This window comes from Cynocephalus volans, chromosome 3, assembly GCF_027409185.1.
Source record: "Cynocephalus volans isolate mCynVol1 chromosome 3, mCynVol1.pri, whole genome shotgun sequence".
Lineage (NCBI taxonomy): Eukaryota > Metazoa > Chordata > Mammalia > Dermoptera > Cynocephalidae > Cynocephalus > Cynocephalus volans.
Window position 1 is genome coordinate 21,107,592 of NC_084462.1, and position 70,680 is coordinate 21,178,271.

The following is a 70,680-nucleotide window of genomic DNA, read 5'->3' on the forward strand; positions in this document are numbered from 1 at the left end:
TGACTTAGAATTTTTTTCACAGAGCCCTTAGGCCAAAAGAAATGTCTGACAATTTTTTCTATTAAATAATTAGCTCTAAACAATTTAATAAGAATTTATGTCCTAACAATTTAGTGCCCCTTGGACACGGCACAATCTATTAAGCCTTAAAACCAGATGGGAAAACACCATTCTCATGTCCTGCTCTACACAGATATTCCAGTGGTACTTTTAAAATCTATTTTCACAACACATCAGGAATTTAGCAACCTAATGTTGAAAATGTGAACTAGCTCAAGCTAGCAATTTCATGTAGAACATAGATGTTTCTTTGTTTCCTCAAAATTTTAAGCTATCCCACAGCACTTATGAGTATGCTGTGGCAGCCTGGAGTACTTCATGCGTGGTTTTTGGAGCCATGGCACTAGGGTATTGTCTTTAGCCATGGTCACCACCTTCCAGCCCCTGAGAAAGGGGTAAGAAGGCAATGGAAATCTGTTTCCATATAAAGATGGGACCTGAAGATTATACTCCTCCTTTCTTGCTCAGATCCCATTAGCCAGAACTTAGTCACATAGCCATATGGCTGCAAGGGGAGCTGGGAAATGTAGTCTCTAGCGGAGTGGCCATGTGTCCAGCTAGAACATGGAAGTGTGTATTACTAAAAGGAAGAAATAGAGGGAAATTATTCTCTATCACATTCTGGACAGTAATTCTTTTGTTACTGGATTCAATGAGTCTTGTGAGCATAATCAATGAATGCAAACAAGGCCAGAAGTCTGGGTAGGAAGGTGTATCACTTGTTATAAGTAAGGAGAACACTGGGGACTGCTCCCAAAGCAGTGTCTCCCCAAAGGGAGGGTTACAGCTTCTCTCGTTAAGGGTAAACATGAATATGCATAAGCTTTATTAAGTTATCACATGCAGAAGTGGGTACCTGCAGGCACAGGTGCAGTTAATCACCATGCTTGCTTGTGCATCCCATGTTTTACTAATTAGTAACTATGTCACCCCTGAGTGGAGAATTTAGTATTGTAATAAGCAAAATTCACTCTAAGTTCAGAATTTTAGCCCCCAAACCTGGTGGGTCTGCTCTTAACTGGTTTCTGCTGGTTCTGTGGTCAGGAGATTCTCAACTGTCTGGAATTGGCTGTTCTTATGATCAACCCTGATCAGTCTCCTCCTTCCCTGATCCTTTGTCTCCGATATAAATTACAAAGATTTTCTCCCTCATTTCTACATGTCTAACACTTTGTCTCTGACATAAATTACTAAGATTTTCTCCTACATGTCACATATCTGTTAACTTCATTTATGGTATCTTTGTCATGCAAAGGTTTTAAATTCTGAAGTATTCAAATTAATCAGCCTTTTCTTTTGTGGCTTTTGTGTATTGTATCTTGTTTAACAAGATATTCTTTACTCCAATATTACACACACCAAAAAAAAAAAAAATACACACACATAAATATATTCTCTAATATTTTCTTCTAGTTGGTTTATGCTTCTATCTCTAATGCATATGGAATTTCTTCCCATGATGGCTGAGATCATTTCAGAAGGGAAAGGAGACATTGAATTCTTGTTCAGTGGTGTTTCCTCTCCCTTAGAGGTGAAGATATTAAAGAGAAAGCCTGAAGCCTCACTTGCCTTATTGAGGGACCATGAGAGAGGCCAGACTGGGGGTAAAACCAACACACTGAGAGGGAAGACCTGAGAGAGGTACAGAGAAATGGAACCAGAATCCCGAGTAAGCTGTGCCTGAAGCTTACTCCATCTGTGGACTTTATAGTTAGATGAGACATTTTTCAAACCACGTTGAGTTACATTATCTGTAACTTGCAACTGAAAACAACCATCCTAATCCTAACAGAAACATGTAGTCACTCAGCCATTTTTCCCCTACCTCATGTTTTTCCTTTTAAACTCATTTTAAATTTTATAGACATATATAAATAACAGCAAAAAAAAAAAGACTGTACCTTACTATCTTAACTGCTACTTTATTACTGTGTATATTTCTGCATGCATACAAAAATGAATTTTTATATTCATTTGAAAGGTTTAGATAGCTGTAATCACAGTAAGTAGACAATTTTTAATTTTGCTTGTTTTATTTAGTTTATCATAAGCATTTTTCACCTATCTAGATAGTTTTAATTATCACACAGGGATACAATATGATGAACTTAACATTCTCTTGTTGGACACCTGTATTATTTCCTACTTTTCAGGATCATAGATAGTTTTGCAACCAACATATTCATAGCTTTTTTTTTTTTTTTAGTTGAACTATTTTCTCAGGATAAACCTCTAAGTGGTTGGTCTGCTCCCAAAACTCAGGTGCTTCTGGCATTTTACTTTTTCCCTCTGTTCTTCAAAACCTCCAAGCATGAACCTTGACACCTGCATTTTATAAATAGCATAGGAGAAATCACACTGTTTAAGCCTAAAACCAAAAATGTAATTCAAGTGTGACAGAAAGGAGTGTATCACCTGTGACACATGTAGCAAAGAATTCCTCTCTGGAGCATTCCTAAACCCTCCTGTCAGCCCCTGAAACTGGACCTGTAGGTATCAGTTTTTTACCTGCTGCAAGATCAGTTGACAGGATCAACCATCTTTTACACCATGATCTCTTGTCCCCGAGGGAATGACTGTGGCAATTCTTTGGAAATGGGATACAGAACTTCATAGCTACTCTTGTAATAGGCACATAGCACATGATGCTTATTTCCAATCAGTGATTTATTGGTCATGAGGAATTCTGCAACAAAGAAATAAAGAAAAAAGACAAAAAGGAACACAACAAAAGTATCTTTGTTAGAGGGCAAGGACTGGGTCTATCCTGGCTTACTATTATCAGTAACAACAATTTTAGGGCCTAGCTCATAGTAGATGCTCAATAAAAATGTGCTGCATGAATGAATGAAAGAAAAAGATGAATTATACCTGAAGGAATTCTGTATCCCGGATATGAGCAAAACAAAAATTCCTCTGGCCAGTAGGTGGGTCCACAGTGTGTCATGATTAGCCGGCTTAGAGAACAACGGGAATGCCCAACTTCCAAATTTCCATGTTGCCTTTACTACTGTGATGGCTTCCCCTTAAAGCAATTGTGCTCAGGCACCACATAACAGGGGATGGTCAGGGGAGAATCTCCATTTCCCGATTCACTTCTGAACTGGTCTTAACCCAGTGCACTGCTCAGCTCTCTTTGTCCAGAATGTTCTGTTACTCTGGTCTCCAGTACTGCGGTTCACTACCAGCAGTAGTATCTCTTTCTAGAATGAAACTGAAGAAGCGCACGACGTGACATTGTAAATGCTGTGCTCAGAGTTGTGGGGAAGAAATGAATGGCAATTTCTGCTTGGTGTCCCAGAGTCATGTGACTTTCTTATTAACATGCTTGACACCAAGTGAATCGGGACTGCCACTGAGCTCTGTTAAGGACTGACATGAATGTAATTCCTGGAAGAAATGCAGAATGAAAATATTGGATGGGCGGCCACATAGGGGTTAAGAGTGTGAGCTCAGGAATCAGGCTTCCTGGGTTCCAATCCAGGATCCATCTCTTCTAGCTGTATGGCTTTAGGCCAGTTACTTAACCTCTCTGGGCCTCGGTTTCTTCATCTGTAAAGTAAGGATAAGAGAATCTACCTCAAAGGATTGTTGTGCGGATTAAATGAGATAATACGTGTAAAGCACATTTGATAAATATTGGCCACTAAAAATATATAAATAAATAAATATTGGCCATTAATATCATAGACATAATCCTCAAAGTTAACAAATTAGTACTCGTCCAGAAGAACAAAGCAGGAAGTATTTCTGATACAAGAGGTCTGGGATATCAGGACTCTTTATGTTGCAAGTGATAGTAAGCCCAACTTAAAATAGTTTAAACAGCAAAGGAGACTTCTTGGCCTCTGCCACTGGAATATCCAGAGATGATACTGGTTTCAGGAATGGTTTGAATCAGCAGCTCAATGGCATCATCAAGGACAGAGGCTCTTGTCATCCCTCACTCTGCCCCTGGAGAATCAGCTTCATCCCAAGAATTCCAAGACCAACATTTCTCCTGGTGGTGGGATGGCTGCCACCCACAGTTGGGGCTTCATGTGTCCATATACACATCCAATGAGGGGAGCGTGATCACATCTACCCTAGCCTTTCAAGTAGGAGTGTTGAGATTCACCATGATTGGGCTGACTTGGGTCATAGGCTCACCCCTGAATGAATGACAGGGCCAGCAAAATGGAATGTGCCATTTAACTTGTGTAAAACAAGGCCCCCTGCTGAAGCTGCAGAGGGCTCAGTTTCTCCCAAAGCACATGAGCTGCTCAGGAGAGGGGTTGGATTCCAGAAGGGAAGTCTGGGTACTTCCAGGAAGGGGTATGGATGCTGGTCGAGTATGCCATCAATAAGTAGACATCTAATAAAATGTCTGGAATGACAGAAGGAATATGTCAAAAATGTTCCCCCAAATTAAGATTAAGCCCAGGATGAAAAAAAGTACAACAGTGAAAACATGGGTGCTTGGGACATGGCAGTAACTTGTGGTAGATGTCCTTCATTTCTCAGACTCAAAGGCAAATCTATTAATAAAATTCCCTCCTGGCAACCGTCTCCTGCTGCAGGTTCAAGGAAATGTGCATTCAAAGGAAGGGGAAGGAAATTTTAGCCACAAAGCTGCAGTCACACAATCATGCAAGGTCACCCAGAACGGACGTGATTCCTTAGGAAAGGCAAGAGAGTGTAAGGAGAGAAGAGGCTGAGGCTTTGCAACATCATAGGGCCAGCAGAAAAAAGAGGAGTTGGCAAAGAAAGCCAAGTTAGGATAGTCAAAGATGTAGGAGGAGAACCGGGGAAGAGGGGCACCATGGCAGTACGCTCTAATCTCCCCAGGGAGGCTCAAACAGGGGAGGCCAGTGGAAGGGGCCTGGAGTAAGTCTCCCACAGACTCCATGCAATGTTCCCAGAGAGTGTGAGGCATCCCCTATCCTGGCTCCAGTGATGACCGTAGATTAACCCACCAGGTTCAGACAACTCCTCTGGGCCAGCAAGCCCCCAAGGCAGCTCCTCTTCAGAGCCTGCTCTAACTGCTGCATCATTGGCTAGAGGCCCCTAGAATTAGCTAGGAAGGCCTAAGGAAGCCCTGCTCCTCGAGAAGGGGGACCTCAAGAATGCAGTATCAGAAGGGGTTCTGAAAATCAGTTTGAAGCAAAAAGACCAGAGGGAGAGGCACATGGAACACACGGGGTTTGTTTGTTACACACAAACACAGTGAGGTTGTTTGTTACAGCAGCTAGCGAGAATCACCCTGACTGTCCCACTCTGATCATGCTCCCAAGAGGGGAGTGGAACACCAGGAGGGAAGCTCACACAGCCCCAAAGTCAGCAGGCAGGCTGAAAGCAACCTCCTTTCTTTCCTTGTAGCTGGACTTAGCTTAGTTCCTGTGACTCGAGTTCCAATGGTGCAGCAAGTCTGTCCCTCAGCCACACTTTTGAGTCTCCCCTCCTTGCCCACCACTCAAACTCTTACTTCTTTGGGGTGTAAAAAAAAAAACTCTTACTCCCAGTGCAAACAGTCCCACTCTACAGTTTATGGTGTAAACCATAAGTTTCTGCAACACATTTTTTCTCTTCCCAAATCCCCAACTTCAACACTGAAAAAATAGTTTGGCTTTCAGACACTAAAATCCACTTAGGAGGTGGAAGAACAAAAAGGTGGCTTTTTTTAAGCTAAATCTTCTCTCACCCACCTCCACACACTCAAGTACTCATCTAAACCTAGCTTGGCTGCTGGGGGTACAAGGAATGGGAAGGGTGAACGCCATAGCAGGGCCCAGTGCCAACCATCAAGCCTGCCCTCAAAATGCCATTATGTCAGCGGTCAACTTCAGCTCTCAGTCATGGGGATGGACAATCACCTGGACTGATCCCCATCCCCACCCCTGCAGGCTGTCACCCACCCCCCTTCCTTTGTCATCTGAGGTCTTAAGGATACAGAGCAGCATACACAGAGGCTTTGGGTAGGAGTGAATGACTGCAAGACACAAATCCCCAGTTTGGACTCTGTTCAGAGTGGCTGGATGTGGCAGGAGAGACTTGGCAGGGAGAGAGTAAGATGCCAGCCAATTTTAAACCGATGTCTGGGTTTTCCCAGTCAATCCCCGTCTGCCCTCGTTTGCTCTCCTTGGCAGGCCTCTTACCCAGGCCCTCAACACATCCTGAATGAAGAGCTTTTTAGCCATATTCCGATCAACTTCCACTGTGGCAGTGTATTTGTTTGCTACGGATGCCATAACAAAGTACCACGGACTGGGGAGCTTAAACAGGAATATATGTTCTCACCGTTCTGGAGGCCAGAAGTCTGAGATCAAGGCGTCGGCAGGGTTGGTTTCTCCCGAGGCCTCTCTGCTTAGCCTGTGGACACGCTCTTCCTGCTGTTTCTTCACATGGTCGTCCTTCTGTGCACGTCTGTATCAACATTTCCTTTTCTTCTAAGGACACCAGTCAGATTGAATTAGGTCCCACCCTAATAACTTAACTTGATTACCTGTTTAAAGGTCCTATATCTAAACACAGTCACATTCTGAGGTACCAGGGGTTACGACTTTAACATATTAATTGGGGGGTGGGAGGGAGACACAATTCAGCCTGTAACAAAAAGGGTCCATTTTGTGGTGTTCATGATCATATTTCTGTGGACTATTTAAGGGAAAAAAAAAATCTTCTCATGGAGAAGTCAGATCAACTACAAGATACTCTTAACAGGACCCCATGGTTGGGCTGGATGTGTTCCAGAGTTTGTAAAAGAAAAAATATTAGGAGGAAATCTACATGACCTTGGGTTTAGTGTTGAGTTTCAAGATTCAATACCAAAAGCACAATCCCTGTCCCAAGATTGATAAATTGGACCTTATTAAAATTTAAAACATTCATTCTGTGAATAATATTGTTAGCAGAATGAAAAGACAAGTCACATACTGGGATAAAATATTTGTAAATCATATATCAGATACAAGACTTGTATCCAAACTACACACACACACACACACACTTAAAACTCAACAATTAAAAAAATTTTAAAATGGATAAAATATCTGGGGTTGGCTGGTTAGCTCAGCTGGTTAAAGTGCAGGCTTACAACACTTGATTGGGTAGGATCCTGCAGCCTTATATCCCCATACCAGCCAGCTGCCAAAAAAAGAAAAAAAAAAAACCCAGGACAAAATATCTGAACGAGCACCCCACCAAAGAAGATACACAGAAGCATATGAAAAGATATTCAACATCACTTGACATTAGGAAAAGGCAAATTAAAACATCAGTGAGCTACCACTACATACCTATTAAAATGGCTAAAATCTACCCCCCCACCAGCTGCCAACGAACAAACGAAACCAATACCAATTACCTACCAAGAAAAGATGTGGAGCAGCTGGTGAGAATGCAAAACTGTACAACCACCTTGGAGACAGTTTGGCAGTTTGTTACAAAGCTAAACATAGACTTACCATATAATCCATAAATCGTGCTCCTAGGTATTTACCCAATCTGAAAATTTATGTCTAACCAAAAGTCTGTATGTGAGTGATTAGAGAAGACTTATTCCTTTTTTTAAAGTTTATTTGTTAATGTTTTTTTACATTTTATGATTTTGTTGTGGAGCAGCTTGAGGGGAGGGGGAGAGGGGAAAGGGGAAGGAAATAGGTGGGAGAAGGAGGAAGGAAGAGGGGCGGAGTTGAGTCCTGTGTCACCCCTCATCATTCCTGCATGGAAGATCAGGGGGCTTCCAGCCGTGGCCTGGTCATTGCTGAGCTGGGTACAGATGTCAGAGGGGTGGGGTTGAAGCCCTTGCCCCTCCTCACCACCCCAGCTTGGGAGCCCAGGGTGCTTCCTGCAGCAACTTGGTGGTCGTGGCTGGGCTGATTGTGGTGTCGTGTTGGGGGGTATGGCTGAGGCCCTCAGCCCCCCATCGCCCCAGTTGCAGAGAGCCCGGGGTGCTTCCTGCAACAGCTCAGTGGTTATCACTGGGCTGGTTGCAGGTGTCGGAGGTGTTGTGTCTGAGGCCCTCAGCACCTCACCCTCGGCACTGGTTGCATTGTCAGGGGCCATGGCTGAGGACCCATCCCTCACCCTTCCCTGGCTTAGTAGCCCAAGGGACTTCTGGTCCTTCTAGGTTTTATAGGTGTTCTTGGGTGATGTGAGACCTTTACTAGTTAATATCAAAGTTTGTCTCTGGTTGTGAGCATTTTGTTTTTTCTTTCAGGTCTGTGTTGGATTATTTGCTGTTCCTACCACTTAAACTACACTAGAATGAATTTGTTGTCCTTTGCTTACTTCTAAAATGGGGGAACTCCCTGTGGGGACCAGCACTTGAGCCCTGTGGTTGAGCTAAATTGCTGCTTTGCTGCTGATTCCCTGGGGAAGGCTTTTTGTGCAGCTCAGGTTTTAATTGTTGACCTGTAAGTACTTCCAGGTCTTGTAAGATCTGGTATACCTGGGTTGTGTGGAAACTCTGGCCTGGGCCTGAGTCTTTTTAGCAAATTGCACCCTCTGCAGTTCTATATTCCCGACCAGTCTCCACTGAGTGGTCCTATGCTGATTGGGGTCAGATCAGCTATCCATGCTGTGCCCCAGTATTCCCCCATGTAGGGCTGAGGCAATAGCATTGTTAAAGCATTTCGTAACTAAAGCCAAAACATTTCATTATTTTAGTTATACTAAGTTTCCATTTCTATTGTCAGGGCTAGGGCTCAGACCCTTCAAACCCATTGTACAGACTGGGTCACCAGACCGCTCACACGCAGGTCCACACTAGGTAATCAGGATAGATCCCAGGAGCCATTGGCAGATGACATGAGCTCAGTCAGCAGCAGCAAAAGTTTACAGCAGCAGCAGTGGTGGCCCCCCGGAGGGTGCCAGGGGTCCTGGCAGCAACAGCCTCCAGCAACAGCAGCGGCCTTCCCGTGGCTCCCCTAGGGGCATCCCAGGGTGGAGAGCCATGGATCAGAGCCACTCATCTTTTATACTTAAGTCCATAACCCAGGACACCTGGGTGCACTTATGCAATTACATTAGACAATAGCCAAGGCCCTGGGCACACGTGCATATTTACATCAAATGCTCGGCAAAATTCTGAACATCTGAGGGGCACTGACCATTTCCTTCACTTTCCCTACACCCCAGTGGGCCCATCTCTCCCACTGCCCATGCTCCAAACACTTCCCAAGGGACAGGCTATGCACTGGTCCCTTGTGATGACTCACCAGACTCTGAGTGGCTCCTTTTTTTCAGTTGTTGTGGCTCCTTGCTCCTATGTGGGTCCACGGGAACCCTGTTAGTTATCTTGTTGGCCTGGGGGCCACCAAGGCCCTCTTCTCCCCTGTTGCCTCCATGCAGCTTCATCCGAACGGCACAGCTGCGGCTTTTGCCAACTCCTGCTCTGTGCGCTCAGCAGCTCCAACCTGGGAGTGGCTGGGGCTCGAAACGTTTGTGGTTTTCTCTCATCACGGCTTCTCCTGCCTTCATGCACTCTGTAGGTCTCTCCTCTGCCCCTGATCTCTAGCAGCCCCAGCTTGGCTATTGTTGCTTTTTAATAGTGGTAAATTGGTTGATTTGTGGGAGACAGTGATGCTGGGGACAGTCTGTTCCACCACCTTGATGGAAACCAGACTTATTTCTAATTGCCAAAAACTGGAAGCGATCAAGATGTCTGTCAATAGATGAATGTAAACCTAAAACTACTCTAAAACAAAAAGTTTATTTTGAAAAACTGTTTGCAACTTTGGGGAATATAATTGGATTGTCAAAAAAGTATAATACTCATGATGACAGTGATAATCACAAAATAACACTTTCCATGTGCCACATTGGAGGCCTGTCTTTGAGATTCCCTTACAATTACTCAGGACAGCCCAGGGAGGAGGGATGCACTTCCTTTTGTTATGGGGATGGGGCTTCGATTTAGGGCTTATTAAAGTATTCATCCATTTAACAGATATTTATGGAGCACCCACAAGGCACCAAGGCCTGTTCCAGTTACTACAGACACAGCAATGGACAAACAGACAGAAATACCTGCCCTCCTGGAGCTTGCATTCTAGTGGGTAGACACAGGCAATAAACAGGATAAATCAGTATAATATGTGGCATGCCAGACAGTGAGAAGTGCTGTGAAGAAACAGAAATCAGGGGAAGAGAGAAGATGAAGGCTGGGGACAGGGAACAGGAGACATCTGAAGAGACACTGCAAGAGGGCGGGGTAGAGGCATGCAGACATGTAGGGGGAAGCGCTGGAGGTGGAGGGACAAGCAAGTGCAAAGGCCCTGAGGTGGGAGTGAGCCTGACCTGTGCAAGGTGTGAGCAAGCAAGGGGTAGTGTTGCAGGTGGAAAGTCAGAGAGGTGAAAGGGGCCTGATTGGGTAGGTGGACTTGAGCGATGGGGATGATTCTGAGCAGAGGAGCCACAGAACCTTCCTTTTAACAGCTCACTCTGGCTGCTGTTTTGAAAATAGACTGCAGGGAGCAAGGGAAGACCAGTGAGGAAGATGTGGAGCTTGTCCAGGAGAGGGATGATGACAGCTGGGCCCGGGGGGGGTGGGCAGCAGAAGTGGGGAGAGGTGGATGGGTTCTGGTTACAATTTGAAAGGAGAAGGCAGAGTCCATAGGATTTTCTGATGTTTGAATTTGTGATGTGAACTAAAGAAGGGTGTCAAGGATGCCTGCTCTTCTTGGCAGCACCCACCCAAGGGTCTCCAGGGGCTCCTTTTTCCATATCTGCAGACACCTCTGGGAAACCCTGCTGGCCGGGGCCTGACCTCCCTCCCTCCACCTGCTGGCAAGAAAGTGGAACATGGGGCATGGAGAAGGATGTCAGGTTGGGAGTGCAGCAACGGGCTTTCTTCCGTGGCCAATAGAAAGCACACTGGACTCAGAGTCCCCATGAGAGCTGAAAGGTGGCTGTAAGAGATAGGACAAACCACTACACTCAGTACAACACTCAACACAGAACACTTCTGACACCAGATGTGGGGGGGGTTCCCACACACCACCTAATTCTCCAGCGGACACCAGCTGGGTGTCCTATGATTCAATTCATTTTCAATACTATCTACCTGGAGTTAGAGTCAGATCCACAGGTTAAGGGCTCTGTCCCTCAAGACTGCCCCCACTTCAGATGCCAATTGCAAATTCGAAGTTATGACCTGTACTTTTTTTCTTTCTGAGTCTGGCCTGTATAGGGATCCGAGCCCATGACCTTGGTGTTATAAGGCTGCACTCTAACCAACTAAGCCAACTGGCCAGCCCAAGAGCTGTACTTCTGATCAACTGGCTATAAACTGTGGGTTTGCACAACCCCCTCAATTAATTTGGTAGAGTGGCTCACAGAACTGAGGGGAACACTTTACTTACATTGCTGATTTATTACAAAGGATATTTTAAAGGATACAAATGAACAGCCAGATGAAGAGACACACAGGGTGAAGTCTGGAAGGGTCCTGAGCTCAGGAACTTCTGTCCCCCTACAGTTGGGGTGCACCACCCTCCCAGCACGTGGATGTACTCTTGTTCACCACACCGGAAGCTCTCCAAGCCCTGTCCTTTTATGGAAGCTCCATTCTGTAGGCATGATTGATTCCATCATTGGCCATTAATGATCAACTGAACTGTCAGCACTTTTCCCCTTCCTGGAGGTTGGAGGGGAAGGGGTGGAGATCAAAGTTCCAACTCTCTAATGACACGATTGGTTCGCCTGACAACGAGCTCCCACATCCTGAGGCTATCCAGGAGCCCACCAAGAGTTGCCTCATTAGAAGAAAAGATTCTCCTATCACCCAGGAAATCCCAAGGGATTTAGGAGCTCTGTGTCAGATGCTGCTGTCACTCAGGAAATCCCAAAGGTCTTAGGAGCTCTGTGTCAAGAACCAGGTGAAAAGACCAATATATACAGTTGTCCCTCGGTATCCATGGCGGATTGGTTCCAGGAACCCTCTCTGATACCAAAATCTTGGGATGCTCAAGTTCTTTATATCAAATGGTATATTTGTCATACAACCTACACGTATTCTCCCATATACTTTAAATCATCTCTAGATTACTTATAATACCTAATAAAATGCCTACACATCACTTCATTTATGTGGATTCAATGTAGTATTCAACACACGGCAAATTCAAGTTTTGCTTTTTGGAATTTTGTGGATTTTTTTTTTTTATCCAAGTTTGGTTGAACCCACAGATGTGGAACCCACAGATACGAAGGGCTGAGAATATTTCTTATTATTTCACAGTGGCAGAGAGTGGTGGGAAAACCATGAGCTCTGGATCCACAGACACTCAAATACCACCTCGGCCACTCCTGAGCTCGTCACCCTGGACAGGTCCCTTAATCTTTCTGAGCCCTGTGTTTTTGGCTCTAAACTGGGATTAACCATTCTGGCCTTTTTGGGAGAGTTATGACAATTGAATGAGGTCAAAAATTATGATAACTGCCTGGCACAAGACTGGGTCTGGCTCAACATACACTACTTCCTCTGTGCCCTTTAGGTTACAGAATTTAGGAATGTACCCCTCAAGCAATTCAAGTTTTTTAAAAATCAACTTTATTGAGATATAATTTATATACCTGCATTGTATATAAATTGTACAATTAAATGAGTTTTGACATGTATATCCCGGTAAAATTACCACCACAATAAAAAATACAGTAGTCCCCTTTATCCAAGGTTTTGCTTTCTGCAGTTTCAGTTACCATGGTACAGTACAATATGATTTTGAGAAAGATCACATTCACATAACTTTTATTACAATACATTGTTATAATTGTTCCATTTTATTATTAGTTATTGTTGTTCATCTCTTATGGTACCTAAATTAAAAATTAAACTTAAACACAGGTATGTATGTATAGAAAAAGCATAATATATGCTATAGGGTTCAGTACTACCTGTGGTTTCAAGCATCCTCTGGAGGTCTTGGAATGTATCCTCCGTGGATAAGGGGGACTACTGTAAAGGACATTTCATCCACCCTCCAAAGTTTCCTCATACCTCTTTGTGATGGATTCCTCCCTCTACCCTAGCCCCAGCAATCACTGATCTGCTTTCTGACACTGTAGATAAGTTTGCATCTTATAGAATTTGATATAAATGGAGTCACAGAGCCTTTTGTTATCAGCTTCTTTCACTTAGCATGCTGTTTTTCAGGTTCATCCAAAAAAACATTAGGCTGTTTCATGTATCAATAGTTCTTTTTATGACTGAGTAGCAGTCCATTGTGTCAATGTATCAGTTTGTGTACTGATTCACAAATAGACGAATACTTAGATTGCTGCCATTTTTGGCTACTGTGAATAATGCTGCTATAAGCATTCATGTCCAAGTCTCTGTGTGGACATACACTTTCATTTCTCTTGGGTAAATACCTAGGAGTGGTGTTAGGAACTGAAAATATGTGTACCCCAAAATTCATATGTTGAAGCCTTAACCCCCAGTGCATCCATACTTGGAGACAGGGCCTATAAGGAAGTAATTAAGGTTAACTGAGGTCATAAGGGTGGGGCCCTGATCTCATAGGGTTAGCGTCCTTATAAAAGACACCAAAGAGCTCACTTTCTCTCTCTCTCCAAGGGCTCTCAAGGAAGAGGTCATCAAGGACACAGTAAAAGAGTGGCAGTCTACAAACCAGGAAGGGAATCCTCACCAGGAACCCAATTGGCTGGCACCTTGATCATGGCCTTCCAGCCTCTGGAACTGTAAGCAAATAAATTTCTGCCATTTATGCCCCCCAGTCTACAGTATTTTGAAATGGCAGCCTAAGGTAAGACAACTGTAATAGGTCTGAATGTTTGTGTCCCCTCAAAATTCATATGTTGAAACTTAATTACAAGTGTGATAGTATCAAGAGGAGGTGAGACATTTTAGAGGTGATTAGGTCATGAGGGCCCCACCCTCCATCAATGGAATTAGTACCTGTATTAGTCCGTTTGTGTTGCTGTAACAGAAATACCTGAGACTGGGTAATTTATAAAGAACAGAGGTTTATTTGGCTTATGATTCTGGGACAGCTGCATCTGGCACGGGCCTCAGGCTGCTTCTACTCATGGCAGAAAGCAGCAGGCAGCTGGTGGGTACAAGTAGATCACATGGTGAGAGAGGAAGCAAGAGAGAGAGAGAGTAGGGAGGTGCCAGGGTCTTTTAAACAACCAGTTCTTGCAGGAACTAATAGAGCGAGAACTCACTCATTACTCCCCCCACCCAGGGAGAGCACTAACCCATTCATGAGGGATCCGCCCCCATGACTCAGTTTCCAGCACTGCCACATTGGGGATCAGATTTCCACATGAGTTTTTTGGGGGGACAACACATCCAAACTCTATCAGTACATTTATAAAAGAGGCTTGGGGGAGCCTGTTCATCCCTTCTGTCATGTGAGGACACATAGGAGCTGTCATCTATGAGAATGGGTCCTCACCAGACACTGAATCTGCTGGCACCTTGATCTTGCACTTCCCAGCCTCCAGAACTGTGAGCAATAAATTTGTATTATTTATAAATTGTCCAGTCTATGATATTTTTGTTATAGCAGCCTGAATGGATTAAGACAGATGGGTCACATGTTTAATTTTTTAAGAAACTGCCACAATTTTCCATGAGGGTTGCACAGTTTTACATTCCCATCAACAGTGTCAGGTAACTCCATTTTCTATCATCCTGGAGAAAAATTGGTTTGTTTATGCAAGAAGACAAAAGAGCAGGCTAAGTCACCCATGTGACTTCTGCTGTTTATGTCTAATTATCATGCAGCACAATTAAGCCGCCTATTAAGTATTTGGAGCTGTGCCCTAAGATATATTCTATTACAACATCAGACACTTTTCTATCGTGCTGTGGGAACACTCTTGTTTACTCACAAGTTTGTTTTTTTTTCAGTGAGGATATGCTCTTACTATACGCTTTCTGGCAGAGTTTATAAGTGTGTATGACATCAGAAAATACATATAGATGAATATCTCTCTCTCTCACATACACACAGATGCACAGAGTAACTTGGAGAGCACCTTTGGGTAAAGCCAATTCTGGAAAACATCCAGCTCAATCATGGTGACCTATTAAGAGTAACTTCTGGGCTGGCAGGTTAGCTTACTTGGTTAGAGTATGGTGCTAATAACACCAAGGTCCAGGGTTCAATCCTGTACCGGCCAGCCACAAATTAAAAAAAAAAAAAAAGAAGTAGCTTCTAGTCTACCTGGTCCACATCCTCAGAAGAGGATTTAAAGATAAACATCTTGGTTAGAGCACAGACTTATAACACCAAGGTCACAGGTTCAGATCGCCATACTGTCCAGTCACCAAAAATAAATAAACTTCTAATTTTAGAACAGTTTTAGATTTACAGAAAAGTTGTGAAGTTCAAGTTACCATATACACCACACCAGTTTCCCCTGTTGTTATCATCTTACCTTGCTATGGTACATTTGTCACAACTAAGGAACCAAAACTGATCCATTATTCTTAACTCAGAGTTCCTTAGTTTTTCTCTAATGCCCTTTCTCTGTTCCAGGATCCCATCCAGGATACTGTATTGCATTTAGTCATTGTGTGTCCTTAGATTCCTCTAATCTGTGACAGTTTCTCAGACTTGCCTTGCTTTTGATGATCTTGATGGCTTAAAGAGTCAGGTATTTTGCAGAATATCCCTCAGTTGGGGTTTCCTGCCACTTTACTCATAGTTAGACTGGCTGTGGGTTTGGGGGAGAACAGACAAAGTGCCATTGTCTTCATATCAAGAGTATGTACTACCTGCACCATTTGTCACTGTTGATATAAACCTTGACCAGCTGACTGAAGTGGTGTTTGTCAGGTTTCTTCACTGTGAAATTACTCTTCCCCTACTCCCAACCCTTCATGCTGTGCTCTTCAGGAGGAAGTCGCTATGCACAGTCCACACTCAAGCATGGGGAGTTAGGCTCTACCTCGTTGAGGGGGAAGTAGCTACATAAATTATTTGGAATTCTTCAACATAAGAGATTTGTCTCCACGGTCAAGCATTTGTATCCACATACTGAGCCAGCTGCCAAAAACAAAAAAAAGTTAAAATAAGAGAGAGATTTGTCTCTTTCACCATTTATTTTTTAATCAATCATTTATACTAGTATGGATTTATGGGTATTTGTTTTACACTTGGGTTATGATCCAATACTATATTATTTTTTTCTTGCCCAAATTGTTCCTGTTTTGGCTGTTGGGAGCACTCTCAGTTGGCTCCTGTGGGTCCCACTGATATATCCCCACTACTCTCTGTGTGTGTGTGCGTGCGCACACGTGCACACGTGTGTATTTAGCACTGTCTTACTTTCTGGCACTAGAAGATGCTCCAGGCTCGTTTTGATATTTCCTGCCCCAGCCCTAGAGTCAGCCACTTCTCCAAGGAACGTGGGCTCCTTTTATTGGGGGATGATACTAGAAATCAAGATCTGGGAACTGGATGTGCTCATTGCTACTGGAGTATCTTTGCTTCTAGGCCTTTGCTATGGGTTGAATGTGTCCCCCAAAAGTTCATGTGTTGGAAACTTCACCCCCCATTGTAACAGTATTAAGAGGGTGGAAAATCCAATTATGGTATGTGAAGGTGGGACTTTTGAGAGTTGATTGGATCATGAGGACTGTGCCCTTATGAATGCGAATTCATGGACTATGGGCTGATGTTTTAATAAGTTATCATGGGCTTTATAAGGAGAGCACATGAAGGAGCTCTTGCCATCCTTGCCATGTGATACCCTGGTTGCCACAGGACTCCATACAAAGCCAACATCAAGATGAAAGCCCTCACCAGATGTGCCCCTGGACCTTGGACTTCCCAGTCTCCAAAACTATAAGAAATGAATTTTGGTTTCTTTATAAATTACCCAATTTCAGATATTCTGTTATAAGCAACAGAAAATGGACTAAAACAGCCCTCTCAGCTGACAGAGTAAGAAAATATATGTGCATATACTAGCCTATGTAAATACACACAGCTACAAAGATTTCCATATGTACCCACCAGTCTCTACATTAAGATAACATAAGTTTGTACTGGTGCCCCAACTCTCACCCAGTACCACATGGATCATTCTAGCTTTCCCCCTTTTGCTTGTGTGTAGCCTCCCACTCCAAAGAGAGAAGCCTGACTCCCACCACCTACTTAGTTAATTGTTCAATTCCAATATGCATGTATAGTGTGATTTCAGAATTGTTAACCTCTGCCCCAGTGGGAAACAACTTCACCAACTAGAGTGAAATGGTATGTACAGTTCCTTTTGCCTTCGGTTTTACAGACGCCACTCATTTCCGAAATTACTTAGGTCAGCACATTTCCCCCACCCATTTTTTTTTTTCTGGCCTGGGTCTCCCCTTTTCCTGCCAATGAACCCAACCTGTGGGGCTCCCCTGTGGGACTGGATCCCAGGGCCTTTTGGGCCTCACTAGTTCCCTCTAACATAGCTGGTTCCACTAAACCAACTGACACCCTCCCTTACCCCAAAACCACCCAGTTGAATCCTCTCGACCTGCCTGCCAAGCTCTGTGACCTCATGGGTGGACCCAGTTCCAGGCCCAATACCAGAAAGTCTTCACTTCTGCCTGGGGACCATTGCTTGCCCCCCAGGACTGTGCAGCAGGGGCCGGACAGCCTGGGTCCTGGCCAAGCTGTCCAACCATCCTGCTGGTCTGCCTGGTAACTGGGGCCTTCTCAGGTTACTCAGAGGATCACTTTGCCTTAGAAACTCCAGCTGTCACCTCAGGCGCATCAGTAACCGATGCCAAGGTCCTGAGCAGCAGAGGTCCGGCAACAAGTGAGTGTCCCTGGGCGTCCCATGAGCGATGTATTCTGTCCTCCGTGGCCACTGCAGTCATCCACGAGGAAGGTGAGCAAACCTGGAGAGGAGGTGTGGCACCCAATATCCAGGGATGGGAGGGTCCCAGGGTCCCAGGATGCCTCTCTCTCATGCCCTGAAGAGCCTGTATTCCTGCTTCCAGGGGAAGGTGAGGGAGGAGAGAATGGCCCAGGCTGGGGGCTCTGGGTGGGTGGGAAAGAGGTCTTGGGTCAGTCTGTAGGCACACGTTGGAGGGCTTGACATCGTTCAAAATGCCTGAGAGTCTGAATGCTGGCAGCCTCTTTGGCCCTGGGACTCCCCAGGTTGGGTGTAGGCATGCATCCCTGCACCCAGCACAGGTGCGCTAGTCACAATAGGTGAGCATGTGGAAGGGGACCAGATGCCCCAGCCCCAAATTCAGTTTCCAGCCAGCCCCTCTTTGATCGTGGAGGAGCTGACTGCTTCTCTCACTGTATAAGAACTGACCTCTGGCCCCTCCAAGATGTGATGTCCCACCCTCCTGGGCCCAGTGCACCACAATAGCCCAGTGTTTGGCCACAAAAAGACAGAGGAAATGTCCGTGAGGCTCCATGCCCAGTGGCCAGCACCACAGCCTGGCAGACAAGGATGAGGACCGCTGGGGTGAGTTTGGGACTGATCCTGTCAGGCTTGGGGTGTGACGGCCTCTACCCCACCCAGTGTGAGTAGTTATCACACTGTGCCCTCTGGTGGCTAGGTGGCATAGGCTCTCACTGGATGTCACTCAAGGACATTTTCTCCTAGTCCATAGTGCTACTGAGACCCTCTGCAACTCCCCAGCTTCCAAGAAGTGTTTTCCAGACCTCCTGGGAGAGGCTGGTTCCTGGGACAGGGAGCCAAAGAGAGGACGACTCCCATGGGTGGATCTCCAAGCATCTGCGGAGGGCTGAGGGGCACCCAAGACCAGGGTCTTCAAAAACCAGACCTAACAGATTCCTTTAAGCCAGGGTCAGAAAGCCCTCAGACACTCTGACGAGAACAACAAGGCTTTACAACACACACTGCCTACAATTTCAGAGGTCCTCCATGAACTCCTGTAAGGAATCCTTGCTCTAAACAGAAACACACACGACCTGTTTCATCCAGAACAGTCCATCCTCACCTCCTCACAGGGAAGTGGTTCCCAGTTCACCTCACCAGCCCACACAACTGGCCTCTTTTGGAGTACAGAGACACCTCCTTCCCCAAGCCAGTCCTAAAGCCAGGAGCTCAGAGACCCAAAATCAGCCACACCATCCTTCCCCAAGGAAGTCAGGAAGGGTATACAACTCAAAGGGTATATATCCCTTTTCATCAAGTCAGTAGAGACGGCACTTCCACGTAAGACTCCCTGTCATTTCCTCTTTGCTTAGAAGTCTCTAGTACTCAGTATCTTATCAGTTGCAAGTGAAGAAAACCCAACTCTAAATAGCCTTAAAAGGAAAAAAAAAAAAAAAAAAAAGGAATTCATGAACCCATGTCACTGGAAAGTCCTTTTGTCAAGTGGAAATAGGATGAATTTCAAGCATAGCTGGATCCAGTTCAGTCAATATCATCACTGATCCTCCACATGGTGGCAAGATGGTTTCTGGCAGCCCCAAACCTGCAATGTCCTTACAGCTAATGGGTCCAGAGAAATACATTCTCTCTCCCAAGGCCAACATATCGTATGTGAAAAGGCTCTAAAGAGCCCTCTTTGGGACACATGGCTGGGATACAGGGATTGGCCAGGCTTGGTCAATGCCCACACCTGTTACCTGGGGCAGTACATAATTGCTTGTTTCTCCAGAATTCCAGAGCATGGGAGAGAGGAAGGGCATGCCCAGTAGTCAATCTACCCCATCTCCGACAACATAAGTGAGGGTAGCCCTGTGAGCTCATTCTCAGGACAGGCAGGAACCTTCTGGACAGAGGTTTGAGGGCTTTCCCTGAGATGGGGAGGGAGGTACTGTGGAGACAGCCTTAGGTACAGGCGGAGAAGGAGGCTGGCTCTACCATTCCCCATCATGGTGACCCTAGTTTAGGACCCGCCTGTCTCAAGATGCAGACACTCCACTTTCTGTGTCTGGGGAGGTTTTAGAAAGCCTCAGGGATATGAGAGGTCTCTGGGACTTCTTCCTGCTCCAGCATTCTGTGCTTCTAGAAGTTTGTGATTCATGCAGGAGCCTGAAAGGGGATTTTGGCAGATGCAACGGGGGTAAGGAGAGGGACTAAGGTGGAGAAAACAGTGAAGAAGGAGGGAGCTATGGGGGCTAGCCAGTTAGCTCACAGGGTAGAGCATGATGCTGATAACACCAGGATTAAGGGTTCAGATCCCCACACCACCAGCTGCCAAAAAAAAAAAAATAATAATAATAAAAGGGGAGGGGAGGTGGTGGCCACTGAAGCCAGAGCAGAATCATTAAAAGAGGTGTAGCCTCCTTTGTTAAAAAACCGAAGAACTCAAATTAAGACTTTAAGGAAGGGTCATTTGTTATTTACATTCAAAAAAATACATTAAAAAAAATAATAATAAAGTCCAAAGCTAACAACAATGTAGAGAAATGAGTGGATGTCTTTAGAGACCCCCACCTTAGCCCTTGGTGTCCTCTGGGGAACTGAGACAGCAGCCCAGCTCTTCCCTGCCCCTCTTTCTAAAGATCACATGCCCTAATCACGGTCCCGCCAACCCCCATGCTCTCAGGCTGCCTCTGTGGGGTCTGAGACCTGGTCTGTACCCAGCAGATGCTCCCACGGACCTTCCAAACCTGTGCCTCTTGGGCTCCATCTTCTCAGCCATATGTCCTCCGGTTGTTGGACACAGAAAGGTGGAAAGACTCAGGCCCAGAGAGGCCGCTGAATGGAGAAGGGGGAAAAGGGCAGAGGGAGGGGAAATAAGACAGAGAGACAGTCAGAGGGAGGAGGCAGCGAGAAGCCGAGGCTCAGACTGGCACATCCCTTGGCCTTTGAGAGACTGAGGAGCCACTACATGGCTGCAAGCAATCCCTGTGCTGTCCCCCTCTCTAGCCACACCGCAACCGCTGCCATGCCGGCCACCAACCAAGGCTGGCCTGAGGACTTCGGCTTCCGTCTGGGCGGCTCTGGCCCCTGCTTCGTCCTGGAGGTGGCCGAGGGAAGCAGCGCGCATGCCGGGGGGCTGCGGCCTGGGGACCAGATCCTGGAGGTGGAGGGGCTGGCCGTGGGAGGCCTAAGCCGAGAGCGCCTCGTGCGCCTGGCGCGGCGGTGCCCGCGCGTGCCACCCAGCCTCGGCGTGCTCCCGGGCCCCGACGGCGGAGGCGGCGGCGGCGGCTGCCCGGGCCGGGGATCAGGGGCCGCTGCCCCGACAGCCTTGCGGACGCCACGCTCTAGCCGCGGCCTCGCCCTGGGCCGCGAGTTGCTGCGCCTGGCTGGCCGCAAGCGCCCCGACGCCGTGCACCGAGAGCGCAGGCGCAAGGCCCAGGAGTTCAACCGCAAGGTACGGACCACGGGGAGGGGCGGGGCTTGGTGTGGGCGGGGCTCGCGGGGAGGGGGCGGGGCGCTGCGCTTCCGCGGGCTGGAGCTGAGGAAACTTCTAGGGAAAGATTCACCGGAAATATAATGATTCTCAAGTGTTAAAGGCCTGTACTTAATTTTGTAATTTTTGTTCATTTGTTTTGCAGGAGTTGTTTTTCTTTTTTATTGAGATATGATAGGTATACAGTAAAGTGTATTAAGTGTACATCTCAATGAATTTTACTTTTGCATACACTCTTGTGACCACCACTCTGATGTAGAATAATAGAACGTAGACGATTCCTTCCCCCCAGAACGTTCCCACGTGCCCCTTTCCCTGTGTGTCCTCCTCATGAAGAGGTAACCTCTGGGGCCGGCCAGTTAGCTCAGTTGCTTAGAGCGCAATCTTGTAACGCCAAGGTCAAGGGTGAGAATCCCCCACCAGCCAGCTGCCAAAATAATTAATAAATAATAAAATAAAATAAAAACAAATTGTATTTTTTAAAAAACGGGAAATGCTATTCTGGCTTCCATCTCTATAGGTGATGTTTGCCAGTTTGTGAACATATAGTGGAATTATTCAGTATGTACTCTTTAATGCCAGGTTTCTTTTGCTCAACGTTATATGTATGACTTTCATCCATGTTGTGTGTAGTAGTGGTTCCTTCTTTCTATTGTCTGTATTACTAAGATAAGTGTTCTCCCTTAAAAGAGTGTATTTAAGAGAGCCACAACTGTTCCAAGCCCCCACAAAACCAGGGTCTGGCCCAGCCTTGCACAGCAGTCTGGCTGGCTAGTTGGCTGCAGGGGGCCCTAGGTTGGGTCCTTCAATCTTCCAAAGGCATTTCCCAACAGACTTTGGTACAAACAGTCTCTGAGTGGTCACAGGTGGAAAGTTAGGGTGATCCAGAAGACTAAAAGTCAGGAGCCTGGAATGGCTGAGGACATCAGCTACAAAAGGAGCCCAAGGCCTGAGTCACCCACAGGAAGCAAGAGGGTGGCCACAAGGAGACAGAGGCACAACTCAGGGATTAGGAAGGAAAGACAAAGGATGGAGTTGGCTTCAGGCCAGAATCTCAGGTATCTCCTCATTTGTATGAAGAACCTGGCTATTTACTGGACAAATTCAGGCAAACCCAAGAAACCTGGGATGTGACACAGTTTTGGAGGAAGAGGTTGCCCAGTGTGGTCATATCCATCTCAGGCCACCAGCAAGGTCTTAGTGCAGCAACTACCTCAGGCGACCCACCCTTACATGCCTGTCCTCCAAAGCTTTCAAAGGTCCCCAGGCCCTTATTTGGCTGAGACCCAAGCAGAACAAAAAGTGAGCATGGGTGTGACCAAGTAGTAGTCTGGACACCAGGTGCTGCACCCCCTCTGCCTGGATGCCAAGCTTGGAAACTAAGTATCTGCATGGTGACTAGGACACTTGAATTCACAGACTTGGCCTCCGTGGAAGGAGAACTACTCAGTCCTGCAGTTTTGGGGGCCAGGGAGCCAGGAAGCCCTGTTGGAGTTTGGGTATTGTAGAAATGGCTCCTGGTCCACTGCCCAGGTATCAGATCCCTGCCCACTCCAGCCTCCTGCAGTGCCCAAGCTTGGTGCAGTCCTCACTCCTTCTAAACTGACCCCCTCAGGAACCTCTCCTCCATCATGTAACCTGACATGACCCCTTGTCCGGGCCTTTCAGTCCCATGCCCCTGAGCAGACCAGCCTCTGTAGCCAGGTACACGCACTCATACACACATAGGACTTAGCTCTGGCTTCCCCATATCACCAATGTCCAGCTCTTCAAAAGATGTGACTCTCTTTCTGTACCCAGAATAGGCTCTGTTGCTATAACAAACAAAATCAATGTCTTAGTGCCTTTGCACTCCAGAAGTTTACTTCTCACCCACACAAAGTCCTCTAGGGGTTCAGGCAGCTGTCCAGAGTGGCTGATGTCCACATGAGGCCTCAGCATTTCAGACTTCACCATCTCGACATGAAGCTTCAGGGTTCCCTGTGGAAGAGAAAGAACACGGAAAAGTGTGCATCAGCTCTTACTACAGCAACTTTAATCAATGCTCATTGGCCAGAACTGGTCACACTGCTGCTCCCAAAGGGTGCTGGGAAATGTAGTCTTCTGTGTGTCCAGGAAAGGGGAAGAGCTGGAAATATTGGAGAGCACTTATGATGTCTGCTACGATCCCAGATGCTATGCCATAGAACCAAATGCCTATCCTTGACTCCATCTAATCCCTGCAGAGTCAGAAGGGGGCATGCTCAGATTCCCCAGCAGGGCAGGGTGCATGTGCAGACCTGGCCACGAAGTAGGGCTAGGGTGGCAACCACGAAGGTGGAGTCCTACAGGCGGCCCAGGCTAGCTGTGCTGGGTTTTCAGGCAAGGGGGCATGGGGAGTGGTGGACTCACCAAGCACCCCCAAAAGATGAGCATGGATCCCCCAAAAAGATGGCCTTGGGAAGATGAAAGTCCTCAGTAGAGCCCCCAGTTGGCTTTCAATAACCACCCCAGGAATTCGCCAGCATTCTGCCTGCCCCAGTTTTTCCTCCTTGAAGTAGCTGATATTTAATAGAAAATCCATTAGTGTCCCGTGATGGTGCCTCATGCTTAGATGTAGGTTGAGAACGTCTGGGTAATAACTGACACTGAAACCGAACTGTGGCGCAGGCCCCAGGAGGGAGAAACTATTTTTTCCTTTTTCTTACGTAAAACAACTTTGCAGCTAGCCATGTTCTCCTTTAAATCAAGGCTGCTGCTGACTTTGATTTCCAAGCCTTCAAACCTCCTCAGCACGGTGGGTGCATGAGGAGGGGGGTGACTGGTGCTGCAGCCTGTCTTTCCTACCTGGGGGAAACAGTCAGCTGGGTGCCTGTGGGAAATGCTACCCAATGCCGTGCTTTGGCTCAATTTCATAAACATCCACTGAGTGCCAACTATGTGCCAGGCCCTGTGCTTGGGCTGGACAGGAGTAAGACCTCAGGCTATCCTATCTGCTGGGGGGTGGGGGTGCAAGGGGGCAGACAGTTACACAGACTCAGACACACACAGAAGGTTGCCTCTGACTGGAATCCCCTGAAATCCCCTGCTAAAGCCTACTCATCCTCTCTACTGTCACCTCACTGGAAAACTTTCCTTAATCCCCTTATGGAACCATCTAGAAAGCAATTGGATATCAGTTCTGAAGTTCAGAAGGAAGCTCTGGGCTGAAGATCAAGATCTGGGAGTCACCATTTGGGGTCCTTGGCCAGAGCAGAGTCATGGAGTGCTGCAGTGGTGGGGAACAGGCTGTAGTAGTTAAGGGCAGTGGTATGGAAATAGCAAGTGTAGACAGCTTTGGGCTAGAAAAAGGAAGAGAATAATTGGATTGTGGGGCCAAAGGGGCACTCTGTCTGTCTGTCTGTCTGTCTGTCTATCTATCTATCTATCTATCTATCTATCTATCTATCTATCTATCTATCTATCTATCTATCTATCTATAGTTTGGGAGAGACTTGAACATTTATATAAACTGCAGGAAAGGAGGCAGTACAGACACTGAAACCATGCATTTAGCAGTTATTGGTCGTGGACCTCTGGTGTGTGGGAGAGGGCAAACAGCCATGAGCAAGATAGACAAGCACCTGCTCTCATGAAACTGACATTCCTATGGGGAAAGAGAGAATAAGCAAGTGGACAAGTCAGTGAACAAGCTATTCAGATCATGAGAAATGAAATGAAGATACAGACAGGGTGAGGGGAGAGAGTGACAGAGGCCACTTTGACAGGGTGGTCAGGAAAGGCTCCCTGAGGAGGTGACTTTTGAGAGCTGAGAGCTGAATGACAAGTAGGTGGCAGGAAGAGAGAGTGGGGACAGGAGGCAGTGAGTGTCTATGGCCTGGTAGGTGGCCTTGACCAGAAAGGGGGCTCTTCATCCTTCAAGAGTTGAGGATGGAGGAGAAGGATGTGGGGTCTGTTGAGAAGTTTGGAGGGGAGGGGAGGGTGGGAGAAGTAGTACCTGACAGCCCCAGTTCAGGCTGAAGTTGCACCCACAGCCCCTGAGCCCCTGAAGTTGTACCCACAGCCACTCACATGCCACCTAGCCTCCCGCCTTTGCTTCAGGGTCAGCTCAGGTTGTCAGTGCCTAGAGACACCCTAGACCACCAGCTAACAAGGAAGGGTTCTCATGGAGTATGCACTTCACGTGGGTAAATTGTATGGTATGTACATAATTCAATGGTTTTTGACATGTTTACAGAGTTGTGCAACCATCACCACAATCGATTTTAGAGCTATTTGATCATACCAAAAAGAAACCCTACACTCCTTAGCCCTCACTCCCCATTTCATGGTTCTCAGTAAAGATCGACAGCATCATTCTCATTGGTCAAATAGTACCATGTTGCAACAAATCTAAAACACCATCAATTGCAAGATGCACAGTTGTTTTATTTGCTGCTAAGAAAGAAAAACTCTACCAATTAACCCATGATATTTGCTTCCTTACCACCTTCTTATCACTTAATTTAGTAGTTATTAAAAGAGAACTTTCAGACTTATTTAGACATATTTAGTACCAGCAATGCACATAACTTAGTGGAAGTAACAACAGGAACTCCTATGACCAAATTCACACCTGCACAGGAATGACAGCTAGTAAGGAGACACATCCTGATTTCAGAGATGTTAAAATATGAAAAAATGCTCACCCTGGAATCAATGATACACAATATTGCATAGTATGGAGTGTAATTGACTATAGAACAATGGAAGATGACTCCACTGACTTCGGTGGGAAAGGAATTTGTGGGAGGGGGTGTTCACAGAATGAGTGCTTAGAACCAAGAAAGGATTGGCAACGAGGAGCACCGCTGTCCTAAATCACCCTTCGGAGAGAGTCTGCTTAGGGCTGCTGCGGGGTTCTGTCACTGTCCTGAAAAAACTTTGCCGTCCCCAGCATTTCTGTATCATTCCTTCAAGAGCCAAAGTCCTGGACAAGAGCCTCCAATTGGCCAAGGCTACAACATAACCACCAGGATCTTGCTCTCCCCTAGTTTGAGGTTTTCTCCCTTTTTGTCTGGATAGCCAAAACATTACAAATATCCCCCACAGAGATGGGCTGCAATTATTTAGCTCATACTGTCAGATATTTATATTGCTTCCAATGTCTCAGTGTTATAAACAATACAGAGGTGAACCTCCTCATTCATACATCATCACACATTTGTCTGGTCAGTACACGTCTAGGATAAACTACTAGATGTAATATCATTGGGTAAAAGGATGGGCTTTAGACACACTTAACAAGCTGCCCTCCAGAAATGGGCCCATTTGCATGCCCATTTCCAATGGCCACACAGAATCCTCTGAATAGATGTGCCTTGATTAGTATCAGCTGGTTTGTATGCAGTAGACGAAGAAAACGAAAGTCCAGAGGGAGAACAGAGAGAGTCCAAATTCAGGGTAGGCTTGCATTCCAGGGCTTTTTTGTAGAGCCAGAATGTTCTCTGTGGGGTCTCTCAGCAAACAGTGTAGTGGAAGGGAGTATAGTACTTGTATTATAATAATAGTAACTAGCAATTATTGAGTGCCTGGCACATTTTTAAACCCTTGCATTAATTCCTTTGATCCTTACGATATTCATTAGAGGGGTTGTCTCTGGGTTTGAATCCTGACTCCCATCACCTCTACCAGCCTCAGTTTCCTTAGATGTAAAATGCAGATACTGGCCATGCCCTCCTTGAAGGGTGGCTATGAGGTTTGAAATGATGTGGTAGGGCCAAGTGCTCAGTGAGTGCTCCCCACATCAATTATCCTGCTGAGGTAAGCTGAGGGAGAAGGGAGGGAGGTGAGCAGTTCCCTGCGATTACACCTGGGTCCCTTTTGGTCATTCACTGGTCCCCCTCCTCACAGGTAGACGAAATCTTGGAGGACCAGCCAACTGCCAAGGAGCAGGTGTTCGCTGCGCTGAAGCAGTTTGCGACCGAGCAGCGGGTGGATGACCTGGTGTGGGCTCTCACTCTGGCACTGCCCCGTGAGGCCCGTGGGCCACTCCTGGACAACCTTAGGTACTTCAGTCAGGGGGCAGGGTGGGTCTCACTCAGGGCTGTCCACTCTCCCACCACCACCCCAAGTACCCCTGCCAGGGAGATAGTGGCCTGCTCTCAAACTGCACTACAACTCATCTTCAGCCCCAGACAGAACAGGGAAGGCTGGGCCAGTGACCCTGAAGGGCAACCCTGGGAAGGCAGCTGCTGGCTCTGCTGGATGCCCCAGCATTGCCTTGAGTAATGGGGGAAGGGGCTGCTAACTGCTGTGCTAGGACAGGCCTCAGAGAGGACCCACCTCCTGAACTAAAGTCACAGCCTGCCCTGCTCCATCCCAAAACCACATCCTAGAAATCTCCAACAGGATACCAAAATACTCCCAATTCTTTATTGAGACGGAGTAATGGCACAACGTGAAGGTAGGGAAGCCTAGGACTGTATATGGATCCCCAACACCCGCCCCCCACCCTACAAACAATGTGTGCTCTCTGCCCTTTGATAATGCCTGTTGATGAAGGTACGTGTGTCCCAAGGACCTCACCAGCCCTAGAGGAATTCTCTCTCTCACTGAATCCCTCCAGTGCTATTATGAACCCTACTTCACAGAGATAAACTGAGGCTCAGAGAGCTTAAGAGCCTGGCCCAAAGCTACACAGCAAATTAGTGACAGTCACACCTGGTCAGCCGTGCACTTTCTGCTCTGCTGCTCTGTTTTGGACTCACCCTCAAAGTTTATTCAGCATCATCAGAAAAAAAATCTCCTGGTGAGTCCTCACCTGGAGTGACCCAGGAATCTCCCAACCTTGCCTCCTTCCTTCAAGGGCCTCACGGTCTGCCCTGCTTCGATCAGGCCCCCTCTGGGCCCTAGTAGTGGTGCTCGCCCTACCCGGATCCTGCCTCCAGGCCTGCGACTGCTCCCCCTTGCTGGGCTCAACCTGCCCCCTCCCCTGGCTGCCATTCACCCCGCAGCCTGCCCCTCCCTCTGGGACTGGCCAATGGTCAGGGACGCAGCTGGCCACACTCCCCCGCTTCCCCCCACTCCAGCCCGGGCGCAGAGCCTCGGATCTGGGCTCTGCCACGGAGCACAGGAGGCCACCGAAAGAGAGGCCACCATGAGCTGCCTGGGGTGAGTAAGGGGCCTGCCCCTTGCTGGGAAAATCCGTAGAGAGAGGGGGGAAAAAAGTTATTTCTAGAGCTAAATTTGCCGAGGTAATGATGCGCTGGCGCTGAGGGTTTCCTGGGAAGGTGATGGACGGACAACGCCCCGCCTGACCCTCCCCACCAGAGCTGGACACGCTGGTCTCCAGGCTGCCAGCAGCCCGACTCAGCTGGAGGCCCTCTCGGCTCTCCTTTTCTCCCCTCGTGCTGCGGGATTCCGTCCTTCCTGCCGCTCCCCGGCCAGCCTGCCTGCCTCCGGCGACAGCCCCCGCGCCTGCCTTTCCCAGCAGTAGTTCGTCCCCAAGCGATGGATCGGCAGCCCCGGCAGCGGGTCAGGACGGGCGGGGGAGGGGCTACCCCCTCGGGGGTGCTAGATTTAGAACCCTGGAAAGCGGGAACCCTGGACACCTGGGGATACCCCGTCCCTGCATCATCCCCGCAGCGGGCGCGTCTGGGGAGGATGAAACAGCAGCCTCTGTTGTCAGCGCGTGTCAAGTGCCACAGGGAAATTGGGGAGGCTGCTGGAGGAGGGGGCGGTGCCCAGCTGGACTCTGTAGGGAGAGGATTACCCTGGCAGGGGTTTCAGCCACCCCGTCTCTCTACTCCCTACCCCAACTTCCCAGCACCCCCCTCCCCAGGGCTAGCTGGTGGCCACTGGCCCCACCACATGCTGGGCTCCAGACATACGGGGTGATCTCTGTGCAGTGGCTTCCAGAGAGAGCTCAGAGGGGTCATAGAGCCACAGTTAGCTGTGATTTTGAGGGCTGACTACCAGCTGAGGGGCAGCATGGCTAACTCAGCCCAGGGCAATCAAGGCAGGCTCCTTAAAGGAGGCAGCAGGTGTCAGTGCTGTAGGTCAGTGATCAGCGGAGTCTGGTAGTGTGTCCTATGGAGGTGAGAGAGTTCATCAGGGCCAGGCGTCAAGCCACAAAGGGTAAGGGTGGTGCCATGCTGGCTCATGGTATCCACCAGTGCCCAGCTGTGAACCACCCAGCATAGGGTAGAGGGCCACAGAGAGCCACCACTCTGCCCTAGGACACTATATCCAGGAGAGGCAAGGTTTAAACAAGAGGTTGAAGACATACATCTGTGTGTGTGTGTGTGTGTGTGTGTGTGTGTGTGTGTGTGTGTGTGTGTGTGTGTGTGTGTGTGTGTGTGTGAAAGTTCCACAGGGAGGCTAGAACCCACCCAAATCAGAGAGGTGGGGCCTCTCTGAGGGATGGTCCCAGTGGCCAAAACAGAAAGCTTGGGAAGAAAGGCGAAGGAGCAGTGAGGCCATGAAGTGGCCATCCGGCACAGTAGTCACTAGCCACATGTGGCTACTTAAAACTAAATTGAACTAATAATTGATAAAACTTAAAGTTCAGCCTCTCAGTCTCACTGGCCACATTTCAAGTGCTCAGTAGCCACACATGGCTAGTGGCTACCATATGGGACAGCGCAAATGTAGAATGTGACCATCATCCCAGAAAGTCCCTTGGACAGCGCTGCCGTGAAGGATGAGAAGGGTCAGTGGCCACAGTGTAGGCAGAAGGTTTTGCCTTCTTTGACAACAGCAGTTAATCCTGCGACTGAGCCTAATTTGGGTCTGTCCCCAAAGGGATCCCAGTCTGATGAAGTGAAAAAATGGCTTTCTAATTAGGACAGACCAGGCAATTTGGAAAGTGTGACGTGGCCAGGAGGGAACAGGAAAGCAGAGTGAGATTTTTTGGTTCACTAGTGTTTCAGGAAATATGCGAGAGGGGGAGAGTCGGGTGGGATGGGGTGGGGAGAGAAACAGCTGAGGTGGTGGAGGAAGCTGGGGTTTGGAATCCCAACAACCCTGGCTTGAACCCCAGGTCCACACACTCATGGTGCAACCTTGAGCAGGTTGACTGACCTCTACAGTTTGTCTGTATAATGGGGTTGGCAATCTTTACATTTTCCCAGCAGAGTTCTTGGTAGGAAAGCAAGTACTGTAAATGAACTCCACCAACTGTAAGCAGAAAAGAGATGAGTTGAAAATCTGGGGGTGGGATATGAGAGACTGTCTGCACCCTTTTCTGCTTTAATGACAAGTGTCAGGGACACCATAATATAGAGGTTGGAGCCCTCTCCTTGAATGCTGTGGTCAGCAGCTGAGACTGCACCCTGATAGCAGGGGGGAGCCTTGGGAGGGTTTAAGGATTCTTTGCCGAAGGGAGAATTCTGAGACAGAATAGGTAGAAGTGCCAAGCGTATAGTATGTGCTCAGTTAGCATTGGTTGCCCTTGGGGAAAGTCTTTTTTGCCTAAGAGCAAGTTTCTCAAGTACACCACTACTGACATTTTAGGTCCTGTATTTCTCTGTTGTGGGGGGCTGTTCTGTGCCTTGTAGGATGTTTAGCAACATGCCTGGCCTCTACCCACTAGATGCCAGTAGCATATCCCCTTCTCAGTTGTCATTTTGTGACAACCAAAAATGTCTCTAGACAGTGCTAAATGTCCGCTGGGGTGGCAAAATTGCCCCCAGTTGAGAACCACTGCCCTAGAGTAATCTTTGGCAGTGTCCTCTCACTGGGGCAGGCACTTCAGGGAAGTCCAGCTGTTGCCTGTCCCCTGGACCACCTCACACTGCCTTGGGTCATCTGGGCAAATGCCCCAGCTGCTGGCCCCCATGGGTGCCTTCACTGTACCTGCACGTGTCTGCATGTGACATGGCAGTGTGTCTGGATTCAAGCATGAGCATTTGTTCCATGCTTGACTTTCCTCTGCCCCCAGCATGATGAATGGTTTTCACAGCCTTTGGGCATGCCTGGTTCTGGATGCTGGGCCATTGCAGCTGGCAAAAAACAACCAGAAATGGCTCTGTCATGGTGGGATGGCTGTGGTCCTGCAGATGTCAGGGAGCTGTGCTCATCATGAGGGTTGTCAGACATTTCTGTCCCTGGCAGGGCTGAAGACAAGCTGAGGGTAGGGCATGAGTGGGCCTTGGCTCTGGCTTTGTGCTGCTGTCAGGGAGAAATGCAGCCCTGGGAGGTCCCGGCAGGGTGGTGGTCTTACTGGGACCTGGAATGGAGGACTAAGGTATGTTGGGGAGCATGGACTGGACAGAGTACCAGAGACTGATGGTCAGATCTGCAGGGTCCTCTCTGGGACTGACTGCAGGTATCCACAGGCCAGACCTTGTGTGATGTTCCTCTGAGTGACACAAAGGTAAAGTCCCAGGTTTCCTGCCTCTGGAGTTCCAGCCTGTCTGGGTGGTGGCCACCTCCTGCTGAGGAGAGGGCCTCATGCACGTATCCCCTGCTGAGGATGCCCCTGAGGAAACCCTCCCCAGGATGCCTTGGGCTGGCTCCCCAGAATCTACCATTTGCTCCTCAGATCTCAGATTCTGGCTCATTCTGGCCAGCAGATCAGCGAGAAATGACAGTGCAGAGAAAGCTCCCTGCTGTCTGCATCTGCTCTGACTCCCAGGGAATGGCAGACCCAGAGACAGTCCAGATCCCCTTTCCTGTCACCTCCCTCTCCTCCCCTTTAGCTGTTCCTCACTTCTCTCCTGGAAGGGCAAGATGTACCGATCTCAGGGAGGCCCTCTACTCGCCCCCTCCCCACTCACCTGGGAGTTGTCCCTGCCTGGCCGCCCCTCGTGGCTTCCACTCACTCACCAGGCCTCAGACACTCTACCTCCTCTGTGTTTTTAGAATCTAGCCCTATGGGTCCCCTCCCAACTCCACCCCTCCCCCGGTGTACCAAAACCTCTGGAGTCTCTCCACGTCCCCTTGAATCCTTTAACCCTCCCAAGGCTCCCCACTGCTGTCAGGGTGCGGTCTCAGCGGCTGACCATGGCATTCAAGGCCTCCCTCTCCAGCCTCTTCTCCACCAGAGCTTCTCCTCGAGCAGGCAGGGAGGGCGTCTTCTCTCTGGCCGACTCATGCTGAGCCCTGGAGGCCCAGCGCAAAGGCCACCCCCTCCGGAAAGCCTTCCGATGTTCTACAACAGACAGTCGAGGATTCCCCTAAACTGTCGGGTTCAGTCTCGGCCGCAGCCGCCCCGGGTGTTAGGGTCTCTCGCCACTGTGCTGGGGTCCGGGGCGCGGCGGCCAGAGAGGCTCCTGGGGAGGGAATAATGGGGGAAGCCAAGGGGAGGGAGCGTGGCGGCCTCGAACCGCCCCCAAACTCCCCCACCCCTACCCCAGCTAGAAGGGTCCCCAGGAGGAACGGGGCGGGACGGGGCGGGGCCACCCGAGAGGGGGCGGGCGCGGGACGGCGGTCTTGGACCGCTCGGGAGGGGCCGCGCGCGCTCGCTGAGTAGAGGCCCGTGGAGTCGCAGCGCCCTCGCTCCGTTTGCGGGCTCTGCCACCCCCTGCCCTTCGGCATCTGCCACGCCACCATCCCCGGCTCCAGATGGGGAAGGACCATGGCTTCTCTCGTCACTTTCGGTAGCTTCCCCACCGCGCCCCGCGCCTCCGGGAACCGTGCGCCCTGGGCGCGGCGGACCCGCTCCGGGCCGGCCTGAAAGGGGGTGGGGCTGGGGCATTGAGGGGCTTCTCTGCCCTGGGTGGGCACCCACTGAGCCTGGGCGGAGCCCGGGGGCAGGGGAGGGTGGACATACGAGTATACTGGGCGGGTACAACGGCGGCGAGGTCTCCGTGTTGGGCTCTCGGAACCCGCACGCTGCCCTAGGAGTCGGGGTCGGTAGGAAGGGCTGGAATTGAAAAGCCCCCTTTCCTTTTTTCGACTGGGCTGGTAGAGGGGACAGGACAGAGGGACGAGGCTGGAGTCGGTTGCTCTTGGTGAGAATCCAGCACGTCCCGTCCTGAGTTTGGAGGGCAAGACCTCTCCATGGTCGCGCACCCGCAGCTGATGCGGTATTCCCGTGAACCAGGGCACCCTTGCCTCCTCCCCACCAGTTCACTGGCTGATGATCCAGGGTGAGGTGAAGAAAGCTGAGCTGGGACAGGGAATGGAAAGAGAGGACCGTAAGAGAGTCCCTGGCAGGAACCTGAGTTGGTTTTAGACCTGACCCTGGCAGAGAGAACAGAATGACTCTGAGTGCAAGGTCATTGTATGGCCCCCAGAAAGAGTCCTGGGCCTCAGAGAGGCCTATTGGCATAGCAGGGACATGGGAGTCCTGGGACAGCTATTGCCTGGTTGTCAAAGTCAGGGAGCTGGTGATTAGTCGCAATAAGTCAACGTGGCCCTACTGCACCTGGCTTACTGGGTCAGTCAATTCAGAGCAGACCTAGGGCTGGGGGACTTGTACCATACTGAGCTGCAAGGAGGGCCCACACAAGCCAGGAAGGATGTCTGGCTCAGCAGGCAGCCTTGCATCTGGCTCAGCCCCAAGGATGCCAAGCAGGGAAGGGGCCACAAGACCTTCTTCCACCTGTGCAATTGGTGACTCAGCCTGGTTCCCACTGTGGGGAGGGTGGAAGGTACAGAGTCTTTTCTAGTTGTTGCTGGAGGGTGGAGCTGTGATGATCACCTGGCCACTGCCCAGGTTGGACTCAGGGGCTGGGTGTGTGTGTCTGATGCCTTCCAGAGCCTGTGGCTGGAGCCCAAAGTGTGAGGTGGACGGTCTCAGGCTTGTCATCCCTCCTTTGCCTGGGCATGAGGCATGAGGCCTGACAGGGGATGGGGTATATGCAAGCCTGGCAGATGGAAGTGTCAGGCTCTGGACACCTTGAGTGACCATCTGGGGAATGAGGCTGAGGCTCAAGATTTGCAGAATCACTGCCAGTGGGCAGGAATGGGCCCCTTGCAGAGTTAAGCAGGCCATTCATTCTGGCCTCCTGGTCACCTGGAACATTTAGGCCTGGAGCAGAGCTCACTTGGGGGCAGGATTAGTGCACCCCCATCCCCGGGGATCCACACCACTTCCTTCCCACCAGGGAGTTTATGTAGTTTGCCTGCCTGGCCTCCTTAATCCTACCCACAGAGGTTGGGAGAACGGTGTAGGGGCTACTGGGCCACCTCAGAGGGGATTGTATTTCAGCTGGCTGCAAGCCCACTGCCCCCCTCCCCCTCCCCGCTCCCTATCATGCCTTTGGCACTGGCTCCTAGTACCAAGAACAGGGAAGGGAGCTTTGGGATGAAGCCAGGGAGGTCTTACTAGCAACCAGATTTCAAGGGCCCTTGTCAGAGGCCCTGCCCCAGTGCTGAGGTTCAGAAGGCTGGGCTCTGATTACAGCTGTGCCAAGGGCCAGCTGTGTAAACCTGCAAAGTTATGGATCCTCTCTGTGCCTCAGAATCCTCTGCCATTGACCAGAGAGTCCACCAGGATATCAACTGCTGCCATTATTCAGAGATGTGGTTGGGCTACGGGGGGACCCCCTGTTTACTGAGTCCCTCCCTTGTGCCAAGCCTGGGCCCGTTACTGTGGCTCACAACTGAGCTACAGACCCAGCCCTCAGAGAGCTTCCAGTCTCCCAGAAGAGACTGACAGGAACTAAGGAATCATCGCAGGGTGTGGGCCCTGTGCCTGGGTGGCACAGATAGCAGAGGCTCACTAAATCCATGTAGGATTAAGTTGAAGGGAAGGCAGTGTTGGGTATGGAAGGGCGAGCCCATTTTAGGTGAGGGAGCAAAGAGAGAGTACCAGGCAAGGGTAACAGCCTCAGCAAAAGCTTAGACATGGGACTGAGGGTGGCAGATATGGTGGTTCTGGTAAGTATCTGAGTAGGCAGCTGTAGGAGGGGCTGGCCAGAGAAGCAAGGAGGAAGACTGGATGTGTGATGAGGGTCTGGGGAAGTCAGACCCTGAGCGACTACAGTCCTAATGTGACTTTAGCCAACAAGACGCCACGATCCTAGTGTGGCCCGAAGAGGTTGGGGGCGCAAGTCCGGGCACCCAGGGGGAGACTGGGATGCCAGCTGTTGATTCCCCCCTTCGCCCCTGGGGAGGGGCGGGAGAGCTCCCCAGGGAATCAACAGAGCCTTTGGGCCACGGTTTGCAGTGATCTGGGCGCGGTCAGGGGGCGCGCCCCGACTCTGCCGTCCTGGCCGGCAGGATCTTCATCCCCAAGAAGCACCGGGCGCGCTTCGACGAGATGGTGTCCCAGGGTCTGCTGGGCAAGCTGTGCCGCGCCCGCCGGGCGCAGGGCGCGCAGCGGCTGCGCCGGAGCCGCAGCGAGGAGCGACCCGAGCGCCTCCTGGTGTCCACGCGCGCCAGCGCCGCGCCGCGCCGCCCGGACGAGCCTCCCCCGCGCAAGGCAGCCTCACTCGTGGACAGCCGCGGCGGCCCCGGGGGCGTGCGCAGGTACCCTCCCTGTCCCTGGGCTCAAGGGTGGGGAGAGCTGGGCAGAGGTCATGAGGGCGGGGCGTGCGCTCCTGGGGAGGGGGCAGGAGAGGTTAAAAGGAGTGGGACACGGGACATCTCCATCCTCTGCGCTGCCGGCTCCCCTCTCCTCAGCGCAGGCCAGCTGCTCCACCTTGCCCCTTCTTTCTCCCCAGGACGGTCCGAGTCTACAAGGGCAGCAAGAGCTTCGGCTTCACGCTTCGTGGCCATGGGCCTGTCTGGATCGAGTCTGTCCTGCCTGGTGAGGGGTGGGCAGGTTGTCCTAAGAGTCCCTAAGGTCCTGGATGGGGTGAAGAACCCCGTTGTAGCTCTGCCTGGTAATTCTACCCATGTAGGCTGCTCCTCAGAACCCACCCCACCCCCCAACAACCTCATGTAGCCCGTGTCCTCTGCATGTCCCAGAGCCAGCAGATCCAAACCATCCACCTACCTAAGATGCTTGAGGCCAAAACTTTCTGCCTGAGTTGGGGCATTCCCCCTCCAAGTTCAGCGTCACCCCAAACCAAATGAGCCAAGTTCTTCATCCTTGTCCAAGGGAGGGCTAGGGGCATTGCCCAGGACACTGGGGCAGTCAGGACAGAGCTGGTGCCTGCCCGGGCTGTTCCCCAAACAACATTCCCTGCGTGAAGTGCCCACTGTGAACTAACTGAGCACTTGCCCAGCAGGCCAGACTCAGAGAGACAGCAGAGCCTCAGAACTTGCCTGCTATCTAGCCTTCCCCGACCCCAATCTGGACTCCCCTTTTCCTCCTACCCAGCCTGCTCCTTGTTGCTCCTGGAATCATGGCATCTTGAAGAAGGCAGAGCCTTCCTTGTGCAGGAACCCTTCCTTCCTGCCCCTCCAGTGGAGGGTGGGGTGTACTCATTCCCACTATGGAAGATCTCCGTGGGGCAGAAATGTCTCCTGGCACTGAATTGAGCTCTCCGTGCCTGTAACCACCCCACAGGCTGGATCACCTGCTCTGTCCTGCATCCATGCCCACCCAGCACCTGAGCACCATACTTCTGCTTACACATCCTTACTGGTGGCCCTGCTGATGCTGACTCCTTTCTACACTTCTACGTCTCACATCTCCAGTGTATGGATTTGTGAGATGGCATCTTCTGATGCCAGGGAAAGCTCCTCAGTGCCTTTGTATCATTGTTCCAGCCTTCAGATGGTTCTGAGACCTAATCCTGATAACTGGTGGGCATCACTAAGTTGTTGACATAATATTGTAGGGAAAAGGCCCAAAGCTGCTCCCTAGAGAGCTTCCTGTAGAAATGATTAATCTCTCCTCTTTGGGTGTGACTCTTCCAACCATGACCCTGCCATCACCTCCATAGCTCTCTTTCTAACACGTGCACAGCCAGAGATACTTGGCCTAGGGCCTTGTTAAAATCCACATGTGCCGTTCTCCCCAACCCAACCTCCAGGCTAGTAACCCCATGCTTTTCCTGTGATAGAAAGAAAAATGGATGCTTAGATGGGAGCTTCTACAGTTGGGGAAACTGAGGCCTAGAGAGTGTCTGGCAAATCAAGGACCAGAACCTGGAGTCTCCTGACTCCTGGCCCAGTGATCTTTGATCTCCTGTGACAACTCCTCTGCCCTCCCACCCCTTCCAGGCAGGCCAGATGGAATTAGTCACCACTATCACCCTCTTCCCCTTTTCATTTTTTTTTTTTTTTAAAGATGACCAGTAAGGGGGTCTTAACCCTTGACTTGGTGTTGTCAGTACCACGCTCTCCCAAGTGAGCTAACCAGCCATTCCCTATATAGGATCCGAACCCGTGGCCTTGGTGTTATCAGCACCGCACTCTCCCGAGTGAGCCAGGGGCCAGCCCTACCCTCTCTCCCTTTTCAGTCCAGGGAAAAGATTTCTCCCATTCCCAGCTCTCCCAGGAAGCCTTCCTTGATCATTCCACTTCCTCTCCGGACACTCTGCACAGCCTCGAAAGAGAACTTCTCACAATCTGAGAGTATATTTTATTTAGGCATTTATCATCTCTCCTGTTTGTTTCCAAATCATGTTTAGAGTGATGATTATTAAAAGAGGCAGGATAAAAATCTATATCCATAGGAGCCAGTTTACCAGCCCTCCATTCTAGGCGTTAGGTCGGACCTTCAGGGCCATCAAGGCAAAGAGTGAGAATTAGCTGCTCCTCTGTGTTTTAAAATGCAGGTTTTATTATTATTCAGGTATGGTGATCAGGAGACCATTGCTACTGAAAACAGTTTGCTACTCGCAGTTCCCAAGAGGAGGGGGCACACCACACCATGGGGGGCCACACGGGATGGACTGGGGTTGGTCAGGAGACAGACAGATGGAGCAAGGGAAGAGCCTATATTATGGTTTTCACATGAAGGAATGGGTGAAGCAGGGTAAGCTGGCTTAGGATTAGCTAGCTTGAATGATTTCAGTGGGCTCTGGGGCATAGAGGCTGTCCCTAGTTGTCTGGAACCTGGCCCTGGGGTGATTAGGGCAGGGAGATAGTGACCCTGAGTGTGAGAGGCCCATAGAGGAGGTGGTTGGGGGGTGGGCTGTGGATCGGGGAGTTTGCATATGAAAGGCATGCTTGCAAGTGAATCCTTTCCATCCCTAGGAACTGGCCAGCCCTGGGAAGGCAGTCTCTTTACGGTCAGCATGGCCCCAGATGTCAAAGCATTAGAAACACAAAAAATAAAAAATGTGAATACTACACCATGTTTCCCAGCCTGAGGGAGGAGACTGCCATCCTCTCGTCAGACACATTTTCTCCTGAGCATTGCAAAGAGGAATCTCTGACATGGACCCGAGGGGCCAAGGACAGTATGTGGAGTGAGGACCCAGCAGGGGTGTACTCTCAAGACTGTGCCTGGCTTCCGCTCTTCTCCAACAGCTCCAGGCCTGACTGCTGGTCCATGCCATGCCGTGCCCTGAGCGCTCCCACTCCCAGGGGGTCTCTCCAGGCTGTTAAAGCAGCAGAGATCAGAGAAGCCAAGTCTAATGTGGGGACTTGCTGACCTGAATTTGACTCTTCTCTGTCACCCATGCCTGTGTCGTCTCCATTTCTCACCTGTAAAACAGGTTCAGAGCAGGGCCTGTCCAGCTGATCAGCATGCCCTCTCTTCTCGTTTCCAGGGAGCCCAGCTGACAATGCTGCCCTCAAGTCCGGTGACCGGATCCTCTTCCTCAACGGACTGGACATGAGGTTAGAGGCTACTGGGGACACCAGAGCTTGGTGAGGAACCATCTCCCAAGACTTCTGCCTCTTGGGACACCCAGGCCATGGTCCCAGGCTCCTCTGACCAGTTGGTCCCCAGGGTCTGTCCCCCTTCCAGTGGGAACTCTTGAATCTATCCCCCACTCTAGCCAGGACTTCAGTTTATCCTTCCAACCAGAAAATACCCCAGCTCCATGTTGGGGACTTGCTGGGTAGCCTCTACAGGCAGGATGGGGAGGTCTGGCTGGTGGCTGTGGACAGGGTTCTTACCAGTCAGGCCCTCCTGGGTCATCTCTGCTTGGCAGGAACTGCTCCCATGACAAGGTGGTGTCCATGCTGCAGGGCAGTGGTGCGATGCCCACACTGGTGGTGGAGGAAGGGCTCGTCCCATTTGCCAGCGGTGAGACCCCCACTGCCACTTGGCTTCCTTGGCCCACAGAGACCCAGCTGGGGCTGTCGTCCATGAAATTTACAAGTCTGTGGAGGATTCTGCTTGTCCTCCAACCTTGTGGCTTCCCTTCCCAGGGCCGCCCCCCAGCCGATGCTGTAGAACCCCAACATACAGCCTCAGGGACCTTGCCCAGGGTTCTCCCTCCTCCCTGCCCCCAGCTACATGCATTGTGTGTGCCTCCCAATGCACAGCACTGGGCAGCCACACCCCAGCTCAGGAGGTCCCCTGGCCCCAGCCACCAGGGAAACTGCACTTGGCCTAGAGACTCTGGGTCACCCATGCCTCTTCTGCCTGTGGTCCTGGCAGACTCCGATTCTTTGGATTCCCCCAACCCATCGTCAGCACTCACCTCCCTGCAGTGGGTGGCGGAGATCCTGCCATCCAGCATCCGGGTCCAGGGGAGGACATTCAGCCAGCAGCTGGAGCACCTGCTCACACCTCCTGAGCGCTATGGAGTCTGCCGGGCCCTTGAGAGCTTCTTCCAGCACAGGTGGCTGGGCCAGAGTGGTGGTGGGGACCTGCCCTGGGTGGAACCCACATCCTGCCCAGATTCAATGTCCTGGTTTCCCTGCCCAAGCCTCCTCAGCCCCCTTCTCCTGGGGGAGGCTCCAAGGAGCTGATACACAGGGCCCCAGGGTGGGCGGCAAGGGGCTGCCCTAGGACAGACCCTGACTCTGACACTTCCTTGCCGTGTGACCTTGAGCAAGTCTCAGCCTTCTGTTCTGTGAAGTGAGGCAGACAGGGACCACATGCAGCGCTGGTGCAGACCCTCATGAGAGCTTCACCTGTGAGCACTGGCCATGGGCTGGGCCCTTGGGGTTGGGGTTGGGGTTGGTGTCTTTCTGTTTGCACTGCAACTGCAGCAGTCTGCGTTTATCCCACTCCTCAGTGCATGGAGTCATTATCATGGTCTGTGTAAAGCCCCTCGTTTGCCCATTCCCTTTTGTTTTGTTTAAACAGTTTTATTAAGATACAATTCACATACTGTACAATTCATCCACATTAGCGTACAATTCAGTGGTTTTTAGTGTATTCGCAAATATGTGCAGTCACCACTGTCCGTACTAGAACTTCATCACATCAGAAAGAAACCCTGAGCCCTTTCACAATCAACCCCCTTCCCTCAAACAAACACTCCTTTATCTCCACCTCACTGGCCTTGAGCAACCACTAATCTACTTCCTATGGCTATAGATTTTCCTATTCTGGACTTTCATATGAATGGAATCATATAATATAAGAACTTATGTCTGGCTTCTTTCACTTAGCACAATATTTTCAAGGTTCATCCAAGTCATAGAATGTACTTCATTCCTTTTTTATGGCCAAATAATATTCCATTGTATGAATATACCACATTTCATTAATCCATCTCTCAGGTGATGGCTCCACTCTCTCTCCCATTTCTCTCCCCTGCTGAGGCCACCAGTCTGATGAGTTTAATGGGCATCCTTTTGTTTGAAGGTGTTCTTGAAAAGTGGGCACTGCTGTTTAGTATGATGTATTTTTCTTTTACATCATAATTTTGCTATATATTGCATTCTGTGTCTGACTTTTTTTCACCAAGTACTATGTGTTTAGCTCTGTCTCTGTTGCTATGTGTACATTTAATACGTTGTTTACAACTGTAGCCAAATTACCATGGATCGCAGCACTATCCAGCTTTTTATTTTTGCTAGTCTTATTGTCATAAAGTGACATCTTGTTGTTTTAATTTGTTTTTGTTTATTAATAATTATTTTAAGCATCTTTTAATATACTTGTGAACTGTTTCCGTGTCCTTCTGTATAAATTCCCTGTTCATACCTTTTGTCTAGTTTTGGTTTATTGGGCTTTTCAGTCTTGTTGATTTGCACAAGTTCCTTGTGTATTTTAAATACCGATTCCTCATTGATTTTAGTCATTGTAAATATCTTCTCCCATGTGTTGCTTCTATTATTCATTCTGTTATATGTAATATTAATGTGTCTAAGTTATGCTTCTCTGAACAGATATCCTTGGTTTTATATAATCCACTCACCACATTTTTGTTCGTATGATTTTGGCTTCTGAAATTTTAAGAAGCCCTTCCCTGCTTCGTGGTCAAAAGACATTCTCCTAATTTTATGATTTTACCTTTCATACTTTATTCTTTCATCCACCTAGAGTTCACCTTTATGTGTGGTGTTATGTAAGGATCCAGTTTTATTTTTTGCATGTAATGCAGGGGTCAGCAAAATTTCTACGAAGGGCCAAATAGTAAACATGTTAGACTTTTCAGACCGTGTGGGACTCCATAATAACTATTCAACTCTACTATTATAGCTTGAAAACAGCCATACACAATATATAAGTAAATGGGTGAGGCCATGTTCCAATAAAAACTTTCTTTACAAAAACAGGCAGGTGCAAGATAGCCCATAGGCCATCGATTGCCAATCCCTGATGTACTGAGTCAGTGTTCTCAATACATATGTTTTAATCTTCACATCTCTATGTTGTGAAGATTAAGTAGCAGCAGATGCTATTTTTAATCCCCATTTTACAGATAAGGAAACTGAGGCACAGAGAAGTTAAGTAGCTTAAGAAAGGTCACTTAGCTGGTAAGTGGCAGAGCCAGGATTTGAATCCAGCCAGCCTGTCCCCGGAGCCTGCCTTCCTGCCCACTTCTCTGTCATTCGAGGATCGGGCAGGGCATGAGTCTGAATTCTGTGGCCTGGAAGTTCCGCCCTTGGCCACCCCCACCCCACCCATTATGGTGAGCCCATGAGTATGAACCTCTTGCCTCCAGGAACATAGACACCCTCATCGTCGATGTCTACCCTGTTCTGGACACACCTGCCAAGCAGGTCCTTTGGCAGTTCATCTACCAGCTGCTGACCTATGAGGAGCAGGAGCTCTGTCAGGAGAAAATTGCATGCTTCCTGGGCTATACAGCCATGACAGGTAAGCATCCTCTCTCCTGCCACTTCCCCTGCCTGTGGCTTCTGGCTGTCCAACCCACCAGGTAAACAGCCAGATACCTGTTCTCACTTGTGAGGTCTTACACACATAAATGTGCCCACATGCCATGCAAATACACACCCCAGCACACCAGGGCTTGGTCCACGCTTGGCCCCACAGACATGCTTTCCCAGCTGGACCTTCACATAGTATATGCAGCATAGCCTGAGACTTTAGAGACACCCTGCCCAACTGTCTGGGGTCTCAGGTCTCTCACCCACCACATTTGAGTGATCTCAGTGGCGTGCTTTGCACTCTGGTAGATTCATGCGGTTGCTGTTTACAGACATACCAGTACCTGCCACCTGGACCATGAACACATAGTTAGGTCACACGTAGCTGGTGGGCTCCCAGTACACACACATGAACGCACACACACTGGCCTGTGGGGCCACATGCAGCCTCAGCTCCCTGCTGCTACACACCTGTTAAAACGTGCCCCCTGTGTGCCCACAAAACCATGCACTTCATCATTTAGGCCATGTGAATGAAAGTGTGCCAAACCCCGTGAATTTACCCTGTTCTAGGCATGCTGCACTTGCTATAATAGTCCCTGCAGATCTGCTATCTGCTGGCCCTTGGGTGCCTGCTATCCTCAATCCTAGGGACCCAAAATTTGCTGGGGAAGGCTGAGGGTTTTAGCATGAAGCTCAGGATCCAGGCTGGGCAGCACATGTCCCGTACATCTGCCAAGGCCTGGGACCTTCCATTTTACCCCACAAGCCCTTGTGGATAGTAGTGACTAGGCCTGGTCCAAGCCCAGGCGTTGAGACCCTGGAAGCATGGCTTTTGTCATGAGAAGAGCCCTGTTGGGTGAGCTATGGCCACCCCGACTGGGGCCTCCATCCTCAGGCCAGCTGCACTCAGGGGCTCCTCCTGTTCCCCACTTCCCCTCAAGAGTTGTCCTAGAAGCAGGCAGGGTAGACATGGCCTGGGGTCTGCATGTTAGTGTAGATGACTTCTGCCCTCCCCTTCTGTTTTTGGAGGCTGCATCTCCCCTGCATGTCCCACAGCAGAGCCTGAGCCCGAACTGGACCTGGAACCTGAGCCCGAGCTGGAGCCGGAGGCAGTGCCTGAGCCCCAGCACCGGAGTTCCCTGAGGGCTTCCTCTGTGTGCCGCCGCAGCATCAGGTCCCAGGGTCTGGAGGCCAGCCTCAGCTGTGGTAGGCCCCAGATGGAAAGTCTGGAGTCGGTGGGAGGGTACAACTGGGGATTGGTTTTCCCTCCTGCAAAATGGGCTTGCGTGAGGTGAGAAATCCCTGGGAATGAGGGTTAGCAGGGCTGAGTGGGTGTCCTCCTGGGTCTGCAGGACCTGTTGGTTCTGGGTTGGGTCTGGGCCTTAGAGCTCAGATGAGGCCACTAGACCCCCGTGGTAGCCTCAGCCCTCCACATTCCCCAGCAGGTCCCAGTGACTGCCCTGAGATGCCTCTTCCTCTGGTCCCAGGCGAGCGCCAGGCAGGTGATGGCACATCCCTCCCTGAGACCCCAAATCCCAAGATGGTGAGACCTTCCCTCTGCCCTCCAAGTGGGGTCAGCAGGGGCAGGGGTGGGGAATGGGTGGCACATAAGACTGAGCCCAGGAGACCCCGGGCCAAGGAACCCCTGTGCCTGCTTCAGGGTGGGGCAGATCCCTGCCTCCCAGACCCCCCAGGCCTGGCCTCTGAAGCCGTGTTAGGGCCACGTGGGGGAAGTGGGAGCGGGCTGAACTCAGCCCCACCTCCCCCCAGATGTCAGCTGTCTATGCAGAGCTTGAGTCTCGACTGAACAGCAGCTTCAAAGGGAAGATGGGGACCGTGTCCAAATCCCGGGCTTCCCCGCCAGGCCCCAGCCTGGCAGGCACGACAGGTAGGGGCCCAGCCAGCCCTGGGTCCTGAGACAGCACTGGCTTCTGTAACTCTGGTTGTGTGTCCAGGTGTCACCCCTACCCCCAGGCACACCCCCAGAGCTGCTTCTCTGCTCATGGCCATATGACTGGCTTGTGGGGAACCCCAGGGACCTCCATGCATGGGTGTGGGCCATCAAGCTCAGGGTTGTCCCAGCCCCTCCCATGTCCCCTATGATCCTTACCCCACCTGTGGATCTAGAAAAGCAAAGGGCTGCCCCCAAGGAAGTCCCCAAGTTAGCATATGGCTCTTGGACAAATTATTAAGTGCATATATCGGTCTGTGAATGGTGCATCTGGGATGACAGTTTCTCTGCAGTTCAGAAGTAGGACCCCCATGAGATGCCTCTGTGAGCCCAAGGCTTGCTGGGCGTGGGAGGTGCCCCCCTGACCCTTGGTCTGGGGTCTAGAGAAGGCCCCTCGGCCCTTTGAGTTGTGTTCAGGAGGTCTTTGGTGGGATCTTTGGTGTCCATTCCCAGATGAGCTGGCATCTGGCCTGTCCTGGGGTCAAGTGGTACTTCCTCGCACCTACCTGCTCTGGCCTTTGGTTATACTCAGGGAAGAGCCTGGGAGGCAGGATTGCTCTGGGTCTTCCTGTGCTGTGCTCAGAGAGGGTAAAGGGAGTGCCCCAGGACACAGAACCAACCTGCCCCAGGGCCCTCCCCTCCACCCTGCATCTGGAACCCAGGTGCTGGCTGAAGATGGGTCCTCACACTCCATCCCCCTCCCCAGGGCCCAGGACTCTGTCCAGCGTCTCATGGCCCAGCGAGCAGCTCCTGCCCTCCCCCTGCTACTACCCACTGTGCTCAAGGGGCCCGGACTCCCCCAGCAGCTCCGAGTCCCACCCCTACGCCAGCCTGGACAGTAGCAGGGCGCCCTCCCCACAGCCAAGCCCTGGGCCTGCCCGCCCCAACAGCCCCCCTAGCCCAGACCCTGCCCGCCCACCCAGCCGCAGGAAGCTCTTCACCTTCTCCCGCCCTGTGAGAAGCCGGGACACTGACCGCTTCTTGGATGTGCTGAGCGAGCAGCTGGGCCCCCGGGTCACCATCGTGGATGATTTCCTGACCCCGGAGAACGACTATGAGGAGGTGGGCATGTGAGCAGGCATGGAGGGTAGGGGGGTTAGGTGTGGTGTGGAGATCTGAATGGGAATAGTTCAAGAGGCCTACTGCCCTCAGGAGCTGCCCAGGCTGCCTCAGTCCCTGACTCGAGCTATCCCACCCTTGCCTCAGGCTACACCATCTCCTGCCTGAGGCTATTCTATATATCCTGTCTCAGGCCATCCCATTCCTTGTCCCAGACTATCCCATCCACAGTTTCACACTGAGACACCAGGCTCTTCTGTCTTTTTCCCCAGACTGTCCCACCCTTTGCCTAAGGCTACCCAATTTCAGTTAGCCTACTCCTTGTCCCAGGCTATGCTGCACCCTCTCAGGCTATCCCACTCTCCCCCACCTTGCCCACACACATGCACCTGCTCTAGTTTCTCTGGGCCCAGCCTTACTCTCCCCCCACCAGATGAGCTTCCACGACGACCAGGGCAGCTTTGTAACCAACGAGCGGAGCAGCGCTAGCGACTGTATCAGCAGCAGTGAGGAAGGCAGCTCCCTGACCTACTCTTCCATCTCTGACCACATCCCCCCACCCCCACTCAGCCCCCCACCACCGCCACCCCTACCTTTCCATGACCCCAAGCCCAGCTCCCGCAACTCTGATGGTTCCCGGGGCCCCCCTCACGTTCTGACCAAGCCCCTCACTCAACTCGGCCACCCAGTCCCTCCACCGCCCCCACCACCCCTGCCCCCACCTGTGCCCTGTGCACCTCCCATGCTGTCCCGGGGCCTGGGCCACCGGCGCAGCGAGAGCAGCCACATGAGTGTCAAGCGCTTGCGGTGGGAGCAGGTGGAGAACTCAGAAGGCACCATCTGGGGTCAGGTAGGTAACCTGGGGCCCACCAGAGCCCTGCACCAGGGGAGGGTGGCCTGGGCAGCAGCGTTGAAAACAAGACCCATTCTCTGGGCCTCTTCCAACTTCAGCCAGAACATCCCCTGGTCCTCCCTACCCAAAGCAGAGGATGAGTGGAGGCCCAGACCAAGGACATGCCCATCCCTAATGGTCCATGAAGACACTGAAGCCAATCTATGTCCCTAGGGACATCTGGAAATGCTACCACACCCTCCCTTGAAACCTTCACTCTTGAGGCTCTTAGGCTCTTAAACTGCAGCTGCTCCAAACTGCTGCACACCAGCCTCCACCCTTCCATTTTGATGCTTCCTCCCACACAACGCTGCCAATATATACTCGAACACCTTCAGTGATGGGGAACTCACTACCTGACAAGGCCTTCCTTCCTTCACTGGACAATTTTAACCATCCTTCTTTGTATTGCTCTGAAATCTTGTCTCCCCAAGACTTCCATGCCTTGTTTTCTGTCTGGCCCTTGAAATCAAGCAGAGCAAGTATATTTCTTTATCCACAGACTGACCAACTTGTAAGATGAACAAGTTCGCTCTACCCCTGTTCTTTAGGTTATTCCCCTAGAATGTGGTTTCTAGCCCTAATGTCCAGTGACCATGTATTGCCAAAGAGCAGGCCCCACATGGAACCCGTGGTGGGGCTTGACCAGCTCAGAGGAGAGAACAGTCTTCTTAACTCCTTTGACCTGGACACTATATTCCTTTTAATATGACTTGTGGGTCCCTCCAGCTTCTGGGGCTGCCCCATTCCAGTGCTTATGCTCACCATCATCGTCAACCCCTGTCTCTTCATCTTCTTGGGACCAATAGCATGTTCTCATATGTAGCCACACTGCGCAGGGGCATTCTTGTCATTTTTCCCCATTGCCATCTCCTGGGTCCCGGTTCTGTTTCCTGCCCTTCCAGCCAATGTGGTATCAGCTCATATCTCCAGAGAATCTTCTCATGTTGCTAATAAAGATGCTCAGCAGGACAAGACCACAGACAGGGACCTCTTGGGTTCCCTGGAGACCTTGCTCCTACCAGCCTCAGATGGGTCTTCAAGCCTTGCTCCACAGTTTGGTCCTTCCACTGGTTACTGAAAGTGGAGACAGGGGCACAGGTTGCACATCTGGCAAAGTCCACATCCACACCAGGTGTCCTGCAGCTATGTTCTGAGACTTTGTTCCTCTGCCTGCCCCCCCCTTTGGGATCTCTCCCTTGGCAACTTCCCCATTTTAGCTCCCTATCCAAGCTCCAGATGGCCATTCCAGGTGGTCATCTCTCATCTACACCATTTATCACAGCCACCCATCCAGCTTCCATCCCCTAGCCTTTCACTAGTTCTGTCCCCCTAGTGCCAGCTCACTCTGCCCAGGGCAGCTCTGATGAACTCACTCCCTGCAAAGGAGACCTAAAAATAGGGCCAGACCCCTCAGCCATCTCCTTTAGACCCCTTGGGTGGCTCCAGCCCCCTTACAGCTCCCTTATCCCCTGCTCCAGCCCAACTTGCTGGCTTCTGCATGGACAGAGCTTTGAGTATGAGTGTATTATTGACCTCAAGAGGAGCTGGCTGACCATCCAGTAACCTGGATGATTTGGCTAATCCTGCAGTCTCCTCCTGCTCTTGGCTTCATCCCAGGGCCTCATGGATGCTCTCCCTCAGGGAGCCCCCAGCACAGTCCTCAGAGGGTGGGTGGTATGGGGGAAGGCAGTCCATCTGTGGCTGTTAGTTCTACTTTGAACTTCCTATACTCCCTCGCAGCTGGGAGAAGACTCTGACTATGATAAGCTGAGCGACATGGTGAAATACCTCGACCTGGAGCTCCACTTTGGCACCCAGAAACCTGCCAGTGAGTGGCCTGATAGCCCAAGGGGAACCCCAGATACTACACTGTCTGTGGCAGCCCACCTGCTGCCTTCTGTGACATCCCTGGGCTTAGAGTCCCCGAGGGATGAACTGACCGCCATTTGCCTGGTGTGTCTTCAAACCTTCAAGCCACGAGTTATTTAATTTCTGGAGTGTCAGTTTTTCCCATATCAAAGGGGAGATAATAATAGCTGGCATTTGTTGTGTGCCGACCAAGTGCCAGACAACTCTCATCTCTAAATTAATAACATGACAATTCCGTGAGGTAGATATTATGGTCACCTCCACTCCCTAATGAGGAAACACAGAAAGCCTAGGTAATTTGCTCAAAGTCACACAGCCAGAATGGGGTAGACAGGAGACATCCAGAAATAACTCTTCCAGTCTTCCTCTTCCCTCGACCTTTTCTGGGTATCTCCCTCTAGCTGTTGGGCGGGACTCCAAGCAGCCAGGATTATTGTGTGTGGCAGTGATCCCCGGGGTAAAGGAGAAAAGCCCTTGTCCATCCGGGAATCATCTGAAAGGTTGAGAGGTGGTTGGTTTTGGATGCTGTGCCACCTTAGTCCCAAGGATCCAGGGGAGAGAGGGCATTTGAGGAGATGGTAGTGGGGGGGATGGACACACGCCAAGTGTGTTCACTAGACCTGGGAGTCCAAGAGTGGGGGGGCTGAGGAATAAAGGGAGCATGAACACCCAGAGCTGATTCAGTCAAGGTGGTGCTTGGAGCGGGGGAGTCTCAGCCCTTGGCTATAGCCACGTTGCTCCTCGGCCCTCCCACTGCAGCCTCAGCCTAGCCTCATTAAACCGTCCAGTTTCCCTTCCAGAGCCGGTACCTGGGCCCGAGCCCTTCAGGAAGAAGGAGGTGGTGGAGATCCTGTCCCATAAGAAGGCCTACAACACCTGTGAGGGGCCGGGGAACCCCAGGGATTGTAGGGGCGGGCGGCGGCCCTCCCTATGGGCTGCAGAGCCTCGGACCCGCCCAGGTGGATGACAGAGATTAGGCTGTGGGGCCCGGACACCTGTCGCCCGGCTCAGTGAAGGCCCCCTTCTAGGCCATATAGCTTGCTGGATCCCACCTGGGCGCAAGTGTCGGCCTTGGCTCCACCCTCTACGGGCCCGCTGACACTCCGTAGTTATCTCCCCGGTTCTGGACCCTCCTCCTCTACTCTCCCGCTCGCAAGTCCTGGCCCCACCCCACTCACCCCGCCCAGCTTCTTGGTCCATCTCCTCGAGAACCCCGCCCCACCCTTTAATTGGTCTCAGAAGGACCCATCCATCCCTGAGCCGGCCCCGCCCCCTACGACGCCCCCTCAGCCCCCGCCCCCTCCTCCAGGCTCCACCCAGTAGCCGGGGCCAAGCTCGAAGTCACGCCCATTCCCGCCCGGGCCCCGCCCCCAGCTCACCCTCGCGGCCCCGCCCGCAGCCATCCTCCTGGCGCACCTGAAGCTGAGCCCCGCCGAGCTGCGGCAGGTGCTCATGAGCATGGAGCCCCGGCGCCTGGAGCCCGCGCACCTGGCGCAGCTGCTGCTCTTCGCGCCCGACGCCGACGAGGAGCAGCGCTACCAGGCTTTCCGCGAGGCGCCCGGCCGCCTCAGCGAGCCCGACCAGTTCGTCCTGCAGGTGCGGCGGCCGCAACCCCCGCCCGGCGGCCTTGGCTTTGTCCATCAGGGCTATTGCTGTGGCCGGGGATGCTTTCGTCATGCGCGCCTTGGGTACCGCCACCACTCTCACGCCTCTGAGTCCCAATTTAACACCTCTAATGGCCCCCCAGTTCCCGCCCTGGGTCCAAGGTAGATGGGATGAGGGCGCCCCCTAGAGGTCGTGCTTATTTTTCCTAACGGCATAAAGGCCCAGGCAGCCAGCGGATCCCCACCCCAGGCTGTGGTGGTGCAGTGAATCCCTTGGCAGGGGATGGATGAATCCTGGCCCTGCCTTCGCTGCAGATGCTATCGGTTCCCGAGTACAAGACCCGCCTGCGCAGCCTCCACTTCCAGGCCACCCTACAGGAGAAGACAGAGGAGATCCGAGGCAGCCTTGAGTGCTTGCGCCAGGCCTCTCTCGAGCTCAAGAACAGTCGGAAGCTCGCCAAGATCCTGGAGGTCAGGTGCATCCCCTCGCTGGTCACCCTACGTGTTCCTCTACCCCCTGGAGTTTCCAGCCTGGAGTCCCGTCCAAACCGCTTGGCCAGAGGGTGGGTGGGTCGTGGGGTGAGGACCTGGGCAGGACCCGCCCACCTTTTTCTCCACAGTTTGTGTTGGCCATGGGCAACTATCTCAACGATGGACAGCCCAAAACCAACAAGACCACGGGCTTTAAGATCAACTTCCTGACAGAGGTGAGGGGCGAGTCAGCAGTAATTGATTAGCTTGCTCTACCAGTGAGACAGTGTGAAGGTCAAGCCTAACTCAAGTTGTGGCAAAGGAGAGGAGAAAACATCATGACCAAGGAGAACCATCCGCCAGGAGGAAAAGCCTGCTGCACAGAATGTGCCTGCAGCAAAGGGTGGAGGTGGGAGAGGGTGGCTTCTCCAAGCCAAATGTCAGGATCTGGAAAAATGGAGTGAGGTAGGGGAGTTGGAAAGACAGTGTCAAAGGCCAGGAATTGATGCCATAGTGCTGGAGAGATGGGCCCATGTGATCAGGAATCTGATGGGGTCATTGAGGAAGATGTATGTTGGGGGTCATTTGCAGCTGAACTCCACCAAGACAGTGGATGGGAAATCCACTTTTCTGCACATCCTTGCCAAATCGCTGAGCCAGCACTTTCCTGAACTCCTGGGCTTTGCTCAGGACCTGCCCACTGTGCCTCTGGCTGCCAAAGGTAGGCTGAGTGGATGGGTGGGGAGGCAGAGGCATGCTGTAAGGGGCTGGGAGGGTGGCCCCATGAGGCTTTGGTCCCTTCTGCACAGTGAACCAACGGGCCCTGACTGGCGACCTGGCTGACCTCCATGGCACCATCAGTGAGATACAGGCTGCCTGCCAGAGCATGTCCCCCTCCAGCGAGGACAAGTTTGCTGTGGTTATGGCAGTATCCTCTGAGCAGCCTGCCCCAGCACCAAGCTGAACACTGGAGTAAAGCAGACTATGACTCCAGTAGCCACTGCAGACCCCATCTCCAAGCAGAGATTCTGGGCACAGGCTGCTGTGCATCCGGGGTCCTGGAAGAGGTTCTATCCTGGGTTATTTATTTATTTATTCTTTTTGTTTGTTTGCTTTCTCTTTTTTATTTATTTATTTGTATTTTATTTTTGCTCTCCTGGGTTATTTAAAATCCATGTGTTTATGCCAAGTCTGTATATAACTGAGGCTGGAACTCTTTTGAATATCCCAAAGCCACTGCCTTGTCCCATCTGTCCTCCTGGGCAGTGGAGTCCCGGAATTAAGTCACAAGGTACAAGGAGAGGCCCGCCAGGCCCTACTAGCCAAAGGCAGTCAGGAGATGGGGACGTTTCCTCTGAGTCCCTTAGCAGGTCCTGGCCTGTGGAGGAGACAAGCCCAGATGGAGCAGATGGGAAAGAAGGGCATGTGGCACCTTTCCCCGCTCCCCCTCTGTGTCTCCAACACCCCTGGAAGGAGAAGACAGGGTTTTCTCTGCTGAGGCTACAGCTGGACAAGGACAAGGGCTCTGGGGGGATGTGCCTATGGCCAGGACAGTGAATGCTCCACCTGGAAAGCCCCTGTCATGTATCCCTGACCCCAGAGCATGGTGCCTGGAGGGGGTGAGTGTCCAGGTAGGAATTTGGCATCAGGTCCCGCCTTTCTGCTCAGGCAAGAGTGCTGAGAGGGATTGCTGACTGGTGCCTGGTAGAGCATCACTGAGCAAACACCAAGGCTTGTGTAAGGTGCATCTCACTCCCATAGCCTTTCACACACATAACACCCAGATATTCTGCAGATCTGGAAACCGAGGCTGTTCAGGTGAGGATTAGTCTACTTTATTTGGCATCCTTCAGTCCAGGGGTGCCTGTCTGCTTCCTTGGGTTTGGAGGTCCCCAGAGAAAGGTGGATGGTCATTCAAGAGCAGCCTCTGCAGAGGGACTTGAACTGACCCATGAGACAGGCCTAGGCCCAAATCTTCACTCCATTGCTTACTGGCTGTGTAACATTGGACATGTCACTTACCCTCTCTGAGCCCAGTTTTCTCATCGGCAGGGGGCTGTTGTAGTCATTAACTGATTATGATGCAGATGGGTTCAACCCTGCCTCTGACACTGTGCTGCTGTGCGATCTTGGGCTAGTTGCTAAAGTTTTCTGTGCTTTAGTTTCTTCACATGTAAAATGGGGATAATCTGCTTCATAGAGGTACAATGACAATTAAACAGGAATGTGTATAGGGCTCAGAACATAGCTCAGCATAGCTTACTGCTGAAAAAAAGATAGCAAATCAGCCACTGAATCTTTTCTGAGGACTTTAGCACTGGAGGTAGATAGGGAAAAAATTTGCATTTAGGGGACAGAAAAAAAAACCATGAACAATTTCTAGTAGTGACAAATGCTACAGAAAAAAGAGTATGGTCTAGAAATTGACAGAGGGGACTACTAGAAGTGCATGGTGGGGAAGAAGGGGGCTGTGGCCTCTGAGCAGATCCCTAGGGAGGAGAGAGCACCAAGTGACAGGCTTTGGCTGTAAGGGCTGTGGCATGTTCCAGGATGAACTTAGTGGGATCAGAGACTGGAGGCCCTGAACAGGACACCGTCTCCTGCTGACACAGGGCCTAGCCATGGGAAGGACTAAGGCACGATGGGAGTGGGGCATTTAGGGTGCTGCGTGGGATCACCGCCTGGGAACTAGGGGGCATCCAGTGGGTTGGCTGTTTCCTTAACGTCGGCCCCAGTCTTTCCTGGAGACGGCCCTGCCTGCGCTGCGGGCGCTGGACGGGCTGCAACGCGAGGCCATGGAGGAGCTGGGCAAAGCGCTGGCTTTCTTCGGGGAGGATTCCAAAGCCACCACCTCCGAGGCTTTCTTCGGCATCTTCGCGGAGTTCATGAGCAAGTTTGAGGTGAGCCACCATGGGGGCCTAAGGAGTCCCTTAGGCGAGATCGGGGACAGAGGTCAAATGAGGGGGGTCTTCCGTGAAGCCGGGCTGGAAAACGGTCCCCAGTTAAGTGACCTGTCCCTCCACCCCAACCGGCCAGGTCCTCAACCTCAGCTCTGGCTGTCTGGGGTGGGAAGATGCGACAGGAAGGGTGTTGGCGGCTCCTGGGGCCACTGGCCACCCCCTCCCTCTGTGTTCCCCCTCCCAGCGCGCGCTCAGCGACCTGCAGGCCGGGGAGGGCCCGCGCAGCTCCGGGATGGTTTCGCCCCTGGCTTGGTGACGGCGGCCACGCCGCGTGCTCTGCGGCCTGAGTACGGAGACTCACGGCGGAGGCTGCGCCGGAGCGGGCGGCCTGGAAGCCGCCGAGGTCCGGGGCCGCTTGGTCCCGGGCGCTGAGCACGCGGCCGGGCTGCGGGAAGAAAGGCCCTGGGCGCGGAGTCCGGCCGCCGCCCGCGTTTCCAGCTACCTCAGCCGCCGAGCTGCGGCCGGGACCCTCCTCTGCCCGCCCTCGTTCCGCCCCCGGCCGGAGCCCAGACTCCCGGGGGAGCGGGAGCCGCGGGCGCGGGGTGTGCCTGTTCCGGGCCCCTCGCTCCGGGGGCTTCCTGCGTCCGCTCCCCGCCTCGCTCCCGGGCGCGTTCAAGAGCTGCTGTGCACGCCCGGGGACGTCGGGGGCCCGTGGGCGGGTTGCAAAGTGGCCTCCGTCCTGGGGCAGTGTCTGCTGTCGGCCCCTCCGAGGCTTGGCCAGAGCGTGCCGGGCCGGCGGAAGGACGTGAGAACCCCCTTCCCGGAGGCCCCCAGCCCAGTCTGGGCCTCCGGGGCCACTAGGAGGAAGGCGGGCAGGCAGGCGAGCCCAAATTACCGGGGTCCGGGAATGTGCGCGCCCAGCCTGGGTCCTGGAAGCTGGAAGAAGCTGCAGTGGACCGCAGCTGAGGAGGGGCGCAGGAAAAGAGAAGCTGGGGAGAGGGATCGGGAAGGACTGGAGTAGAAAGGCCCGCAGAATTGAGGTTTTCATCCAGTGCACAAACTCAGATCCAGCTTAGAGGTGGGCAGATTAGAAGTGGGGAGGTTGGGAGTAGGATGGAGATCATCAGCCTAGGGGCAGAGAGAATGAGGTGTTCAGGTGGTAGGTGAGCAGGAGTTGGTGGCTGGTTTCCAGGTTTCTCACCTAGATGGCTGGTGCTGACGTTCCCAGGTACAGGTCATGTGAGCAGGGCAAGTTTGGAGGCAGACGGCACAACCTGGGACATGTTTGGGTTCCCAGACGCCGTTTTATATGCATCTGGGGATAGAGGAGGGAGGAACCTGGATGCCAGGAGCAGGTGGAGCAATGGGCGGGGGGTAGACAACTTGTTTCACCTTTTCCATGCTGCGAATGGCAGGTCCCTGCATCAGGCAGTGAGAGTCCCGTTTCCTCTTCCCTTAGCTTTTTCCCAGAGAAGTCTGAAATGCGCTTTAAACCTGTCTCTTTGATACTTTTTCTCTCACTACAATCAAATGGCTAATGTTGCTCCTGGGCAGTATTTGGGACCCATTCAGTTCTTCCCAGTCTGCCACTGGCCTCTCTTTAATACCATCTACAGTCTTTCTTTGTTCACATACTCCATATAAAAATATCTAAACCAAAATGCATATTTCAACGGTGAATATGGTTAGTGTGGTACATTCCTCCCCAGCATCTCAAGCTGGATAGTTTCCACAAGTTCACAATGCCTGTGTCTCTGGGAAACATGTCAGAAGGTCAATTAAAATCCGTAAGATCTGTAGAGATAATCCTGCGTGGACCTAGCATGATCCCCAGGCCCAGCTAGCCCATACAACATTTTTCTGCAAGTTAGAAATATGCACCCTGGGTCGGCCCCGTGGCGCACTCAGGAGAGTGCAGCGCTTGGGAGCACAGCGGTGCTCCCGCTGGGGGTTTGGATCCTATATAGGCATGGCCAGTGCGCTCACTGGCTGAGCGCAGTGCGGCCGACACCAGGCCAAGGGTTGCGATCCCCTTACCGGTCACAAAAAGACAAAAAAGAAAAGAAAAGAAATATGCACCCTCTCCAGGAGATCCAGCCCCTGGATTGCACAGTTTGGCAAGCCAACCACTAGCTAGGTTTTTACCCTAACATGCCTTGTATCAATTATGTATTTGCCACAACAGTGCTGTGTAACAAACTGTCCCAAAACTCATTGGCTTAAAACAACAACCCCTTAACTCCTCACAAGTCTATGAGTCACCTGAACAGCTCCAATCTGAGCTGGGCTCGGTGTACTCACTCCTGCATCTGCAGTCAGCTGTGAGTCAGCTAGGCAGCTTTGCTAGCAGAGCTCACTCCCATGCCTGGGCCTTGGCTGGGAAAGCTGGGATAGACTCATTTGGTCTCTCATTCTGCTCCCAAATAGCCAGATTGATTACATGATGGAGGCAGGGATCCAAGAGAACAAACAAGCAAAGGCACAGAAGATATCTTGAGGCTTAGGCTCAGAACTGGCACACCATCTCTTCTACCACACTCTGTTGTCAAAGCAAGTGACAAAGCCAGCCAAGATTCTAGGGGAAGGGAAATAGGCTACACTCTTGATGAGAGAGGATGTAAAATCACATTGCACAAGGTGTTGAATCAGGACAGGTGGAGAATCAGGGCCATTTTTGCAATCAATCTACTACATGCCTCCTTGGCCAAGCACTCTGATACAGATCTCAACCTCCTTAAAATAAATCCCCAGTGGCCCCAGTCCTGCTTGGACCCAGCATGGCTCTGGTTACCCATCCCCATGTGTCCTTTAGGTGGCATGCATTTCTCTTACCTGGTGACTCATGAGTTACCTGCCTCCTCAAGAGATACTCAGTCCAGTGGGCAGCTGCGGTCTGTGCCTGCCTAGCAACCAGTCTCACTCTTCTGCTTGGAAAAGTTTCCTGTTTCTCCTTTGGGAAATTATCCCTCCTTTGCTCCCAGGCTCTGGAGCTGTGCTGATTGGATAAGAATAGTCTTGTGACTCTGGCTGGGTGGCTCAGGGTCAATTCAAGACTCAAGTTGAAACTGTTTGAAAAGGGAGTCTCCCTTTCCTGTGGCATTGCTGAATGTACAGAGGGTAGAAGCCTGGAGGAGGGAGCTGCCAGGATCACCACGTGGAAGGCACCTGCCTGGTTGTAAAGTCAATACAGCAGAGAAAGAGAGGAGAGAGGATCACCATATACATCTCTCTATCCCTGGATCCAACCGTGCCTGAAGTAGACATCTGGACTTGTCAGTCTTCAAGCCAACAAATTCCCCCTCCATTGAAAAATTTTAAGCATTTATTTTAATTTCTTGGCTTAGGTTGGTTTGAATGAGTTTCTGTCGCTTGCAACCCTAAAATGGTTGACTAATATATCCATCAACAGATGCTTACGGATATTCAGTCCTTTTAACACTGAGATCTCTTCATTCATAAATGCATTAGCCGGTACTTTTCGACTGCCTAATATGTGCCAGGCACAATGCTGGTGCAAACATCTTATGGGTAAGCCTCTCTGAGTTTGGTTTCCTAGGGTTATGTTTTACGGTGGTTCTACCCCAGTGTCAGTGTAAAGCCCCGTATGTGAGCCAATACGTACATCCTGCCCCTCCCCACTTCCTCACCAAATGAAAGGGTATGAACACAGGCACTTAAGCCCTAGGAATTTATTTATCTCTCAATAATGCTAATAAAATAACACAGCCTAATTACATACACCACTTTTCCAAATAGTAATATCAGTTAATGTTTACCCAGTAGTGTGCTCAATGTTTTTACATATTTCATTTCATTTTACTTTCACAACAACCCTCTCAGGTGGGTTTTGTTATCTCCTTTTTACAAATAAAAGTCTGAAACTCAGGAAGGTTATATGACTTGCTGGATCTAAAACTCGAGTCTGTCTAACTGTACAATCCTCTGAGTGGAAATATCTGCTTTGTCTTGCTTCCCACAACTATTTCTTCTTTATATATCAGCATTCCAAGGACCAGATGCAGGTGACTGCAACAGAAAGCCCATACCTCTTTTCTCATCTCCTCCTGTTCCTCTCTGTATTAGCCTGCTAGGGCTGCCACGATAGAGTACTACAGACTGGGTAGCTTTAACAACTGAAATTTACCTTCTTACAGTTTTGATGGCTAGAAGTCCAAGACCAAATTGTGTACTGGTTTGGTTTCTCCTGAGGTCACTCTTTGGCTTGCAGATGGCCACCTTCTTGCTCTGTCCTCATGTGGTCTTTTCTCAGTGCGTGCACATGTCTGCTGTCTCTTCTTCTAAGGACACCAGGCCTGTCGGATTAGGGCCCACCCATATGACCTCATTTAACCGTAATTATCTTTTTAAAGACCCCATCTCCAAATAACACTCACATTCTGAAGTACTGGGGGTTAGGACTTCAACATATGGATTTGGGGGAGGGGAACAAAATTCAGCCCATAACACTCCCTTATCAGGTACCAAGGATATAATAGTCCTAGTCCCAAGGAGTCCTCAAAGACCTCTGGATGACCTCTGGATGATTCTTCACAGAGGAAGGATTTTATCCGGTGACACCCCTCCTTCTACAAGCTTCTATGCATTTGCTCCCAGTCTCATCCCATGGCGTTCAGGCCTTGCTCCCAAATCCTCCAATACAGAGCTAATTCTCTCTCTGTACCATATACCTGCCTCCCCAAGCTCCCAGAGTTCTTAGTCCATCAGTGTCCACAAATCACTCTCCAATGGCTCTTTGCCCTTCACCTTTAAACACTCCCCCCCCCAACCTCCCTAAGAACAGTTCTACCCCAGTGGGGTGGCTCTTGCTCTCTCGTCCTCCCATCAGAGCCATTGTCTCTACTTGCTACCTATGTGTCCTCAACATCCACTCACCTCTGGCCGCACTGCAGTCTGGCTTTCTCTCTTATCATTCCCCTAAACCTGCTATCACCCCTGACAGGAAGCCACAGGGAGAGCTTGCCGTCCTTATCTTACCTGACCTTTAAGCAGCACTAGACGCTGTTTACCCTCCCTTGGCAAATTCACACACGTCCGGGGTTCAGCTACCAGGTGTCTACTCCTGGATAATCCTGCTAGATTATCAGCTAGGTTTGCCATTGACCCAGATGCTTCTAGCCTTTTGCATGCAGCAAGTGCTCAATAATTGCCCACAAAATCAAACCAAAATAGCATCAAAGTAAAAGAGTTTGGCAATGTGTATCTGAAGCTCTAAAACCAAGATTGCCATCTAAAAGCCTACGGAAGGGCTGGCCTGTGGCTCACTAGGGAGAGTGTGGTGCTGATAATACCAAAGCCACAGGTTCAGATCCCATATACGGATGGCTGGTTGGCTCACTGGCTGAACATGGTGCTGACAACATCAAGTTAAGGGTTAAGATCCCCTTACCAGTTATCTTTAAAAAAATAATAATAATAAATAAATAAAAAGCCTACAGAAGCCTGACAAGTAATGCAGACATATGAAGTGGGCCCAGTATAGAAAAGCAACTAGCCTAGACCAAGGATGAAGGGTTGGGGGTGGGGGGCCACAGGGAGGGCTGGGGACTGAGGGGCCTGGAGGGTGGATGCTGTGTCTGCAGAGGGCAATCTCCACTCCTTCCCAGCTGGTGGTCTTCCACGTGGGAAGCCTGCGTTGCCTGATCTTCCAGCTTTCTTAAAGGAAGCCAGAAATCGAGATTTTTACTTAAAATGTCCTGATATTTGAAATGTTGGCAACCAATTCAAAACTTTGAGGAAGGTTATCAATTATGAGCCAAAGAAAAATATCTGTGACTGAAATGGAGCCCAGTGTCAAGTTTTCAACTTCCAAAATAAATCTTTGGTGCCATCTGACGTATTCACACTACCCTAGAGTAGATTGGGATACCCCAGAAAAAGGGACTTGATTCTTAAGTTTTAGCAAGGGAACTGTGTTTGGGACTAGCTGGCAGTTTGGATTTCTGGATGGAAAGATACTGATTACCTTATCTTGAAGATGCCCTTTGTTTTAGGAAAGTCACCTGGAGGGGCCTTTTAGCCACACAGTGCACAGGGGTAAAACTGCAAGGTGACTATGAAACCAGATGCGAGTTCACAGACTGAGGGCTTACAGGTCTGTTCGTTGTGCAAATTAGTTACCATGTTGAGAGTGTCCTGAAAGGTAAGGAAAATATTTTCTCAGGGGCTGGTCTGTTAGCTCACTTGGGAGAGCATGGTGCTGATAACACCAAGGTCAAGAGTTCAGATCCCCATGCCAGCCAGCTGCCAGAGGGGAAATAAAAAATATATATATATATATTTTTTTAAGTAAATTTTTTATCTATCTATCTATATATTTCATACATATATGTATCCTTTTTTTTTCTGGAAAGAGATTTTGACTGTTTTGTTGATGTCCCCAGCATGGAATAAACAATGATTGTATTTTCTTCAACCATGGGGCCAGGCCACACATTGTGGGGTTAGGGTTGAGGATTCCACAGGAAGCAATGGATGCCCCCACTGTTGAGCATCCAGGGGCAGGAAGGACCTGCATGGTGTGGAAGTATGGTGTGGAAGGGGAGAATCCTCTGGGATGGAGCTGGGAACTCGCGCACTAGCAGGAGGCAGGTTAGGCTCTGCAGCTGGTTGAGTCATCAACCTGGAGGTAGTGCTGTCCCCCATGGAGCATCGGGCAGACTTCCCCATGTGGCCTTAGTTGCATTTACAGGACTTGTACCTGATAGGGGGACATTGGTTCAGGGAATGGAAAGAGCTTAGACAAAAAAAGGAAAAGTGGCAGTTCAGAGCATGGAGGATGAGCTGAGGTGTCAGGACAGATTTGTAGCACACGACCACATCCATCAGGGATTCCCCCAGAAACTCCTTGAGTAGGAGAACCCCAGGAGAAAGACCACACTTTCTGCCAATTTGAGCCAGAGTGATTAGAATCTTAGAGTCTTAGAATCATTGTGATTTGAGCACTATAAAAAGCATGATGTTTTTGTACACCCCAATCTGGTGAAATGGGCCATATCAGTTACTAGGAAATTCACCCCACAGAAATAGAATTGCACATGCACATTGGAGCACATGACTGTTCATCATGGAGTCAATCAGAAGCAACCAGAATGTCCAAAAATAGGGCATTGATGAAATAAAGTATGTGACAGTCACGTGTTGGAATATAATGCAGTGGTTAAAATGTTGAGGAAATGCAAAGGGCATGGCAGAATGCTCACGATATAATAAGTGAAAAATAAAAATACAAAATTGGATGTAACAGGCTGACTTCGGCAACATGAAACTTTTTGAACCCTCGATGAGGAAAAGACTAAAAGGGAACAAGATAACCAAGGTAACTGAACTTGGACTGGAGTGTCGACGTCCACATGTGATGTCACTCGAAACTGAATAACATCGACACTGGGGAATGTACTGATGTTAAACTTCTATGTGATCATCTTTCTGGAAGATGAGTTTTCTCCTGATGGAAATGTAAAGTCATACTTTCAGTCATCCTGGAAAAAGGTGAGACTTGGGGTCTGAAGTGGAGAATCAAGAGTGTGAGCTTTGGACTGGACTGAAGGTAACCATTCTTTCTGGCCTGAATTCTGCGGCTTAATGGTGCCTGGAATGTTTTCAATGGAACAAGTGAGCGTGCCCGGCCACGTGGAGTGTGGACAGCTCTAGGGTTGTGTGCCCAGGCCCCACTCATTGCCCTCCTCCCCAAAAACCCAGCAGACCCTCAGCAGCCATTTTCTACAGTGTGCCCTTGCCTGACCAGCTAGTTAACTGGACTTTGAGTGGGCCCCTGACCTAAGCTGGGCCAATCAGAATCCCTTCTCAGAAAATTTTAAATGAATACCTAGAGATTCCAGCCTCACTGTGGCTGCTCTCTGGAACCAAAGAGATGTAACCTTGCTAGGCGGGCCAGAGAAGCAGAGAAAACCAGTCTCCAGAGTCAGAGGGAAGAATGAGGTAAAGGCCATTTTATCCATCTTGCCATTTCTCTTTTTTTTTTTTTTTTTTTAAAAGATGACCGGTAAGGGGATCTTAACCCTTAACTTGGTGTTGTCAGCACCACGCTCAGCCAGTGAGCGAACCGGCCATCCGTATATGGGATCCGAACCCGGGGCTTTGGTGTTATCAGCACCGCACTCTCCCGAGTGAGCCACGGGCCGGCCCCCATCTTGCCATTTCTTTTTTTTTTTATTTTTTATTTTTATTTTTTTATTTTTATTTTTTCCATCTTGCCATTTCTAAGTGTCTTCTATCAACCATTAAATCTACTTCATGAGAAAATTAAACTCAGGTGGTCTCTTTAAGCAATCATAAATTTAATGCTAACTGGTGAAGAACTCTGCAGAATGTTGTACTCTTCAAATAAGTTCATATTATTCCAGAAGTGTGTGTGTATATACAGTCATTCATAATCCTTCTGAAGATAACATATACTAAGATATATAGTATGCAGAACTAATCTCAGATACAACCTCACACATATTCAGAGATTTACATTTTAGCAGCAAACCGACATGCAAAATGAAATGAGAAGAGAAAAATAGTAAAATTTTATATCACTACATTACATAGCAAATTGAAATATATGCAGAAGGTTTTGATGATATTTACTTAAGACTAAAACTTTATCTCATAAACTTCTGAGAAACAGCAAAAGGAAATTACAAAGGAATTATCTCCTACATATGACTATGTCAATATCAGCCCACATGTAATTTTTACCAAAAAAGTAGCTCACAAAGCCTACTGTACACCACAAAAGATATACACATACTCTGCCCAAAATGGAGGGAGAAATGAAAGAAGACAACTTTTTCAAAGTGTTTGCTATTTTCAGTGTTTAACTTTGTATTGCCCTGATAGAAGGTCAACTTTACACATCTAAGAATGAGAAGTAATCACGTGCTGTGAATCTTTTTCATTTATAAGAAAAAAAAAAAGGGAAATGAATGACAAGACCTGTCACAATGCTGAAATATAGAAGTGTACACTCTTTGTAAATATTCATACAAGTTGGCAACATCTTACCATGCAGACAGATATATTTTGCAATGTTCTGCCTACCAGTGAGTGGCCAAAAATATAAAGAGTGGTGTCATATTTTTTACACTTACCAGTTGGTAGATGTATTTGAAATACACAATACTTGCAGAAAACATATTACCTCTGAAGGTCCCCAAAATAAATGAGATTTGTACCTGTATAAAGAGTATAGAGTCATTTCTCATTTGCTCAAGAAATTCATCCCCAAACCTTGAATAGCCTTTCCTTGTACTGAGTACCAACTGATATTTCTGAAAAATGCTGTGTAAATGGACACTAATAATGTTGATTCAGGAACTGGATTTCTATATTCATAAAGGAGTACTGGTATGGAAGACGTTTCTTATTTTGTCAGTTTATTTTCCTGCATAGTGGAAAACTCCGCCCTGGGGAACGATCAGGCCCTTTGGCCCCTGGAAGCAGAGCTTCCTCCACATGAAAGGTTGCTATGGAGTTCTTGTGTTTTTCTGGGGCTTCCAAAGTTTCCACCACTGTATACTTCTTATCTTCGTGGCATTCTGAATTATCTTTCCATCGTGCTTCTCACACCTTCCTTCTGAGATCATTTTCATTCTTCCTCAATTACATTTTTTACTTTAGGATTTTCTGTAGTGAGAATCTGGTAGTGAATTTTTTTAATTTTTATATCTGAAAGTGACTTTTTATCACCCGTGTTCTTGAAAGATAGTTTTACTGGGAATACACTTTTAGGTTAGCAGTTATATTTTCTCACCTACTTGAAGGTATTATTCTACTGGTTTCTGACTACCATTTTTGGTCTTGAGAAGTCAGCTGTCAATCTAACCGTTCTGTTGCAAAAGGTAGGTGTATTTGTTTCCTAGGGATGCTGTAACAAATTACCATAAATTGGGTGGCTTCAAACAACAGAAATGTATTCCTTCAGAGTTCTGGACGAGCATTACAAAATTGAGGTGTCTGCAGGGTTGATCCCTTCTGGAGGCTCTGAGGGAGAATCTGTTCCAGGCCTCTCTCCCTGCATCTGGTGGTCGCTGGCAATCCTTGGCATTCCTTGGCTTGTAGATGCGTCACTCCAGTCTCTGCCACCGTCATGACAGGATGTTCTACCTGTGCATGTGCGTGTCTACATGTCTGTTTCCCCTTTTTTATAAGGAAATTAGTCATTGGATTAGGGCTCACCCTAATCCAGACTGATTTCATTTTTTTTTCTTTTTATTTTTATTGAATCATAATTGATTATACATATTTTGGGGATTCAATGTTGACATATATTGATCAAATCAATATTACTAGTATGTATATTGTTACAAATTGTACTTATTTCTTATGCCCCTTATCCAATCTCTCCCTATCCCCCCTTCTCCCCCCTCAACACTGATAACCCTAGATTTCTTCTCTCCCTCTGAAAAGTAATGGTTACTCTGTTGATTTGTTGCCTAGATGATCTGTCCAATGCTGAGATGTGTGTTCAGGTCCCCCAATATTATCATAGAGCAGATGCTTCTTCTGTCACTCTGGAATGGGCTTTGTGGAGAGAGACATCCTCTTCTTTTCTTTGGTCTCTGTTGGTGACTCTTCTTGTGTCAACTCACTCCAGTGGCTGGTGGACCATCTGTGTGGTGGTTGAGGTGTCTAGCCACTTTCACAGCAGCCGTGGTTACTGTGGTGGCTGTGGTGGGCCACCCACATGGAGGTGATGTTTCTGGCATGCTCCTTGGTGCTGGTGGTGTGCCTGGCTGTGGGCATGGGTGTCTCGTCCAGCGGGCCCCGAGGCCCTCAGCGTGATTTCATTTTAACTTGACTAATTTTATATGCAAAGACCCTATTTCTAAATAAGGTCACATTCTTCTTTTTTTAAATTTATTTTTTATTAGCATATTCATTGTTACAAACTGTACTTATTACATATGCCCCTTATCCCATCTCTCCCTTTCCTCCTCCCTTCTCCCCTCCTCCTTCCCTCCTCCCTTTTCCTACCCTCTTCCCCTCCCCTTCCCCCTCTAATAACCATAGATTCTTTTTTTTTTTTCAACTGAAGGTATTATCATTTCAATCAGAGAGGACAATGTGGCTGGTAAAACAGAGCAATAAAATATGCCCATTAAAAACAAATAAAACACAGTAGCCTCAGAAAGAACAAAATCCTTGTTACTTCAATGGTCTAGGCTACAAAAGGAGCCATGACACAGCAACTGAAAGAGAAACAGTCTTAGCCAGTATTTCCTTGGTGCCAGGATAACAAGGGTGTTGTGACTGGAAGTCACTGGATCAGTTCTGAAACAGGCATACAACAGTCAGACCATAACAAACAGTTCCATTTACTGAGCACTTCCTATGAGCCAGGCACTTCTCTGAGAGTTTTGGGGGGATTTTTGTTTGTTTCTTTTGGGGTTTTTTTATTGAAACATAATTGCTTGTACATATCCATGAGGAACAGCACTGAATATCCATACCCGTGTGCAACATGTGATGCTCAAATCAGGATAATTAGTATATTCAACATTATACAATGTAATAGTTTTTGTGGCCCTTTACCAATTTCTCGCTAAGCCTCCTTTTCCTTTCCCATTTCTGGTGGCCTCAGTTCTGTTTTCTCTTCAAATAAGGTCACATTCTGAGGTTCCTAGTGAACATGATTTTGGGGAGACATTATCCAACCCAGTGCAGTATGTTACCTGTATTTTCTCTGTGATTGACTTCAAAGTCTTCTTTTTGCTCTTGGCATTCTACAGTGTTTATAATAGATTTTTTTTTTTTTTTTTAATCACAACTGGGATTCTTGAGTATGAAAACTGGGGTTTTTCATCAGTTCTAGAAAATTCCCTGCCATTATCGTTTTGAATATTGCTTCTCTCCCATTCTCTCCATTTTCTTCTTTCTGAAACTCCAATTAGACATTTTTGTTTCTTTCTTAGTATATTCTCTGTATCTCTTAATCCTCTCTTTTAAATCCCTTTTCATCTTTTCCATCTCTGCCTCATGGTGCTATTCTGTTTAATTTACTCATATTTAACTTCGAGTTCACTAATTCTCCAATTAGCTGCATTTAATCTCTGTTCAACTCACCATTAAGTTTCTAATATTAATTATTATGGTTTTCATTTACAGAAGTTCCATTTGGTTCTTTCTCAGTATGCCTGATCATTTTTAATAGTCTCTTGCTCCTCATTCTTATTTTATTTCCTCCTTTTGCTTATTTAAACACATTAAACACCCATATTCTTTGTGTGATAATTCCAATAACTGAAGGTTTTGCAGGTCCAATACTGCAGCTTCTCATTTCTGCTGTTTCTCTCTCATGGTGGCTTTTTCCTTGTGTTCTTTATAATATTTTATTGGGAAATCTTATCCTTGGAAACTTAACTGTAATAATCTTTGAAATTAAATTCTGTGTTAAAAGTGCATTTCTTGTGGGTTTTTTGGGGGGCAACACAGGTACTATGAATTCCAGCCTTAAAATCATGTGGGGTTGTGTTAAGAATTCTCAGGGAATATTTTGTCTTTTTGTCTGCTCCATCCAGATCCAAGGCCAAGATAAGCCATTCTCCGTCTGTGTGGTTTTCCCCCTAATTTACTTTCTGACAGTGTCATCTATTGAGGATACCACTTTATATGGAGATCTTCAACACTATCCCTCTCTCATCTTGCACAGACCTTTTCTCCTCTGTTCATCTAAACCACAAGCCATCAACAGAAGCTCCCAGGGATGACTCTGGATCCAGGACTTCTTTTCTTCTACAGATTCCTCCCCTCTTGTCATTCCTGGTTTTGGAGAATACCTTACGTTTCTGCCATCTCAGCCATATTACACAGGTCTCTCCCTACATGCTGACCTTGCCAGCAAAGCAGCCAGATTTTTCATGAGACAACTCAGAGCTCCTGAAAGCACATTTCCAAAGAGAGAGGAAGCAGAAACTCCCAGCTGTCTTAAAGGTTAGGCCTCAAACTAGCACATCACTTCTGCTGCCTTCTATGGGTTCAGATGAGTCATGGGTCCAGCCTGGATTCAGGGTAGTAGAGGGTTATACATGGTCATGCACACCAGGAGGCATGGTTCCTCGGGGATACCACACATGGTCACCCTCCCCATTACCCTGCCAGCACTGAGGTTCTGGCCAGCCCTCTACTCCATCGGCTGAAACCGCCCCACCATAGGTGCTAGCCAAAGGCTATTCCCTCTCACTGGCTGAGCTGGGGGTCGGGCACAGCTTTCAGAGGTCCATAAGTTTCAGCCAACTGATACATCATACGCAGTAATGCATTCTCTTCCACTGGTACACCCTCCCAGTGCACCATCTGTGAAAGTTTTCATAATTGGACCTTCATCTACTGCGAGAGGCTGTCTGTACCCCAAGCGTCAATGGGCTCTTTATTGTCAGCTGGATTCAGCTCCAAAACCCCATCGAATCACCTGCTTTCTTGGACCTCTCCCTGTACCAACTGTCATGGGATGGCTTATTCAGAAGCAGTCACCACCAAGAGAGTTTGGGATATGAGATGTTTATTAGGGATCTACCCCTGGGGAAGGAAGAGGAGGAGGTGGGATAGGGGAGTTGGAGAAATCAAACAGTAATGCAGGCCCAGCAAAGCCTCGGCCACCTGCTGGAGAGGCTAGCCTAAGTGTAGTCCACTCAAATGTCCCTATTCAAAGTGAAATGGCCCAGCCTTGACACCCCACCTCATTCAGTCACCAGAAGTGGATATGGGCTGTCCTATGACAGGTGTGACTTTGGGTGAAGCAGCTCTCTGCAGCCAAGGCCAGCCCTGAAGATGCCGACCACCGGATTCTTGAAAGGGGATCCACACATCTCTGTGTCTCTGTGTGTGGCCAGTAGAGAAGGGACAGGTGTGAAATGTAGACAGGCAGAAACCAGTCTGTAAAAACTCCTTCCAACCAGTAAAATCATAAAATAGTAAGTGGAGGATTGGGTTCTCAGCGATGCTCTGTCAAAATGGAAATTCTCTCCTACATGACTAGACTCAATAATCCAGTGTGTACAACTATGGACACATGATCCGTTTTTCTTTTTATGGGAGTCTAGTGAAATAGAATGATCACAATTCCTCTGTACCTCTGTGTGACATACAAACTCTGGTAGAATTCAAACATTCTGTTTGTCTTTGGATACAGTTGCATGTTTTATGCATCGCCCTGTATTGGTTATCTATGGCTGGGTAACAAATTACCCCAGAAGTTAGCACCTTAAAACAACAAAGTTTTATGATCTTGCAGTTTCTGAAGGGCAGGAATTTGGAGCAACTTAGCTGGGTGCCTCTGGCTCAGGAAATCTCATGAAGTTGGGTCAATTAAAATCTTGAAAATATTAAATTTCCCCCAGTGTCAAAAAAGAGACCCACACACACTCCTTTTCTTTCAGCATTTCCTTTAGAAAAATTATAATCATAAATCTTTTCTCTGTCTCTTTCAGATACATGTAAATATTTTAAAAGCTAAACAAGCTTTTTGCCAGTTTTGCACCCCAGGAATGCCTTTCTTGAGAGCCTGGAGCCACCTCGTTGAAATGTGAACGCCGAGGATGAAGATCCTGCCCTGTCTCCTTATCTCTGTGGGAATTTAGCCTAGGTGCCTGGTTCCAAATTGTAACTTCCCGCTTATCAAAAAGATACAAAAAAGACAATTCACATGTATGTAATAGATGGTATCTGCCTAGCTATATAAAAGTGTGAGGCTTCTCTTTGTCTTTGAAATCTCTCTAGTGGATTGCCTGTTTTGATTTGCCCAGTAATACAACTTTCATTCTTTTCTGCATTTTGAGCAGGGGTTTCACTGGGTTGGCAGATTTTATTTTTAATTCTATTTCCCCAACAGTTAAGGTTAAGACATCATCCCAGCATTCATTTGAAGGCTTGACTGGGGATGGAATATTGCTTTCAAGATGGTTCACTCCCGTGGCTATTCATAAGAAGACTGTTTCTTATCACATGGACCTCTTTATATGGTTGCTTCAGTACCCTCATGACTGGACAGCTAGCTTCCCCAGAGGGAGGGACAGAGAGAGACAGAGACAGAGAGGAAGCCACAATACCTTTTATGACCTTGTCTCAAAGGAACAAGTTGTCATCTCTGCCATGTTCTATTTATTAGAAGCAAGTCACTAACTCCAGCCCATATTCAAGGGGAGGGGAATTAGCCTCCCCCTCTTTTTTTTTTTAAAGATGACCGGTAGGGGGATCCCAACCCTAGACTTGGTGTTGTCAGCACCATGCTTTCCAAAGTGAGCCAACCCGCCATCCCTATGTAGGGATCTGAACTGCAGCCTTGGTGTTATCAGCATCTCACTCTCCCAAGTGTGCCACGGGCTGGTCCTTAACCTCCCCCTCTTAAGGGAAGTATCAAGTAATTTGTGTACATATTTCAAAACCATCCAAACCATGAAATACAACATGGAGTGCCAACAAGCTGATTAACTTGCATCACCAGTTCAAAAAGTATCACACGTTAGTCCCTGTGCAAGAAAACTAGAAATGCCCTGAAATCTTGCAGTTCTTATGTGAAAGAAATAAATGTGCCTGAGAGCTTCCCAACTGTGATGATGGTCCTAAAATTTTCGTGATATTACCAATAACGAGAAGATAAAAGAGATGCTTCCACACTATCAGAAACATTTTTTTTTTCAATCAACCATACTAGAGAAAAGGCTATTTTTCTACTCTCTATAGAAAATATTTTAAGGGCCGAGCCCGTGGCGCACTCGGGAGAGTGCGGCACTGGGAGCGCAGCGACGCTCCTGCCACGGGTTCAGATCCTATATAGGAACAGCCGGTGCACTCACTGGCTGAGTGCCGGTCACGAAAAAGACAAAAAAAAAAAGAAAATATCTTAAAATCATTATCATATGAAGAGGCAATCAGAATGTACAGTTACAGAGATGTAGGGAAAAGGGTTTTATAGAAGTGTGTGAGGTAGTTAATAAAAGTATTGTGTTATTTTCTGGATACTGTGCTCTTTGTGGTATCTATGAGTAGCACTGATCTCATGAGCAGGTGACCAGAGCAGTTTCTCAGAGCCCAGTGCTCAGAATGGCCTGTGATCATGGTTAAAGCTTTGCAGCCATTGTCTTAATTATTTAATAATTTTATCTTTGGATTTATGTGGCAGTGATGTCCAATGAGACAGTAGAGCATGAAACACACACTTAGAGCCTGGGCACATGTGTAGTCCCACCTCTTGTCCCCACCTTGCCTCCCACAATGGGTTCCTGGCTGCCTGCTCCCTGTGCCCTGGCAGTCTAGCAGCCTGGTCTCCCCGTCTCTGCCCTTGCCCACTGATCACTGCCATTTCACTCGGGGAGGGCCTGGGTGTAGATGTAGAGTGGGTCAGGTTAGGTCAGGAAGGGTCTGGTCAGATTCTTGTGCCCTATAGTCTCTCCGGACAGGGCACAGTGATGTCTGTCCACCATGGATGGGGCCACCATGCATTTGGTGGGCAACTCGGCAAGGACAAGTCTCTCACCCACCCCTGACCCAGGTATCTAATGTATCCTGGCATGGAGGCTGCTTCTGCCAAGGGTTGGAGTGGTGGTGCATGGAAAGGGGGATGCCTCCCTCAAGCCATCAAGTCCAAAGGGATTGTCCCTCCAAGTCCAGTGTAGACACTCACGTGCTCCTGACAAATGACCATCTACACTGGTCCATCTGGCATCCCCATGCCATAAGGTGTGTTCCCTTGGCCCGCTCTGTGTCCAGTGGACCCTTCTTCCCTCCAGCCTTCCTGAGTCTTGCCCATGTTCATCTCTTCTGGCCAGCTCCAGGCACTCTCCATGGACAAGCCTTGAAATACGAATTGTGTACTTTCAGTGATTCCTTATCCGAGTTAAATGCTCTATTATTTGCATTCAAAACTGACATTGCTGTATACAAAGACAAACAATAAAATTCATGGTCATAATTTAAATTTTTATTTCTTCACTTAGAATGATTTTACACAGCAAAGAAGAAATACTACAAGTTGAGAGAGAGATTGCAAAAGGGAAAAGCTTTATCTTTTAATACTTTAACAGTACTTTCCCCCCCTGCTTTTTGAACCTGGGACCCCGCGTTTTCATTTTGCACTAGGTCCCGCAAATTATGTAGCAGATCTTGTTTTCTCCGTTTGTAATTTCTTGTCATCTAGTTTCTCATCCTACAGAAATGTTCACTTTTCTACCTAATTTCACATTCTCTTTCTTAAAGACATTCCCCAGAATGGTAAACTCTTTGGACCCCCACATTAGCTGCATCTTTCACGAAACCCCCAATATTAACCTTATCTTGAGTAACGCAATCCCAGATTGATTTTTATTTTCCTTGTATACTTTTTCATACAATGAGCCTGTAGAGCTTATTGTATGAAAAACTCACAAGGGAGTGTCACTTCAAAATTAAAGGAAATCGCTGGCACCCGAAGGGAGGCGGAAACCCGACAGAGGGAAAGTTGGCTGGGAGTCGGGGTCCTTAAGACGGAGCCCCGGCAAGACGCCCGGCCAGCCTGCACTCGGGAGCGTCCCCTTTAAGGGGCGGGGCAGTGGGCGGGGCCGGCGGCAGCCCGCTCTCCCAGGTTG

The 70,680-nt window shown here is 49.5% G+C and overlaps 1 protein-coding gene across 3 annotated transcripts; it reads left to right on the forward strand.

The window, feature by feature from the left end:
• Positions 1-20,887: 20,887 nt before the first annotated feature.
• Positions 20,888-53,411, forward strand: GRID2IP (Grid2 interacting protein). 3 transcript variants are annotated; one of them, XM_063091101.1, is made up of 22 exons: positions 20,888-21,316; positions 27,227-27,381; positions 35,486-35,734; positions 35,929-36,014; positions 38,875-38,944; positions 39,262-39,356; positions 39,714-39,897; positions 42,178-42,332; positions 43,403-43,552; positions 43,792-43,889; positions 44,117-44,234; positions 45,004-45,359; positions 45,790-46,206; positions 47,992-48,079; positions 48,921-48,998; positions 49,520-49,716; positions 50,040-50,195; positions 50,345-50,431; positions 50,787-50,916; positions 51,005-51,123; positions 52,931-53,095; positions 53,340-53,411. In XM_063091101.1, the coding sequence occupies exons 1-22, from the start codon at positions 20,888-20,890 to the stop codon at positions 53,409-53,411; spliced, it is 3,654 nt and encodes a 1,217-aa protein (XP_062947171.1). The 3 variants fall into 3 exon arrangements, with proteins under 3 accessions (XP_062947171.1, XP_062947173.1, XP_062947172.1); XM_063091103.1 differs by lacking the exons at positions 20,888-21,316; positions 27,227-27,381 and adding an exon at positions 28,473-28,486 and having other exon boundaries at positions 43,406-43,552; XM_063091102.1 differs by lacking the exons at positions 20,888-21,316; positions 27,227-27,381 and adding an exon at positions 32,857-32,916.
• The last annotated feature ends 17,269 nt before the right edge of the window (positions 53,412-70,680 follow it).

Bases quoted from the DNA above. Each gene is read 5' to 3' on its own strand.
- GRID2IP (XM_063091101.1), top strand. From the start codon at position 20,888: ATGCCGGCCACCAACCAAGGCTGGCCTGAGGACTTCGGCTTCCGTCTG. The intron at 46,207-47,991 runs GTAGGTAACCTG...ACTCCCTCGCAG, and splicing joins AAGGCACCATCTGGGGTCAG to CTGGGAGAAGACTCTGACTA. The intron at 48,080-48,920 runs GTGAGTGGCCTG...TTTCCCTTCCAG, and splicing joins TGGCACCCAGAAACCTGCCA to AGCCGGTACCTGGGCCCGAG.